At 41.0% G+C, this 65,881-nt stretch overlaps 4 protein-coding genes and 3 non-coding genes across 8 annotated transcripts in view; 4 read left to right on the top strand and 3 right to left on the bottom strand.

Annotated features, from left to right (window-relative positions):
- Positions 1-3,310: 3,310 nt before the first annotated feature.
- LOC132895067 (cytochrome c oxidase subunit 7B, mitochondrial) lies at positions 3,311-5,191 on the bottom strand. The gene is made up of 3 exons (XM_060935247.1): positions 5,090-5,191; positions 3,608-3,729; positions 3,311-3,517 (listed from the first exon to the last, which is right to left on the bottom strand). Exons 1-3 carry the CDS (start codon positions 5,124-5,126, stop codon positions 3,443-3,445), a joined length of 234 nt encoding a protein of 77 aa, XP_060791230.1. The 5' UTR covers positions 5,127-5,191; the 3' UTR covers positions 3,311-3,442.
- Positions 5,192-10,816: 5,625 nt separating this feature from the next.
- On the top strand, positions 10,817-10,927 carry trnal-caa (transfer RNA leucine (anticodon CAA)). The gene is made up of 2 exons: positions 10,817-10,854; positions 10,882-10,927. It is a non-coding gene; the product is annotated as a tRNA-Leu (tRNA).
- A 2,678-nt stretch (positions 10,928-13,605) lies between these two features.
- On the bottom strand, positions 13,606-15,137 carry pgrmc1 (progesterone receptor membrane component 1). Its single transcript, XM_060935246.1, has 3 exons — positions 14,808-15,137; positions 14,061-14,216; positions 13,606-13,972 (listed from the first exon to the last, which is right to left on the bottom strand). Exons 1-3 carry the CDS (start codon positions 15,097-15,099, stop codon positions 13,878-13,880), a joined length of 543 nt encoding a protein of 180 aa, XP_060791229.1. The 5' UTR covers positions 15,100-15,137; the 3' UTR covers positions 13,606-13,877.
- A 10,766-nt stretch (positions 15,138-25,903) lies between these two features.
- Positions 25,904-26,014, top strand: trnal-caa (transfer RNA leucine (anticodon CAA)). Its single transcript has 2 exons — positions 25,904-25,941; positions 25,969-26,014. It is a non-coding gene; the product is annotated as a tRNA-Leu (tRNA).
- A 2,583-nt stretch (positions 26,015-28,597) lies between these two features.
- On the top strand, positions 28,598-62,367 carry fam114a2 (family with sequence similarity 114 member A2). 2 transcript variants are annotated; one of them, XM_060936445.1, is made up of 14 exons: positions 28,598-28,709; positions 39,768-40,012; positions 43,957-44,047; positions 44,202-44,303; positions 47,737-47,864; positions 49,633-49,767; positions 49,901-50,059; positions 56,013-56,136; positions 58,706-58,791; positions 60,240-60,353; positions 60,467-60,606; positions 60,701-60,773; positions 61,434-61,487; positions 61,667-62,367. In XM_060936445.1, the coding sequence occupies exons 2-14, from the start codon at positions 39,782-39,784 to the stop codon at positions 61,766-61,768; spliced, it is 1,539 nt and encodes a 512-aa protein (XP_060792428.1). In that variant the 5' UTR covers positions 28,598-28,709; positions 39,768-39,781; the 3' UTR covers positions 61,769-62,367. The 2 variants fall into 2 exon arrangements, with proteins under 2 accessions (XP_060792428.1, XP_060792429.1); XM_060936446.1 differs by lacking the exon at positions 28,598-28,709 and adding an exon at positions 35,920-35,999.
- On the top strand, positions 37,017-37,229 carry LOC132895821 (small nucleolar RNA U3). Its single transcript, XR_009655854.1, has one exon. It is a non-coding gene; the product is annotated as a small nucleolar RNA U3 (small nucleolar RNA).
- Positions 62,368-64,701: 2,334 nt separating the features above from the next.
- mrps17 (mitochondrial ribosomal protein S17) overlaps positions 64,702-65,881 on the bottom strand; it is a 9,153-nt gene continuing 7,973 nt past the window's right edge. The window contains exon 3 of the mRNA XM_060935244.1: positions 64,702-65,881. This exon is cut by the window's right edge and continues 1,411 nt beyond it. The gene's annotated coding sequence lies outside the window, so the exon portion shown is untranslated.

Here is a 65,881-nt window from a genome sequence, read left to right as displayed (position 1 = left end):
ACATCACTTCAAATTAAAAATGATATCGTCTATATAACAAAAAAGCCGTTATTTTGTGGGTTTGTCGTTAGTGTCATATGGCACGTACGCAATGGTTTCCACAGAGATTTCGTTGTGTGGAAAAGACACAATAGCGCCATCTTGTGGCGATTAATAATTCAGTGATAAGTCAAGAAACAAATAAATAAATGAGCAAGCCGATGAAATAAATAAATAAATAAGGCTATTAAATAAATCCTGAAATTGACAAGAAATATAATATAATATAAATTAGGGCATGGCGGCACGGTGGTGTAGTGGTTAGCGCTGTCGCCTCACAGCAAGAAGGTCCGGGTTCGAGCCCCGTGGCCGGCGAGGGCCTTTCTGTGTAGAGTTTGCATGTTCTCCTCGTGTCCGTGTGGGTTTCCTCCGGGTGCTCCGGTTTCCCCCACAGTCCAAAGACATGCAGGTTAGGTTAACTGGTGACTCTAAATTGACTGTAGGTGAGAATGTGAGTGTGAATGGTTGTCTGTGTCTATGTGTCAGCCCTGTGATGACCTGGCGACTTGTCCAGGGTGTACCCCGCCTTTCGCCCGTAGTCAGCTGGGATAGGCTCCAGCTTGCCTGCGACCCTGTAGAACAGGATAAAGCGGCTAAAGATAATGAGATGAGATGAGAAGTCAAGAAACAAATAAATAAATGCGCAAGCAGATTAAATAAATAAATAAATAAATAAGGCTATTAAATAAATCCTGAAATCGACAAGAAATATAATATAATATAAATTAGGGCATGGCGGCACGGTGGTGTAGTGGTTAGCGCTGTCGCCTCACGGCAAGAAAGTCCGGGTTCGAGCCCCGTGGCCGGCGAGGGCCTTTCTGTGCGGAGTTTGCATGTTCTCCCCATGTCCGCGTGGGTTTCCTCCGGGTGCTCCGGTTTCCCCCACAGTCCAAAGACATGCAGGTTAGGTTAACTGGTGACTCTAAATTGACCGTAGGTGTGAATGGTTGTGTGTCTATATGTCAGCCCTGTGATGACCTGGCGACTTGTCCAGGGTGTACCCCGCCTTTCGCCCGTAGTCAGCTGGGATAGGTTCCAGCTTGTCTGCGACCCTGTAGAACAGGATAAAGCGGCTAGAGATAATGAGATGAGATAAATAAACAAATGAGTCTTCCTTAGAGGTGGAAGAGTCACATCTGAGGCAGAGGATGCTGGTGGGTTCCGTTGCAGTAGGGCGGGCAGGCATCGGCTACATCCCGACTACCAGAGTTGATAGAGCCCAAGGCAAGGAGTGGCAGCACCTCATCCAAGAGGAAGTCCGAGCAGGCGTGGAGGAAGTCCGGGCCAGCAGGATGGTGGGGCTGGGACAGCAAGGGGCATGGACAAGATGGGAAAATGTCCTGCAGAGGAAGATCACATGGTCTAACATCTTGCAAGCAGACTACTATCATGTAAGATTCTTGGTCCAAGCTGTATATGACACCTTACCAAGTCCAGCAAACCTCCATATCTGGGGCAAGAGCGAAACACCTACCTGCCCTCAATGCTCCAGAAGAGGTTCCTTGGAACATCTCATCAGTTGCCCAAAAGCCCTGGGAGATGGTCGCTACCATTGGCACCATGACCAGGTCCTCAAGGCAATTGCAGACAGTGTAGCCACAGCCATTAACAACAACAAGGGCCACCACCAGTCCAAGAGGACTGTCTTCGTAAGAGCCGGTGAGAAGCCACACCCACAAAGGCTGGCCTCCTTACCACCGCCAGCAACTGGCATTTGGAAGTGGACCTCGGCAAGCAGCTTAAATTCCCAGCCCAGATGTCACGTCTGTGGCCAGACATGATCATTGTTTCAAGATCCACCAAGCAACTGATCTTGTTGGAATTAACTGTACCCTGGGAAGAGCACATGGACGAGGCCAACGAGAGAAAGCACGCCAAGTACCAGGAGCTTGTGGACACATGCCAAAGGCAAGGCTGGCGGGTCCGATGTGAGCCAGTGGAAGTAGGTTGCTGAGGCTTTGCAGGGCGGTTGCTCTGCAGGGCATTTACAATACTGGGTATCACAGGGCAGGCTAAGAAGAGAGTAATGCAGCAGAAGCCACAGAGAAAGTCACAAGGTGGCTTTGGATTAAGAGGGCAGATCTGTGGATGAATGGTGCTGGGATGCAAGCTGGGGTCTGATCAACCCTGACTGGGTCGCCTGGGAGAGGGTATATGATGTTGAAAGACCTGAAACACCCGATGAGTCCAGGTTACATCACTGATGATGCGTCCCAGCGCATCCAAGAGATGTATCTTTCATCTAATATAAATAAACATGAGTCGATATAGTTTAATAAATAAGTTTTTCAAAATACCACTTTTACTAATTTCAGGGGACTATTTATTTATGGGGACTTTTATACCACATTTATTTCCCAGCTAAATAATAATACAAATCTAATGCATCACATAGAACTAAATAATAATGCAATACAAGCATACATACACTATGACCAAAAGTTTGTGGACAGCTGAGTATCACACGTTTATGTGGTTCTTTCCTGATCTGTTGCCATAAAGTTCGAAGCATGGACGTATATAGAATGTCTTTGTACACTTACAATTTTGCTTCACTGGAACTAAAAGGTTCAAACCTGTCCCAACATGACAATGCCACTGTGCTCAAAACAAGCATCATAAAGACATGGTTCACGATGCCAAGGTTGGAGTGGAAGAACTCAAGGGTCCTGCACAGAACCCAACCCCACTGAACACTGCTGGAAGGAACTGGACCATCACCTGCACCCCAGACCTCACCCACTTTTGTAACTGAATGACCAAATTCCCACAGCCATTTTCCAAAATCTAGTGGAAAGCCTTCCTAGAGGAGTGGAGATTATTTTCTGGCAAAGAGGGACTCAGTCTATAATAGGGTTTAAAAAAAAAATAAAAGGTGTCTACAAACTTTTGGCCATATAGCATACATCATGTTAGCATCTTAACGGGTATCTTTACCTTGTACCTACACTCATCTGACAGTTTTATCCTAATCATGTTACATACAATTAAGCTGAACAGACAAAGGTGAAGGGATTTGAACTCAAACACCCAGCTGCATTCCAATTTATTTCTGTAAATACCTCAAGGTTATTGCTAGGTTTAGATGAGGCCACCATCCTGTGGCATTGAACAGACACTGATGATAAGCTACAGGTGAAGAGATTAAAACTTGCATATTGAAGTGGCCTGATTTGGTTTATACAGTATGTAGGTTCACTTACTAACAAATCAACCTTACAGGCTTATGGGCCTACAGCATTCTAAGAAAAATCACAATACCACAAAGCACTGTATTTATATTTAAATTTATTACATTTTTACAGATACATCAGACTAACAGGGATTAGGAGTAAAGCACATCCATTAACAAAATGGAAAAGTTCACAAGGTTTCAGGATGTTCTTAAAATGTCATGTTCCCATTACTCCCTCCATTCCTTTGGTTGGACCTTGCCAACAGGAGACAGATTCCATGCGATACCAGTTGATGTGACCACCTGCGACCATTACACATAGCAAAAGACGTACGGTTATGAAAAGGAACGACACTAAGAAAATGTATAATTTGGTGCAACATGGATACCTACGTAGGACCAGACTGCAGTACAAAATGTTGCTCCAGCAATCAACAGTGGCATGCCGTACTTTGCGTGGAACTCTCGAGACACGCCTGAAGCATGTCGCACAGCAACCTGGCGGCTGGCTTGTCCTGTGAGGAGGGAATAAAAAACAAAACAAAAAAAACCCACCACATTGACCATTATATATTTTTTTGTTCATTTTGTCACTAGTTAAGAGCACAATATTCCATACACACGCACACAAAACCCTTTTTCTGCTAATAAAAGTAAAATACAGTAAAAGACCCTCACCGGTCACATATTAAGTGTTAACTCGTATTATCAGTAATTATCCCACTTTCCATCAAAATTTATATAACCACTGACACTGCGATCTCTCAAAACCTCTGCCGATAATGACCGTACGAGGGAAGTCAAAAAATTCTAAGACGGATGTTATAATTTCAAAAAGATATGAAAGGCATCACCCAGAATTTTACAAAGAAGGAATTCTCTGATGGAAACACCGCTTGCAGAAGGTGTTTAGACTTAAATGGAGGATGTAGAGAAATAGCTTTGTTATTTTCATAAATAAAGATTTCTCAATTTGCCTTAGAACTTTTTGACTTGCCCTCGTACACCTGTGTGATGTACAAACAGTGTCTGAAACGCTAATGTCATAAAAAGAGTATCATGCTCTCATCATAGGCAGCATCCAAGTTCACATCTCAAAGAACTTCAAATGGAGGAGGGAAATTATATAAGAACATTTTATTTAATTAAGAGCATAGCATAGTATTATCAGAGATACACTGCAGCAAATACTGATTACAAAAGGTTTCCTGGGAAAGAATTTAGTCTAACTTAAATCCCATTAAGAAAAATTTCATTTTGTTTCTTCATTACAGCCAGAATGAAACCAAGCAATTGTTTTTAACATCCATTAAAATGATGTTAGTGTATGGAATACAGTACTGTTCCATCTTGACCTTTTTGTACTAAAATCCATAGGTATTTACCAAACCCTTTTTGCCGAAATTGAAGTTTATAAACATAATAAACCCAACAATAAAGTCTACACCAAGTAAAGCACTGAACACCACAGTTAAGACGTCCATCTTGTGCAATTTATATTATTCAACTACCGCAAAACGTTGTAAACTGTCGTAAAGAGTAACATTGTGACATTAAGACTGCTTGCTTGCTAGCTAGCTAGTTAACTTCCCGGAAGATATTAAATGATAGACATAAAACTACAACAATTAAGAAAATAACTAGAAATAACTGCCAATTTATATAACCAATTTAATGTTTAGTTAGTTAGTTAGTTAGTCAGTGACCTTTGTCTAGTATTGGTTAGTTAGGAAGTATTGTGTACATTTGCTAAGCTAGCTTGTTAGTACCACTGAGTTTGTATCCATTTTAATTTTCAGCTCCACACAATTTCATTTAAATGAAACAAGATAAAGGAGGGAAAAAACCCACATGTAAACACATCTTCAGCCTTACCACTGAGGTTTAGAGCAGCTTTGGCGAAGCGGTACATGCTTCCAACTGAGGTTGACTCTGTACACGATACCCTTGAACGGTATAAAACAAAATGGCGGCCGGCGCCCACCGGAAATACGTAAAACCGCAATGGGGCGCTGTGCTAAATTCTTGATTTGATTTGATTTAGGTTTTCCACATGTACATTTACAATAAAATACACATTTAATTATTGTAAAGACGTAAAAAAACCCGAGGATGACACAAAAAAGTCTAATAAAATGACTTATTTCCATTGTGGTCCTCATAAAAATTACAAAATAGTGACAATATGATAGAGGACAAAAATTACAAAAAATGTATAAGTAAACAAAGTGTATAAAAATAACATTAATAATATTATTAGTAAATAAATTAAGAAATATAACTATCAAGTTTTATATATCACAAAATATCACAATTGTTATCACAGAAATTGAATAACAATTTACAAACATATTAAAAGTACATGGGAGAGTCCATTTTTAATGATTCTAATAAAAACCTTTTGACTTGTTTCTTAAACGTTTGTTTACTGGTGAGCGTTTGAACACCTGTGGGTAGGCTATTCCAGTCTGCAGCTCCTGTGTACCTGAATGTACTCTTACCCAGTGTGAGAGTTTCTTCTTCTTCCAAAAAGTTGGTGGTCTAGAATTTCTTCTTCATTGTAACTTTCATGTCAATAAGCTCCCCGTCAAATTGTCTAATTTTCATAAACAAGTCCTCCTCTGTTGGCTTTTGACTTACGCACACAACTTTTCACCTCACAAACAGATAATATGGAATAACAACCTCGTCACTTTTAAAAAGAAATCTATATTCTTTGAAAACTGGGTTTGTAATAACATTTTGTTTATTTCTCAATTAATTAATAACCAAGGTTTTTTTCCTTACATATACAGAGTTTCTAAATAAATTTGCTATCCCAATACAACCCAGAGAATACAGTATTGTATTTGATGCACTTCCTAATGGTTTTATGAGAATATTATCTCAAGCTCCTTGTGAACAGTCTACTCCACACTTTTACAATAATATATTTCTTAATGGTGTAAACATTAGAAATAGGAAATGTAATAATAAGTGGCTAAGACAGATAATACTGACACCTGTTACTCCAAGGTGTAAAAGTTACTGGAATGGCCTTTTTGTGGACATTGACTGGGATAAGATGCTTAAGTGATTACATACTTAATAACAAAGTCAAGGAAGTTTCTTTTAAAAATATTACATTTAATTTACCCCACAAACACACTATTGCAAAGATTTAAAACAGACCTTTCAGATTTATGTGTTTTCTGTGGTGCTATGTCTGAATCTATTTGTCATTTATTTTTATGAATGTTTTTTCTCAAGGTTTTTTTGGGTCGAGGTTGAGCGTCTGTGTTGTGAGGTATGGTCTTGTAGTGAATCCTTTAGTAAAAAAGATGTTTTGTTTTTCTTTGAAAGAAAAACATTTTGTGAACCATATAATTTTATATTGAATCTTTTTATTATTTTGGGTAAATATCATATTCATAGATGTAAAGGGGGGGGGGGGGAAGGAAACCCTCATTTGCTGCGTTTAAAAATGAGGTCAAATCATATATGAACTCTCTTGAAGGACTGAACAACCGCAAAGCCGAAAGGACAATTATTTTGATGGCAACTTATAATTTTCTTTCTTTTCTTAATTAATGACTGTATTTTTCTTTCTCTACCCCACCCTTCCAGTGTTTTGTATAATGTTTGGTTTTCCAATTTAAAAAAAAAAAAAAATTCTTCTTCTTCTTTGGGGTTTTAAGGCAGCCGGCATCCTAAAAAGTTGCATTGCTGCCACCTACTGAACTAAAAACGAAGCGCACTAAATTCTACCATATAGGCCAGTGTCCATTAAAAACTGGAAAAAAGGTCTTCTTCCCTTCCCACTTGACCCCATGTCCAACACACTTTTCAGAGAAACCTCTTCCAGACCAATCTCCATCAGCTGTCTGATCAGTTCTTGCCTTTGGCAATCGTATTTCCCACAAGAGAGTAACACATGTCGTACAGTCTCCATTTCCTGGCCGGAACATCTCATCTCATCTCATTATCTCATCTCATCTCATCTCATTATCTCTAGCCGCTTTATCCTTCTACAGGGTCGCAGGCAAGCTGGAGCCTATCCCAGCTGACTACGGGCGAAAGGCGGGGTACACCCTGGACAAGTCGCCAGGTCATCACAGGGCTGACACATAGACACAGACAACCATTCACACCTACGGTCAATTTAGAGTCACCAGTTAACCTAACCTGCATGTCTTTGGACTGTGGGGGAAACCGGAGCACCCGGAGGAAACCCACGCGGACACGGGGAGAACATGCAAACTCCACACAGAAAGGCCCTCGCCGGCCCTGGGGCTCGAACCCAGGACCTTCTTGCTGTGAGGCAACAGCGCTAACCACTACACCACCGTGCCGCCCCTGGCCAGAACAATTGGTGCATAATCCAGTCTGATATTTTCCCAAAATAAATAAGGTACTGTTCAGAAATGTATGTCCAATTCTCAATCTAGAAATAATAACATTCTCCTTCCGTTTGCCTCCTCCTCTTTTGTAAACCTGACCTGAGTCTGTTACTCTACTAGTAAGTGAAAAAAGGTGTCTGCCCTTCTGTTCTTGCTCCCAACGTGACTGCCAACTCAAAATTATCTCTTGCCATACAATGCTTTTACCCTCTGACTTAGATAGGTGTATGTGGACATCAATTGTGTCTTTTTTGGCTGCCTTCTTGGCCAACTTATCAGCCTTTTCATTTAATGAAATGCCCACATGTGCTGGGACCCATAAAAATGACACCTCCGCGCCCCTCCTCTTAGCATCCCTAATTTCCATCAGGACTTCATAGATCAAATCTTGTCGGCTCTTTGACAACCCCTTACCAAGACTACTGATAGCTGACATACTATCACTACAAATCAGCACTTTCTTATTCTTGAGTTGTTCGGCCCACTGCACAGCCATCAGGATGGCATATAATTCTATTGTATAAACACTTAAAAAGTCTGAGGTTCGCTTACAAGCATGAATATTAAACCTTTGAACAATGAAAGCTGCACCTGTAACACCTGTGTCTTGGTCTTTTGATCCATCAGTGAATACTAAAATATGATCCCTATATCTTTCACCCACATGACAATGAAACTCATGTACTAAATCTACAACCCCGATTCCAAAAAAGTTGGGACAAAGTACAAATTGTAAATAAAAACAGAATGCAATGATGTGGAAGTTTCAAAATTCCATATTTTATTCAGAATAGAACATAGATGACATATCAAATGTTTAAACTGAGAAAATGTATCATTTAAAGAGAAAAATTAGGTGATTTTAAATTTCATGACAACAACACATCTCAAAAAAGTTGGGACAAGGCCATGTTTACCACTGTGAGACATCCCCTTTTCTCTTTACAACAGTCTGTAAACGTCTGGGGACTGAGGAGACAAGTTGCTCAAGTTTAGGGATAGGAATGTTAACCCATTCTTGTCTAATGTAGGATTCTAGTTGGTCAACTGTCTTAGGTCTTTTTTGTCGTATCTTCCGTTTTATGATGCGCCAGATGTTTTCTATGGGTGAAAGATCTGGACTGCAGGCTGGCCAGTTCAGTACCCGGACCCTTCTTCTACGCAGCCATGATGCTGTAATTGATGCAGTATGTGGTTTGGCATTGTCATGTTGTAAAATGCAAGGTCTTCCCTGAAAGATACGTCGTCTGGATGGGAGCATATGTTACTCTAGAACCTGGATATAACTTTCAGCATTGATGGTGTCTTTCCAGATGTGTAAGCTGCCCATGCCACACGCACTAACGCAACCCCATACCATCAGAGATGCAGGCTTCTGAACTGAGCGCCGATAACAACTTGGGTCGTCCTTCTCCTCTTTAGTCCGAATGACACGGCGTCCCTGATTTCCATAAAGAACTTCAAATTTTGATTCGTCTGACCACAGAACAGTTTTCCACTTTGCCACAGTCCATTTTAAATGAGCCTTGGCCCAGAGAAGACGTCTGCGCTTCTGGATCATGTTTAGATACGGCTTCTTCTTTGAACTATAGAGCTTTAGCTGGCAACGGCGGATGGCACGGTGAATTGTGTTCACAGATAATGTTCTCTGGAAATATTCCTGAGCCCATTTTGTGATTTCCAATACAGAAGCATGCCTGTATGTGATGCAGTGCCGTCTAAGGGCCCGAAGATCACGGGCACCCAGTATGGTTTTCCGGCCTTGACCCTTACGCACAGAGATTCTTCCAGAGTCTCTGAATCTTTTGATGATATTATGCACTGTAGATGATATGTTCAAACTCTTTGAAATTTTACACTGTCGAACTCCTTTCTGATATTGCTCCACTATTTGTCGGCGCAGAATTAGGGGGATTGGTGATCCTTTTCCCAGTGATGGGAATAACGGCGTTAGAAATAAACGGCGTTACTAACGGCGTTACTTTTTTTGGTAACGAGTGATCTTAAATAAAAGGCAAGAGTGTTTACGTGCAATGTACATTACAGTATGTCGAGGAACAAAGCGTTTGTCCTCGTCAGTGGCCAGTAATTAGTAACATAATTTTAATAACTACAAAAATATATTAGTACATTTGATAGATGTCTTATCTCACATTGTCCCACAAAAATATTAATATAGTGTAGATAACATTACTAATTGGTTCTGTTAAGTGTCCATTTCAGTCATTAAACACATTTAACATTCACTTTTATTATGATTACACTAATTGAATTTGATTTTTTTTTTTTGAGGAGGAGGAACAAAATGTAACGGAATAATTACTTTCCCTGGTAATCAGTTACTTTTATGACAAAGTAACTCCGTTACTAACTCAGTTACTTTTTGGGAAAAGTAACTAGTAACTGTAACTAATTACTTTTTTAAAGTAACGTGCCCAACACTGCCTTTTCCCATCTTTACTTCTGAGAGCCTCTGCCACTCCAAGATGCTCTTTTTATACCCAGTCATGTTAATGACCTATTGCCAATTGACCTAATGAGTTGCAATTTGGTCCTCCAGCTGTTCCTTTTTTGTACCTTTAACTTTTCCAGCCTCTTATTGCCCCTGTCCCAACTTTTTTGAGATGTGTTGGTGTCATGAAATTTCAAATGAGCCAATATTTGGCATGAAATTTCAAAATGTCTCACTTTCGACATTTGATATGTTGTCTATGTTCTATTGTGAATACAATATCAGTTTTTGAGATTTGTAAATTATTGCATTCCGTTTTTATTTACAATTTGTACGTTGTCCCAACTTTTTTGGAATCGGGGTTGTACTTCAGGATTATCACAATCCTAGATCAGTCTCTGGAGCCTCCAATTGCCACAATGGTATAGAAGGCCACACTACTCCTAAACTAAAAGGCTTATCAAGGACCTTCAATTTCTGTGCTACAGCCTGTGCTAAATTCATCCAGGGTTGTTGTTTATATTAGCAAGCAAATCTGTATTTTGCTTTCGTTTATCATCAAAAATTCGCGAGTATGTGAACTATTGTATAATGGGTAAAACCAAAACAGTGAACACTAAATAGATTTGCTTTTTTTTTTAAAGCTAGATACAGATAAAGCTGCTTTAAAATCCAGATAGCTAAAGCACAATACATATTTTTAGTTTAGAGAAAGCACTGATTATTAGTAAAGTCTTCAAAAATTATTCCGTGTATGCTTTTTGCACCCGTGTCAGGATGGCCGAGTGGTCTAAGGCGCCAGACTCAAGGGTTCCTCCCTTCCGTACTACCGGGTATTCTGGTCTCCGAATGGAGGCGTGGGTTCGAATCCCACTTCTGACACATGCATATTTTTTAAATTCATTTACATGTAAATACTCCTAATTATCAATTTTGTGTATTCTATTGACACCTCATGTTACAGAAAGACTTCATGTTTATAATGCAAATTACAATCTTTTTTTACTCTATTTTTAAAATGACTGGTGGTTATGAGGGCAGCACACTGGTACAGTCATCATGATCATCAGCGGTCACTCGAAACGAGTATGACTGTCCTCTCAGTAGGGTTTTCTACTTGTGGATCTTCAGGTGGCTGTAGAGACCAATCCTTGATCCACATATTTTGGTGCAGTGTGGGCATGGGAAAGTAGAGGTGGTGGGTATTGCTGGAGCCTTTTCCATGTGATCCTTTCGGCACTGCCGCATTGCTTGTGTGGCACGGTGGAGTTCGTTTTCATGGTATGCTGCACCCTCATGCACTGCTTTCCTCCAGCTATGTCTGTCCATGGCCAGATCCTCTCAGTTACTAGATGTTATGTTGTACTGGTACAGTACACAGTCAGAAATAGGGTACAGTAGGAGTCCATTTCTGTACCCCAAGGTACAATCTACATTAATGTACCCCCTAGGGCTCATTATTGGATCTTATGGGCTTTTTTTTTTAGGGCCCAAAAGGTACTTATATGTTCTTATATGTAACTGATAATGTATTGTTTACTTTGCCTTGTAGTCATTTTTTTCTGCTTGGTTTTGTATCCTTTCTTCTATCTGTCCTTTCCACCAAGACATAACTATGATTGAGATTTGACGTAGTACACCAAAACTGCTAGAGGAAATAAGAATACGAATACTTTTATTGCCATTGTACAATGAGATTCGGTATGCAGTTTCCCCATCATAGAGGTGGTGTATGGGCTTTTCTAACAAAGTGTTGGATGAGTGTACTAGTGCATCTCAAAAAATTAGAATATTGTGAAAAAGCTCAATATTTTCCATCAGTTATTTAAGAAAGTGAAAATGTTATATATTATAGACTCATTACACATAAACTAAAAAGTTTCAAGCATTTTTCTATTTTAATTTTAATCAGTATGGCATACAGTACAAAAACATTTAAAAAATCTCAAAATATTAGAATATTTCATTTCGAGTTTGAGTAAAACAGTATGAACACAGTGTATCTCTCGGTCTAGTTCAGTACACACAACCACAATCATGGGGAAGACTGCTGACTTGACTGTTGTCCAGAAGATGATCACTGATGCCCTCCACAAGGAGGGCAAGCCACAAAAGGTCATTGCTGAAAAGGGTGGCTGGAAAAGGTGCGCAAGCAACAGGGATGGCCGCAGTCTTGAGAGGATTGTCAAGAAAAGTTGTTTCAAGAACTTGGGAGAGCTTCACAAGGAGTGGACTGAGGATGGTGTCAGTGTATCAAGACCTATCATGAACAGACATCTTCAAGAAAGGGGATACAACTTTCACATTCCTAATATCAAGCTACTCCTGAGCCAGAGACAAAGTCAGAAGTGTCTTATCTGGGCTAAGGAGAGAAAGAAATGGACTGTTGCTCAGTGGTCCAAAGTCCTCTTTTCAGATGAAAGTACATTTTGCATTTAATTTGGAAATCACGGTTCTAGAGTCTGGAGGAAGAGTGGAGAGGCACAGAATCCAAGGTGTTTGAAGCCCAGTGTGAAGTTTCCACAGTCTGTGATGATTTGGGGTGCCATGTCATCTGCTGGTCTTGGTCCACTGTATTTTATCAAGTCCAAAGTCAACACAGCCATCTACCAGGAGATTTTAGAGCACTTCATGCTTCCATCTGCTGACGAGCTTTTTGGAAATGCTGATTTCCTTTTCCAGCAGGACTTAGCACCTACCCACAGTGCCAAAACTACTACCAAATGATTTGCTGACCATGATATTACTGTTTGATTGGCCAGCCAACTTGCCTGACCTGAACCACATACAGAATCTATGGGGTATTGTCAAGAGGAAGATGAGAAACACCCGACCCAAAAATACAGATCGCTGAAGGCCACTATCAAAGCAACCTGGGCTTCAATAACACCTCAGCAGTGCCACAGACTGATCACCTCCATGCCACACCGCATTGATACAGTAATTCATGGTAAAGGAGCCCCAACCAAGTATTGAGTGTATAAATGAATATACTTTTCAGAAGTTGGACATTTCTGTATTGTAAATCCTTTTTTTGATTGATCTTAGGGAATATTCTAATAATTTGAGATACTGGATTTCTGATTTTCATGAGCTATAAGCCATAATCATCAAAATTAAAACAAAAAAGGCTTAAATATTTCACTTTACATGTAATGAATATACGAAAGTTTACCTTTTTGAATTAAATTATGAAAAAAAGTTACTTTTTCATGGTATTCTAATTTTTTGAGATGCACTAGTATAGTACATACAGTGTCTTGCAAAAGTATTCATCCCCCTTGGTGTTTGTCCTGTTGTATGGCGTCTATGCAGTTTTATAAAGTACACTCAGATTCTGTATCAGTTAGAAACCAATAGCATGTTGTATTCAAAGTGTTATGCAAAGCACAACGGGGCTTCTCTGTCTCTCACACACACTGAACTGTCCAGTGATTAAAACAGCAACACAACATTGCAGTTATTATAGCTTGTGTGTGTCACAGCATGAGACTGAAGACTTGGAATAGTTGTGGTTATTAGGATCTGGCATTAAACTCATTAAACTGGAATCAGTAGCATTTAATATGAAAATTACTTTAATAAGCATGTTCAGATACAAGCGTTTCATAAACTCTTATTATTAAGGTCCCACCTACAAAATGTTAGATTTCGTCTACATTTGTAGAAACAAAAAAATCACATTCCTGCCTCCCTCACGTATCGTTTTGAAATCTCATACAAAATGGATATGTAGTGTATCATATAATTACTTGCATTTCAAATATCACTGTTAGATGAAATTCTTTAACAAAGCATCATGATCATAACAACAACATGGTCCGCTCATGTCCTAGTCCTTCTTTTTGTCCTTCACGTCCTCGTCATCCGTGTACTCTGTCGGCTCTTCACCAGGCTTCAAGAGTTTGCCGATATAATCGTATTTGTCTGTCAGGAGAAAAGCAGAATACTTGCTAGATGAAACCCAACAATGTAAAAACAAACAAAAACAGTCCACGAAAGTGCTTTGACTCACAGGTGAACTGCGACTCCCACTCAGCCAGACCCTCCTGCTCTCTCGCACTGAGGTCTGAAAGATCGTCATGCGTTTCTTTCACAGCCGTCTCATCGAGACAGAACGTAGCCAGTCCTCTGGAAGCATCTCTACCCGCAAAGACTCCATAAGGGCCACCTGGAAATAAAATTAACATGGAGTGTTTATTATTTTTATAGTCTCAGAACATCATTAGTGCGCACACACACACACACGGTTGGATCACACTCATTGACGTTTCACCTAGTCCTAACAGAGGAAAAACTGAAATGTTGATCAGACCCTGATCTTTGGCCTCACTTTCATGTCATTACTCATTCGCAAGCTTCAGACAACCATAGTGTCTCTTATTTACCAAGTGTATGAATATGAAAAACATGAAGGAAAAAAAACCCAAAAGTTTATTAAAAAAAAACAAACAAACAGTCAAACCTGCACCTTGGTATTTGGAAGGTTTGAGGATTTTTCAATGTGCCAATGGGTAAGGAAGGAAATAAGGGGTGTGAATCAAGAGAAACAAAGTGCACTGAGTAGAAAAGTGCAAAATAAAATAATTTGCAAAACTGAAAGCATGGAAGATATTTAATTAAAAGTACATGAACGTGCTACTCAATTATTCACTGCATTCATAAACACAATAATTAAAACCACATGCACTAAGAAAGACTGGGATTTATTTATTTATCTATTTATTTTAAAGCTTTCTCTTTAACTACTCAGTGTTGTTACCAGGACCGTAGAACTTCTTTCCTCTCGTCACATCAAACACTTTGCCACTGACAGCCATGAGGATTCTGGGGTTCTTCACTCCGTCATACTCCCTCAGCTCCTCCACACTGAAGTCCCGCTTCTTCAGCTTGGGTAACGGCTCCTCAGCTTCGGCCATTTCCACAGGCTTGTCTCCGCGAAATATTTTGTACAACAGAAACAAACAAAGACACAACAAACTCAGGTTTAGAGGTGACGTGAAAAGTTCTTCCACAACACCAGGAGAAGTTAACTCGCTTTCCTCTTCCGCCATCTTTGTTTCAGACTGAGCAAAACGAAGCGTCGCGAGCACGAACATCAGGCGACCAATCATAGAAGCGGCTCCACATGTGACTGATCCGGTTTAGCCAATCAGCTGCCTGGAAAATTCTCCTTCGTCTTGTAGATATTAACATATTTAAAGTTTGTGAACTTGTTTGCTTTAGAGATAGAGAGAGAGCTTTTAGAAATACAACCCCGATTCCAAAAAAGTCGGGACAAGGCCATGTTTACCACTGTGAGACATCCCCTTTTCTCTTTACAACAGTCTGTAAACGTCTGGGGACTGAGGAGACAAGTTGCTCAAGTTTAGGGATAGGAATGTTAACCCATTCTTGTCTAATGTAGGATTCTAGTTGCTCAACTGTCTTAGGTCTTTTTTGTCCTATCTTCCGTTTTATGATGCGCCAGATGTTTTCTATGGGTGAAAGATCTGGACTGCAGGCTGGCCAGTTCAGTACCCGGACCCTTCTTCTACTCAGCCACATACATGTCAACCTTTGGTCAATCAAACCTGTATAACCAACCTCCAAAATCCGTATTTCCCTTATAAAATCCGTATAAGATGCAAATTAAAATAATTTACCTAAAATTTGAATGATAATTAACAATGATATATCCCAGTTACTTTTTATTCAATATTAATAACAATAAACCTTCAGAATGAATACAAAGCTCCAATGTTTGACAAAAACACAAAGTGTTATCAGCGTAGTTACGAAGGAAATACTTCGTTGTTTGGAGACAGGTTTCACCGAGCGGCTATTATGCACGAGACTTCATATTAGCCACAAAGTCAGGAAAATCTGTTCGTAAAATTACATTATAATGACCAAATACAATGAAAAGTATTTTTGCAGTCTCACCTGTGAAAGGTAATCCCATGTGATCTCGTTTGGACGGTAAACCTGTTGGTACAGTTAAACGCAGTCTCGGCTACTGTCTAGCAGTGGCGGCTGCTGGTTTTTAAAACAGGGGAAGCCCATTTTACGCATTCATCGTAAAACCTGTAGGCCGGATATCAAAGCATAGAAAGGTGTGCCCCATTAGCATAGTGAACTAGACAACCCTACCTAGTGGCAGAAAGTATTTTTGCTTGTACATTTCATATTATAGTCTGGCTTGCCAGGCTAGTGCCTCATATCCTTAATCAAACATATCAAACATCCAAAAATCACTGGCTATTCAACGAAGTGCCTTGAACATCATACCCTGATATGCAACACAGAGTCTTTAACACAACACCCAGCTGTGCAACACATCCTTGAACATCTTCTGCAACACAGTCTGGAAATTCATAACCAGGTAGGCTATGCAACACACAGAACCTTGAATATTATACCCAGGTATAACCTATAACACAGAGCCCACCATTCTCTTAACATTACTGAACAATATACACACTTCAGATTCATGAACATGAACACTATTTATACACAAATTCTGCCCTCCGCTCCTTTTCCAGAAAATGGTCTGTGACCCTGTCATACCAGCTGGTTGTGCTTTCCAGAGACTTCACCAATTTCTGTTAGCAGCTAGCACTGCAGATCCCAATAAGGCTCAGGCTAGCCTACAACCAGATTGAACTACAAATGAAATAAACGAGTGAATTCACGAATGATCAAACTGATAGAATGGATGAAAGTTAACGGAGCACAACGAGTAATATTTACATTTATTTACAGAGTAATGTACAGAGACATCAATGAGAAGAAACGTTTATATGAAAAGAAATTCGGACAGCACTTTGGCACACGACTACACTTTCTCGACATCCGCTAGGGACTGATCATGCTTCCGTGTTCCTCGCCAAAGTACCGCCCTCCTCATGTCTTTCAAACACTACCTCCAATAATCCTTTATCAGCCCGGCTTCTTGTCCCTCCCACTGTCTTGTTTAGTCCCAGAGAAGCCCGGCTTCCCTGGAAGTGACGATTTTGTTGATTTTAACCAATAACAACTAGCCGAAATTGGCTGTTCAGAGCCGTCTTGTAGACTGCAACGGATACCCGGCTGCCAGTCAGTGTTGCCAGATACTGCTGACGTTTTCCATCCCAAAATATGTTCAAAACCCGCCAAAATGCACTTAAAACCACCCAATCTGGCAACACTGCTGCCAGTCCATAGAGCCCATTGAAATAAGAAAGGTTACAGCCTGGCAGCAAAGGTGATTCTCATAGCGAACTGCAAGTTCGTCAGACATCACTCAAATAAGTTACAGGATAGTTATGAACATAAATACAATCTTGGGCATATATTATGTTATGCAAGTTATTGTTTTAATGAGAATTCAACGTCGTAGACGCCGCAGTTTGGGGAGAGAATTTTAGGGGAAGCTTGGCTTCCCTTGTTGTCTCTGAGAAATCGCCCCTGCTGTCTAGACGCTATACCAGAGACGGTTGAAGAATCTCCACTTTGCCACATCCAATATGGCGGCAAGGATGAAGTATGATTCTACGCAGAAGGCGGCATCTATGTTTATATGTCTATGACTTCCCGGTTGGCGGGATTCTCGCAATGCGGTGTGCGCATGATCAAAAGTGGAATGAAGTCTCGCTACCACAAGATAATGCACGATTTCATAAGACTCTTTACTGGCTGTCTGTGGTGTACAGTACATTTGTAAATGTTATGCGCTCTTTTATCATCGTGGGAATTGATTATAGCTCTAAATAAATATTGAAGTTTTTTTAAAGAATCAGTATAACTTTATTTATACGCCTGTATACTACGTTTATGGGGCGGCACGGTGGTGTAGTGGTTAGCGCTGTCGCCTCACAGCAAGAAGGTCCTGGGTTCGAGCCCCGGGGCCGGCGAGGGCCTTTCTGTGTGGAGTTTGCATGTTCTCCCCGTGTCCGTGTGGGTTTCCTCCGGGTGCTCCGGTTTCCCCCACAGTCCAAAGACATGCAGGTTAGGTTAACTGGCGACTCTAAATTGACCGTAGGTGTGAGTGTGAATAGTTGTCTGTGTCTATGTGTCAGCCCTGTGATGACCTGGCGACTTGTCCAGGGTGTACCCCACCTTTTGCCCGTAGTCAGCTGGGATAGACTCCAGCTTGCCTGCAACCCTGTAGAAGGATAAAGCAGCTAGAGATAATGAGATGAGATGAGATACTACGTTTATTGAATCAAATTCTTATAAAATACGGACATTCCGTATAGGTTGACGTATGCAGCCATGATGCTGTAATTGATGCAGTATGTGGTTTGGCATTGTCATGTTGTAAAATACAAGGTCTTCCCTGAAAGAGACATCGTCTGGATGGGAGCATATGTTGCTCTAGAACCTGAATATACCTTTCAGCATTGATGGTGTCTTTCCAGATGTGTAAGCTGCCCATACCACATGCACTAATGCAACCCCATACCATCAGAGATGCAGGCTTCTGAACTGAGCGCTGATAACAACTTGGGTCGTCCTTCTCCTCTTTAGTCCGAATGACACGGCGTCCCTGATTTCCATAAAGAACTTCAAATTTTGATTCGTCTGACCACAGAACAGTTTTCCACTTTGCCACAGTCCATTTTAAATGAGCCTTGGCCCAAAGAAGACATCTGCGCTTCTGGATCATGTTTAGATACGGCTTCTTCTTTGAACTATAGAGTTTTAGCTGGCAACGGCGGATGGCACGGTGAATTGTGTTCACAGATAATGTTCTCTGGAAATATTCCTGAGCCCATTTTGTGATTTCCAATACAGAAGCATGCCTGTATGCGATGCAGTGCCGTCTAAGGGCCCGAAGATCACGGGCACCCAGTATGGTTTTCCGGCCTTGACCCTTACGCACAGAGATTCTTCCAGATTCTCTGAATCTTTTGATGATATTATGCACTGTAGATGATGATATGTTCAAACTCTTTTTGCAATTTTACACTGTTGAACTCCTTTCTGATATTGCTCCACTATTTGTCGGCGCAGAATTAGGGGGATTGGTGATCCTCTTCCCATCTTTACTTCTGAGAGCCGCTGCCACTCCAAGATGCTCTTTTAATACCCAGTCATGTTAATGACCTATTGCCAATTGACCTAATGAGTTGCAATTTGGTCCTCCAGCTGTTCCTTTTTTGTACCTTTAACTTTTCCAGCCTCTTATTGCCCCTGTCCCAACTTTTTTGAGATGTGTTGCTGTCATGAAATTTCAAATGAGCCAATATTTGGCATGAAATTTCAAAATGTCTCACTTTCGACATTTGATATGTTGTCTATGTTCTATTGTGAATACAATATCAGTTTTTGAGATTTGTAAATTATTGCATTCCGTTTTTATTTACAATTTGTACTTTGTCCCAACTTTTTTGGAATCGGGGTTGTACATAAGTGTTAAAAGTACATTTTCTGTCAACACATTGTTGTATTATTACCATTATAATACATAGGGCCAAAATTACTCAATTCTGATTGGTCAATCAAGGAGGGCTTTTTTCCTTAACACGGGGCCGTATTTCTGAAATGCTATTGGCTAGTTCGTTGCTTGGTTACGGTTACAAAAATTAGCAAATTTTGTCAACAAAATGGCTGACTCAGCAATGCCGTGTTTCGCTATATTTTATGAAGAAATGATAAACCAATTGAAAGCTGCAAGCAAAAATCTCATCTCATTATCTCTAGCCACTTTATCCTGTTCTACAGGGTCACAGGCAAGCTGGAGCCTATCCCAGCTCACTACAGTCAAAAGGCAGGGTACACCCTGGACAAGTCACCAGGTCATCAAAGGGCTGACACATAGACAACCATTCACACTCAATTTAGAATCACCAGTTAACCTAACCTGCATGTCTTTGGGGGAAATCAGAGCACCCAGAGGAAACCCACACGGACAATGTACAAACTCCGCACAGAAAGGCCCTCACCAGCCACGGGGCTCAAACCCGGACCTTCTTGCTGTGAGGCGACAGTGCTAACCACTACACCACCGTGCCACCCATACAAGCAAAAATGAAAATACCAAAAAAAGTATGAATTTTTGGCTTTCCATGTTTAAGAAATGGGCCGCAGAAAGACAAATAAATGTCTCTCTAGTGGCATATGAATTCTATGAGTTAGACAAGGTGCTATCGCAGTTTTATGCAGACGTGAGGAAAGAAAATGGGGAAAACTATTAACCAGACTCTCTTAAAGTAATGCAGGCAGCATTGGATCGGCATCTGAGACAGGAGAAATATCCGGGATCAATCCTGCTACTTTTCAAGAATCACGAAAAGTCCTCGAGGGAAAAGCGAGAGATTTGCGAAAACAAGGAATGCTTTAGAAACTGATTCAAATGTGCAAGATAGTCTCGCGCCCTGATTGGTTCAGAAAACGTGAATGACAAATGTTGTGAACTTGAATGGCTTCCGAAGTATGAATTTGGCCCTATATATTATAAACAAGTAATCATATGGTTCCTCATAAAATTAAGGATCAATTTCACTCGTGATTTCAAAGTTTTGAATTTTCAAAACTTCGAAATCTCTCATCTCATTATCTCTAGCCGCTTTATCCTTCTACAGGGTCGCAGGCAAGCTGGAGCCTATCCCAGCTGACTACGGGCGAAAGGCGGGGTACACCCTGGACAAGTCGCCAGGTCATCACAGGGCTGACACATAGACACAGACAACCATTCACACTCACATTCACACCTATGGTCAATTTAGAGTCACCAGTTAACCTAACCTGCATGTCTTTGGACTGTGGGGGAAACCGGAGCACCCGGAGGAAACCCACGCGGACACGGGGACAACATGCAAACTCCACACAGAAAGGCCCTCGCCGGCCCCGGGGCTCGAACCCAGGACCTTCTTGCTGTGAGGCGACAGCGCCACCGTGCCGCCCTAACTTCGAAATCACTCATGAAATTAATCCTTAATTTTACTCGGCCCCATACGATTACCTATACCAATGCTTACAAAACCTAATGCTGTTACCAAAGACAGAAATGTGAATTCACAAAATGAACACATGCTGTGCATCATGGTGGTCTAACGTTAAGCTAGCTAGTCAGTGAAGCTCCACCTGACATGCTAGCAAACTCTTTTCAAACTTGAAATCATATTGGGTAGCTAACGCTACTAGAAAAGAAAGATTTCTACATTCTGTTTATTTGGCAAGATTATGCTAAAACATATTTCTGAAAGGACTTCAGATAAGTTATTTATTTTAGCGTAACTCTGTTTTTACATGCTAACTAACAGTGTCCAAGTTAACTAGCTATGTGTTATCATTAGCTGTGGACAAGGCTACGGCAACTTGGTGGGCAAATCCATAGAAAGTCATTTGACTAACCAGACTACATCGATATGTTTGCAACATTATCGCTAGCTCTAAAAGCACAGACAACTTCATTGCAAGAGTCCTCTTGGAATAAACCATTTTCATACCTCAATATGCTTCCGCAGGTTGGTATTTGTAGGCTGTGATGTGGTTCATTTTCAGCAAACAAAGCAAACATTTAAAATGAAATGTATCTTTAATCCTTTCTGAAAACCGAAACATGGGTTCTCGGTGTGACCATGGGTGTGTGCGTTCCCTAGAAGAACCGCATCCTTCCATTCGGCCATCAACTGATCGTGTTAAATAATGCTGCTGAGAAATTATTGAACTTGATTTTATCGTCTATGGACGTGACGTGACCCTAGTGATTACTGATTGTCTGTCTCAGTGTCACCTGCGAAAAAACAATCACATTTTAGAAAAGAAAAGAAAAAACCATCCGCTTTCCAAGCCGTTTTATAGTAATGAGTAACGAGGACCTTGATAGAAATGTAGTGGAGTGAAAAGTACAATATTTGTCTTTCAAATGTAGTGAAGTTAAAGTCATAAGTTTCCAAAAAAATAATACTCAAGTAAAGTACAGATACTCAAAAAGTGTACTTAAGTACAGTACTCAAGTAAATGTACTTTGTTACTGTCCACCTCTGACTATGGAAGCCAGTTTCTGTTATTCAACATAATTATTAGGTTTCTCATATGTACGACTTTAGTTCTCAATTATCTCATAATAATTTCTATCATAATTATGTATTATGGAAAGTACTTTCCATAAATTCAAAAATGCATCCTGTGCATCCTGCAAAATGCAAAAAATGTCCTATAGAAGTTCTCTAGGACTCAATGAAACTCGAAAGGACTTTCTATAGAACTCTGGTGTTCTATAGGATTTCAGCATGGTTCTATAAGAGACTGAATTGTGTCCTATAGAACAGGAAGTTTCTATAGGCTTCTCATCTCATCTCATTATCTCTAGCCGCTTTATCCTTCTACAGGGTCGCAGGCAAGCTGGAGCCCATCCCAGCTGACTACGGGCGAAAGGCGGGGTACACCCTGGACAAGTCGCCAGGTCATCACAGGGCTGACACATAGACACAGACAACCATTCACACTCACATTCACACCTACGCTCAATTTAGAGTCACCGGTTAACCTAACCTGCATGTCTTTGGACTGTGGGGGAAACCGGAGCACCCGGAGGAAACCCACGCGGACATGGGGAGAACATGCAAACTCCGCACAGAAAGGCCCTCGCCGGCCCCGGGGCTCGAACCCAGGACCTTCTTGCTGTGAGGCGACAGCGCTAACCACTACACCACTGTGCCACCCGTTTCTATAGGCTTTTCTCAGTATTCTATGGAAGTTGCCAAGTGTGTTCTTTCGGACAGAAAATTTCTATTAAAACTCAAGTTCTGTAGGAAATCTATATTTGAACATTATTTATTGGTTTGGTGTTTTTGTGTCTACTCAAGAATATTTATATTTTATATAAATATATATATGGGCGGCACGGTGGTGTAGTGGTTAGCGCTGTCGCCTCACAGCAAGAAGGTCCGGGTTCGAGCCCCGTGGCCGGCGAGGGCCTTTCTGTGCGGAGTTTGCATGTTCTCCCCGTGTCCGCGTGGGTTTCCTCTGGGTGCTCCGGTTTCCCCCACAGTCCAAAGACATGCAGGTTAGGTTAACTGGTGACTCTAAATTGACCGTAGGTGTGAATGTGAGTGTGAATGGTTGTCTGTGTCTATGTGTCAGCCCTGTGATGACCTGGCGACTTGTCCAGGGTGTACCCCGCCTTTCGCCCGTAGTCAGCTGGGATAGGCTCCAGCTTGCCTGTGACCTTGTAGAACAGGATAAAGCGGCTAGAGATAATGAGATGAGATGAGATAAATATATATGACGGTGGTGGCACCACTGTTGAGTAAACCATACTAAGGGAACTGGAGAGAGCCCAGAGGGGCCCAGACCATATACAGCTTGCTGGCATGCAATATGATTTGTCTTTTTGAACTTTAGGTTGTAAGTATGGCTAAAATGTCATGACCATATCATGAAATTTCAGTGCCTCAGCCAAGTGGTTTCAACTTAACTCACCTGATCACCAGAATTATTTGGAGGAGGAAGTCGGAATTATTTTTAAATATAATATGGATTTATTAACAAATAGGAGCTTAATTACATGTAAGAGATGCACAAATCATGAAATGATATTAAATCAAAAAAAGCAAAACAACAAAAACACAACTTAAAAATTAGTTACAGTTGTAGGTTTATTTTTCTTTGGGAAACTATGGTCGTTTATTAAATTTATACATTTCGTACTAGTTGAAACTTCACACCACCTGCAGTAACTGTATTTTAGTGGAAATAAACCACTGCATCTATCTTAATGAGTATAAATCCATTAGCAGGACGCACAATGGTATATCTTAAAATATTTAATAATTTTCACTCCAAAATATACTGCAAGTATTTACAAATATGGCGGCACGGTGGTGTAGTGGTTAGTGCTGTTGCCTCACAGCAAGAAGGTCCGGGTTTGAGCCCTGTGGCCGCCGAGGGCCTTTCTGTGTGGAGTTTGCATGTTCTCCCCGTGTCCGCGTGGGTTTCCTCCGGGTGCTCCGGTTTCCCCCACAGTCCAAAGACATGCAGGTTAGGTTAACTGGTGACTCTAAATTGAGCGTAGGTGTGAATGTGAGTGTGAATGGTTGTTTGTCTCTGTGTCAGCCCTGTGATGACCTGGCGACTTGTCCAGGGTGTACCCCGCCTTTCGCCCGTAGTCAGCTGGGATGGGCTCCAGCTTGCCTGCGACCCTGTAGAACAGGATAAAGTGGCTAGAGATAATGAGATGAGATGAGATTTACAAATATGTGTAAATACTGATCAACAGTGCAGTTTGCATGGAAGAATGCCAAAAGAACCTGAAGCAATAGTAGCTGCTGAATTGCTGGGTCTATAGAACTGGTCTATAGGAATTTTTTCAATAGAATGTGCCTATAGAACTGTTTTTCTATAGAACTTGGGTTCTACATGAACTAAAATTCTACAGGATTGCCATTAAGTTTTCTATAGGATTCCTATAGAAGATTTTTAGCAGGGGTTTCTCATCATTATGAGTTAGTATCTCATAATAATGACTTAATATCTCATAATACTGAGATACTTTTGCATAATTATGATTGCTATCTCATAATAATGGAATTTAACAAAGTTTCTTATAATTATGACTTAGTATTTCATAGTTACGACATAAGTTCTCATAATAATGAGATAACTTTTTTATATAATTATGACTTTCTATCTCCTAATTATGAAGTCCTATCTCATAATAATGACTTGCTATCCAATAATTATCCATCCTTATCCTGTGCAGGGTCACAGGCAAGCTGGAACCTATCCCAGCTGACTATGGGTGAGAGGCAGGGTACTCCTCACCAGATCATCACAGGGCTGACACATAGAAACAAACAACCATTCACAGTCAATTTAGAGCCACCAATCAGCCTAACCTGCAAGTCTTTGGAAGGAAACCAGAGCATCCAGGGGAAACCCACACAGAGAGAGCATACAAACTCCACACAGAAAGGCCCTCATCAGCCACTGGGCTTGAACCCAGGACCTTCTTGCTGTGAGGCAACAGTGCTAACCACTACACCACCAATAATTATATGGCATTGAAAGGTTCTCATTATTCTGACTATCTCATAATAATGAGATATTTTCTTCATAATTATGATTTCTAGCTCATAATAATGGAATATAACAAAGTTTCTTATAATTATGATTTAGTATTTCATAGTTACAACATAAGTTCTTATAATAATGAGATACTTTTTTAAATATAATTATGACTTTCTATCTCCTAATTATGAAGTCCTATCTCATAATAATGGTTTGCTATCTCATAATTATGCAATATGGAAAGTTTCTCATAATTATGACTTAGTCTCTCATAATAATAACTTTCTATCTCATAATTATGAAATCCTATCTCAGAGTAATGACTTGCTATCTCATAATTATACAATATGGAAAGTTTTTATTATAGATTATATAATCGATAAGTGGATAATTATTAAAAAAAAAGGAAAGACTGGTGTGTAAACCTATGTGTAAATAATTAAATAGGCTAGCAGGCCAAATTTGCTGTAAGTCTGATACTTTGAAAGTACTCCTTCTCTTTGTTATCATCATTTGTGATTTAGTACTAGGCCTAGCCCAGATTCTGAATAACGTCGGTTGATCAAAGGCTATTCAATTGAATATTACAGTATTTTGTGTATCTCCTCATTTTGGTGACAACTTGTACTTTTTTTTCCCTGCTTCATATATGGTTTTGATGTTCCATGTACCAGTGGTGGTCCTGGTAGAGATGATAGTCTTCACTCTGGCAGCTTCCATCTGAATATGACTTTCACTACCAGATATGATATGTGCTCCTGCTGGAGATCCATCCTCTTCTAGGACTGAAAGGTTTCTGGATTGTCTCATTTGCTTTTTTGTGTAGTGAATTTTGTTTTTTAAATGGAGGGGTGCTTGTCTGATGCTATGCTGTTTAATGTCAGGATGGCCGAGTGGTCTAAGGCGCCAGACTCAAGGGTTCCTCCCTTCTGTGCAACTGGGTAATCTGGTCTCTGATTGGAGGCGTGGGTTCGAATCCCACTTCTGACATGTATTTTTGGCAGCATAGTGGTTAGCACTGTTGCCTCACAGCAAGAAGGTTCTGGGCTGATGGGAGCCTTATTGTGTGGAGTGTGAATGTTCTCCCTGTGTCTGCGTGGGGTTCCCTAACAGTTCAAAGACATGCGGTTAGGTTAACGTGGGGTGGCCTTGGACCGAAGTGCTCTTGAGCAAGACACCTAACCCCAAACTGCTCCCCAGGTGCTGTAGCATAGCTGCCCGCTCCTTTGGGTATGTGTGCGTGCTCATTGCTCATGTGTGTGTTCGCTGCTTCAGATGGGATAAATACAGAGGAGGAATTTCACTGTGCTTAAGTGTATGTGTGATAAAAGTGTGTTCTGCCCAACCCTCCTCCTTTCTCATTCATGTTTGGGACCGACAGTGTAGGAGTTCATTGGATTGAGATGCCTGGAGAGACCTTGTCAGTAGTCTATGTCCCGATCAGGGCCACAGGCAATGATGATGATTATATAGTATCATATCATATCGGAGTAGATTCTATGGTATCGTCAAATATCGAAATGCTGGTTTATGAATTGAAATTGTGTTATTGTATCGTGTGAAAGCCTGAAGTTTACACCATTATCTTGGATGCAGCCTTGGTGGAATGATTTTTGATTTAATTTGATTTATTAGCTTTGCCATAGCATATATATATATATATATATGGCTGGGAAACCACTACAGCTTGCACCAACTGTGTACCAACCGTACACCAATGGGCAACACGGTGGTGTAAGTGGTTAGCACTGTAGTCTCACAGCAAGAAGGTTCTGGGTTTGAGCCCAGCGGCCAGCGGGGGCCTTTCTGTGTAGAGTTTGCATGTTCTTCACGTGTCTTGCTCCTGTTTCTCCCACAGTCCAAAGACATGCGGTTAGGTTAATATGGGATGGGTTTGGGCTGAGGTGCCCTTGAGTGAGGTATGTAACTCGCAACCACTCCCTGGGTGCTGTTAGCGTGCTGCCCACTGCTCTGGGGGTGTGTGTGTGTGTGTGTGCTCATTGCTCACATGTGTGTGTTCACTGCTTCAGATGGGTTAAATGCAGAGAGGAATTTCACAAGTGTGTGATGAATAAAGTTGTGCTTTCTTTCTTTAAAAAAAAAATTACAGTACCAAATCTGCATGTCTTTGAACTATGGGGGAAACTGGAGCACCTGGAGGAAACCCACGCAGACAACATGCAAACTCCACACAGAAAGGCCCCTGTCGACCACGAGGTTCAAACCTGGAACCTTCTTTGAACTGTGGGGGAAACCGGAGCACCTGGAGGAAACCCACGCAGACATGGGGAGAACATACAAACTCCATACAGAAAGGCACCTGTTGGCCACGAGGTTCGAACCTGGAACCTTCTTTGAACTGTGGGGGAAACCGGAGCACCCGGAGGAAACCCACGCAGACAACATGCAAACTCCACACAGAAAGGCACCTGTTGGTCGCAAGGTTTGAACCTGGAACCTTCTTTGAACTGTGGGGGAAACCAGACCACCCGGAGGAAACCCACGCAGACACGGGGAGAACAGCAAACTCCACACAGAAAGGCCCCTGTCGGCCACGAGGTTCAAACCTGGAACCTTCTTTGAACTGTGGGGGAAACCGGAGCACCCGGGGGAAACCCACGCAGAGAACATGCAAACTCCACACAGAAAGGCCCCTGTTGGCCACGCAGTTCGAACCTGGAACCTTCTTTGAACTGTGGGGGAAACCGGAGCACCCGGAGGAAACCCACGCAGACACGGGGAGAACATGCAAACTCCACAGAGAAAGGCCCCTGTCGGCCGTGAGGTTAGAACCTGGAACCTTCTTTGAACTGTGGGGGAAACCGGAGCACCTGGAGGAAACCCACGCAGACATGGGGAGAACATGCAAACTCCATACAGAAAGGCACCTGTTGGCTGCGAGGTTCGAACCTGGAACCTTCTTTGAACTGTGGGGGAAACCGGAGCACCTGGAGGAAACCCACGCAGACAACATGCAAACTCCACACAGAAAGGCACCTGTTGGTCGCAAGGTTTGAACCTGGAACCTTCTTTGAACTGTGGAGGAAACCCACGCAGACACGGGGAGAACATGCAAACTCCACACAGAAAGGCCCCTGTCGGCCGTGAGGTTAGAACCTGGAACCTTCTTTGAACTGTGGGGGAAACCGGAGCACCCAGAGGAAACCACCCAGACAACATGCAAACTCCACACAGAAAGGCCCCTGTTGGCCACGCGGTTCGAACCTGGAACCTTCTTTGAACTGTGGGGGAAACCCATGCAGACAACATGCAAACTCCACACAGAAAGGCCCCTGTCGGCCGTGAGGTTAGAACCTGGAACCTTCTTTGAACTGTGAGGGAAACCTGGAGGACCTGGAGCACCTGGAGGAAACCCACGCAGACATGGGGAGAACATGCAAACTCCACACAGAAAGGCCCTTGTTGGTCACGAGGTTCGAACCTGCAACCTTCTTGCTGCGAGGCGACAGTGCTAACCACTACACCACCGTGCCGCCAAGCACGGCGTAATAGCGCTCCGAACCACCAGATGGCGCTGTGTGGCTCCTAAAAGACTTTCTTGGTTGACAGCTGAAGAAAAGATCAACTAGGAAAAACAAATCGAATCCCAGGCGTCGGGACAGAAAGTCCAGTGACGTGGCCTGCAGAGGAGCTTCTGAACACTGATACATACAACAATTAACAGGTTTGTTTTCCATTTTATTTAAACCAGTGTTATGTTTGTAACATGATCTTAACAGTAAACAGATAATTATGTCTCTCTTTAGGTTAGCTTTGAATTCCAAAAGCTTTCCTGTTCCCTAAATAATGGATGATCTAATCTCTTTCATGCACTATAGGTGTAAAAGACAGATTTTTGACATTCAGACATTTTCAACTAATTTTGCAGGATGTCTTTAGTAAGTAATCAGTAATCAGAACATTACATACCTGAGTGATTACAGTATCATGTCACGTGGATCCCTGGAGTCGAAGATCTCCAAGCCATCAACACTCACTGAACACTGCTTGGGGCTTGACGACCAGCAAGGAGAAAACAGAAGTCCTCCACCAGAACTGTGATGACACCCCCCCCCATCATGTTGGATGATTACTACAAGTTCACATACAGTGGTGCTTGAAAGTTTGTGAACCCTTTGGAGTTTTCTGAATTTCTGCATAAATATGACCTAAAACACCATCAGATTTTCACACAAGTCCTAAAAGTAGAGAAAGAGAACCCAGTTAAACAAATGAGACAAAAATATTATACTTGGTCATTTATTTATTGAGGAAAATGATCCAATATTACATATCTGTGAGTGGCAAAAGTATGTGAAGATGGCGGACACAGCAGGTAAAGGTGGTGCTGCTTTGAGAAAAGCTCGACTAAAACCAGAGATTTACACTACAGCAAACGGTAAAACTCTGGTGGAGGATGAACTGCTGAACTTTCTTGTTGTGAAAATGAAGACACTGAGTCAGGACGATATAATATTGGTGGCTGTGAACCACTTTGGATCCGAGTGGATTGAGAATTCAAAGAAGGCACTGTTTGAACTCTGCCCCCACACAACTCAGCGTTTTGTTACGCACAAGGGGCCACAGAAAGACGTAAACAACATTAAAAGCTGTCTTAAAGTGCTTAACGAGGCTGGGGAAAACATCCCTCACTTTGTGTCGCATCATTTAGATGAACTGCCTCCTGTAACTTTTAACAGTATTGATGTGTCATGTATGTTGCGGACCTTGGAGCGTGTCAGTGCGGATATAACATCCCTGAAGCAAGCGGTGTCTGTGCAAACAGGGCAATGCGATGACCTTCGGATGATAGCAAGTGGACTAAACCAGCGTTTGTGTGCTGTTGAGAACTGCGAACCCGTCTCGAATAATGTGCCAACGCCATCGGACAGCGGTGAGGCCGCCGCAGGGCGAGATGTGGATAGCGCGGTGATGGTGATTGAAACCTTGAATCCTATTACGGATAGGCCTACTGCCAGTACAGCGGATGGAGTCGCTGACCAATCTCCCAGGCTATCTGCTTCTTTAACATATAGCAGTGTAGTCAGGAGGGGCCGACGACAACAGCAACAGGCTGGCAGACTGACCCAGCTTCAACCCAAACCGCGCCTGAATTCGGCTCGGAGGGTGAAGAACAGTGGTATTGTTGGAACCAGTGTATGCGGATCTTTACGAGCCATAAAAACTAAGTTGGTGAGTGTCTTCGCCTCGAGATTTTCCCCGGATGTAGAATCGGAAGCATTGACTTGTTATCTTAAAGATAAATTGCACCGAGATGTGACTTGCCAAAAGATAGACAGTGTTCAAAAGCGATATAGCTCATTTAAAATCATGGCAGAATGCGAAAAGGTCGAGGAAATGTATGATCCGGAAATTTGGCCAGATGGCATCTTTGTGCGCCGCTTCTATGAAGCACGGAAAACAGTGGACATAAAAACTCCTGGAGTGGTGAGGAGTAGTGTTGTGTCTGGGGCCGGGACATCTGCCGCGGCTGAGGATGGATTGTAAACATGAAAGTTGTGTCATACAATGCGCGTGGCCTGCGCTTAGGGCAGAGTGATAGCGATAAAGTGCGTCGCATTGTGATTGACCAACTTTTAAACAGCGTGGATATTCTGTGCATACAAGAGACTTTATTGCCCAAACAAGACCTCGACAAACTTAACTCTGTGCATAATGATTTTTATGGGGCAGGGGAGTCTACAACTGATTTGAGTTTGGGCATTATACGGGGTAGAATACCTGGTGGTGTGGCCATATTCTGGCAAAAGAAGTATGACTCACTGATAACTGTCTTGCGGTTGCAGGTTGACTGGGCTATAGCCATCAAGGTGGTCTATGAGAAAAATGAGTTTGTTATTTTAAATGTTTACACCCCCTATGAATGTAACCAGAATGAGAACGAATTCCTTAACAGACTAGCATTCATTAGTTCTTTTATTAAAGAAAGAGTGTACAAGTATATTTGTTATGGGTGATCTGAATGCTGACATTTCGGGTAATCAGTCTATGTTTGGACAATATTTACAGGACTTTTGCCAAAATAGTAAACTGGTGTTATCCAGTAAAATGCTGTTGCCTGATAATAGCTATACATACATTAGCGAGGCATGGCATACAACATCTTGGCTGGACCATTGTATATGCACAGCTGATGCCCATGACTGTATATCTGACGTTAACATTCGATATGATCTGGCTATGTCAGACCATATTCCTGTCTCAATGACATTAAATTTGAGCTGCCTACCAGTATTGTCTGACAATAATAGATGTCAACATACATATAATAAAATAAAGTGGGATAAGCTCTCTGAGAGTGATCTTTGGAATTATAATGCACTAACTGATACTAGTCTCAGTAGTGTATATATACCATATTTAGTATTTTCCTGTGACTCTAATTGTAAAAATCAGGACCACTGTAATTATTTATTTGATATGTATGAAAATATTGTTAATTGCTTGGTTAATGATGGGAAGTATTTTATTCAAGATAAGAAAAAACAAAAGATTAGGCCTGGATGGAGTGAATATGTGGCTGATCTCCATTCTGAGGCTAAACAAGCATTAAGAAGCTGGGTAGCTGCTGGAAAAGCCAGACATGGCCCAGAGTTTCAGAATAAAAAGGCCGCTAATGCTAGCTATAAATATGCCATACGCTATGTGAAAAAAAATGAGCAAATGATGAGGGCTAACTCAATGGCTAGAAAACTTCAACAGAATAGTGTTCAGGAATTTTGGAATGAAGTGAGGGCTATTAACAACAGCAAGATTCCCCTTCCCTCCACTATAGATGGTATAGTTGGGGACGGGAATATTGCTGAGTTTTGGGCTATGCATTTTGGGGAAATTTTTAACTGTGTTGATAGTGCTGTTTTTAAAGTTGATGATTATGTTGTTCCTGATGACATTATGGTTATTAGACCAGATGAGGTGTGTGATGCCATTGGTAAGCTGGCAGTAAATAAAGCCAGTGGCCCTGATCAAATCTCTGCAGAGCATCTGAAGTATGCGAGCTACAGACTTTCTGTGTTGCTGGCTTTGTGTTTTTCTGGCCTGTTGGCACATGGTGTATTACCAGACTCCCTTTTATCTGTATTATTGGTTCCAGTCATTAAAGATAAAACTTGTAAAGCATCTAACTCGGGCAACTATAGGCCTATTGCACTTGCAAGCATTATCTCCAAAGTTTTGGAGCGGATTATTTTGGATAGGCTCCAAGGATATGTGATAACAACTGACAATCAGTTTGGTTTTAAGCATAAACATGGAACAGACTTGTGTATATATGCATTGAAAGAGCTTATATCAAAGTATACGAAAAAGAACTCTACCATATTTATGTGTTTTTTAGACGCATCTAAGGCGTTTGACCGTGTTAATCACGGGAAATTATTTTTAAAATTATATGAACGAGGGGTTCCTTTATATTTGATCCGCATCTTGCAGTACTGGTATTCTCATCAAACCATGCAGGTCAAATGGGGTGAGGCCTCCTCTAGTTATTTTTTTGTTTCCAACGGGGTCAGACAAGGTGGTATTCTCTCTCCTTTTCTTTTTAATTTTTATATGGACGAGCTGTCTATGAAGTTAAAAGAGACTGGATGTATGATTGGGGATAAGGTTGTCAATCATTTATTATATGCTGATGACTTAGTTGTGTTGTCTCCTTATAGTGCTGGTCTGCAGCAACTGCTTAGAGTCTGTTCAGATTATGGCATAGAGTATGACATCAAATACAACCCAAAAAAGAGTGTTATAATGATTGCTAGGGCTAAGGAGGATAAAAAGTTACATTTTCCTTCTTTTTTTCTAAATGATAGTGAGCTGACAGTTGTTACGAAAACAAAATATTTGGGACATCTACTAAGGAATGATTTAAGTGATGATGATGATATCCAGCGCCAGTGCTACAAATTGTATGCTCAAGCGAATATGCTGGCACGAAAGTTCTATATGTGTACATATGAAGTCAAAACATGTCTTTTTAGAACTTATTGTACATCACTGTATACAGCTCAGCTTTGGTATAATTATAGCAAAGCAAAGATAAATAAGATTAAGGTGGCTTATAATGATGCACTGAGAATATTGCTTAAAGCCCCGAGGTGGGAAAGTGCAAGTGCTTTGTTTGTAAATGCTAATGTTCCTACATTTCAGGCTCTGATGAGGAAACTTATGCACAAATTTATGTGTAGGTTATATGAATCTAGAAATGTTATCATCATGAGTTTGTGTAATATAAAGGAGAGTGATATTTTATATATTTCTGACATGTGGAAACATTGGAAAAGCCAACTTTATGTTGGCCTATCTTAAATGTTTTTTTTTTTTTTTTTTTTTTTTGTAAGTGTGTATTTTTATATGTATTATTTGGACCTTTGAGTCTGTAACAATAAAGTGTATATATATGTGAACCTTTGCTTTCAGTATCTGGTGTGACCCCCTTGTGCAGCAATAACTGCAACTAAACGTTTGCGGTAACTGTTGATCAGTCCTGCACACCGGCTTGGAGGAATTTTAGCCCATTCTTCTGTACAGAACAGCTTCAACTCTGGGATGTTGGTGGGTTTGCTCACATGAACTGCTCACTTCAGGTCCTTCCACAACATTTCGATTGGATTAAGGTCAGGACTTTGACTTGGCCATTCCAAAACATTAACTTTATTCTTCTTTAACCATTCTTTGGTAGAACGACTTGTGTGCTTAGGGTCGTTGTCTTGCTGCATGACCCACCTTCTCTTGGGATTCAGTTCATGGACAGATGTCCTGACATTTTCCTTTAGAATTCACTGGTATAATTCAGAATTCATTGTTCCATCAATGATGGCAAGCCGTCCTGGCCCAGATTCAGCAAAACAGGCCCAAATCATGATCCTACCACCACCATGTTTCACAGATGGGATAAGGTTCATATGCTTGAATGCAGTGTTCCCTTTCAGCAAACATAATGCTTCTCATTTAAACCAAAAAGTTCTATTTAGGTCTCATCTGTCCACAAACCATTTTTCCAATAACCTTCTGGCTTGTCCACGTGATCTTTAGCAAACTGCAGATGAGCAGCAATGTTCTTTTTGGAGAGCAGTGGCTTTCTCCTTGCAACCCTGCCATGCACACCATTGTTGTTCAGTGTTCTCCTGATGGTGGACTCATGAACATTAACATTAGCCAATGTGAGAGAGGCCTTCAGTTGCTTAGAAGTTACCCTGGGGTCCTTTGTGACCTTGCCGACTATTACACGCCTTGCTCTTGGATTGATCTTTGTTGGTTGACCACTCCTGGGGAGGGTAACAATGGTCTTAAATTTCCTCCATTTGTACACAGTTTGTCTGACTGTGGATTGGCGGAGTCCAAACTCTCTAGAGATGGTTTTGTAACCTTTTCCAGCCTGATGAGCATCAACAACGCTTTTTCTGAGGTCCTCAGAAATCTCCTTTGTTCATGCCATGATACACTTCCACAAACATGTGTTGTGAAGATCAGACTTTGATAAATCCATGTTCTTTAAATAAAGCAGGGTGCCCACTCACACCTGATTGTCATCCCACTGATTGAAAACACCTGACTCTAATTTCACCTTCAAATTAACTGCTAATCCTAGAGGTTCACATACTTTTGCCACTCACAGATATGTAATATTGGATCATTTTCCTCAATAAATAAATGACCAAGTATAATATTTTTGTCTCATTTGCTTAACCGGGTTCTCTTTATATACTTTTAGAACTTGTGTGAAAATCTGATGATGTTTAAGGCCATATTTATGCAGAAGTATAGAAAATCCTAAAGGGTTCATAAATTTTCAAGCACCACTGTACCTTGGTGGTGTGATGTCTGATGATGCCTCACTGGTCCATGAAATCAGTAGGAGGATCTCTTGTGCTGCAGCAGCCTACAAGTCCTTTGATTCAAGGTGCTGGAAACGATCGGGACGCTCTGTAACTACAAAGCTATTGTCCTCCTTACTCTCTTATATGGCAGCGAAGACTGGGCCACTCTAGCTAATCACACCCACAGACTAGAAGTGTTTCACCAACAGTCCCTGCGTCGCATCGTGAACATCAACTGGTGGCAACATATCACCAACCAAGAGGTACTGTCAAGAGCCAATTCAACAACTGTAGAGACAGTGCTGAGAATAAATCGTCTAAGGTGGTTAGGCCATGTATCAAAGATGGAAGAGGACCGCATCCCAAAACAACTTTTGTTTGGAGAACTAAAGAATGGCACCAGGGAGCGTGGACGGCTAAAAAAAGATGGAAAGATTGCGCAAAAGACGATCTGAAGCTATTTGCCATCAACAGTACAACCTGGTATGAAGTAGGCCTGACGGCAAACAATCAATTAATCGTTGGTCGACCAAAAAATTATTAGCCGACCAAAATTCCATTGGTCGATTGGTCGCAGGGAAAAAAGCCGCGTCTTGTCAAAGGGCTGAAGGGCTTTTAATTTGACGGGCATGATAAAGGAAGTCGTGACACTAATTTACTGTTGGTGATTTTTTTTAACACGGGCAGACAGCATGTCTGGAAGGAGCTCTAAAATATGGGATCATTTCGAAAAGAACAAAGATGACCCAAAGAGGGTTACGTGCAGAATTTGCAAAAAAACATTCGCCTTTCATTCTTCCACGATGAACATGCTTTACCACCTCAACCATGTAAGTAGCCTACTAGCCTAGCTAGCCTACCCCTTGCAACCTGAAGTTTGATTGCAATACGTAGGCCTACTGGTTACTGGCTACTGGTAAAGCTAAATTATCCAGCTCACTGTTTTACAATCTCTCTACAGGCGCATCCACTTTATTGCGATGAGCCAGCCTCCTCCACGGCATCCTCATCATCATCCTCATCACTGACTCAGCAAAAGCTCGTAATGAAACCTTCTCTATCTGAAAAAAGGAAGAGAGACATAACTGACAAAATAGCTGATTTCATCGCGCTGGACATGTGACCTGTGAATATCATCAGTGGTGAGGGATTTAAAAATCTAATTGAATACCTCGAGCCAGGATACAGCCTGCCAAGACGTGACACAGTGATGCACACGGTTACGAGCAAATACGACTCTACAAAACAAACACTTCAGGGCAAGATCGAAAACTGCAAAGCACTCAGTTTCACAACGGATATATGGACATCTAACCAGATGGAAAGTTACATGACGGTCACTGCCGTTAGTGGTAAATGCGCATAGATACGGCAGCCCGGCATTACAGGTAAAGCCTCACAGATGTGTATCCCGGTAAAAATGGGCAGGTGTTTTTTTTTTGGGGGGGGGCGCGATTAGTCGATTAGTCGGAGTGAATGCACGACCACTGGTCGACCAAGAAAATCCTTGGTCGGGGACAGCCCTAGTATGAAGAGACACAAAACCGAGACAAGTGGCGTCAGAACCTGTGACGGGGTCGAGCCAGCTGTGAGGCTGAACTAGCAACCTGTGCCGCACGCTGCCGCTGCCAGAAGCGTCATGACCAGGTTCCCCGTAATCACAAGTGACAGGGATTGGAGTGAGTGAGTGGATCCCTGCACTGTTCAGCTTTCAGTCCGAAGGCCACAGCTGTTTACTGATCTTATACAGCTGTTCCCAAATGTGGCCATCAAGGCAGATAGATGGATATTGGACCATGTCCTCAGAGACTACAGACTACACTTTCAGGGAAAGTTTCTATAGTGTCTAACTAGGAAGTGTGATTTGGAAGTCTTCTTCTTCATCCTTGTCCCACTTGTGTGTGGGGTCACTGCCATGTCCTTGACATGCCATAGTAATTGGAGCATAGTTTCCTCCCATTTCTGGGTTTGGGACCAACCATTCTCTCTCTCTCACACACACACACACACACAATCGCACCTATGGGCAATTTAAAGTAGCCAGTTAACCTAACTGCATGTCTTTGGACTGTTGGACCCAGAGGAAACTCACACAGACACAGGGAGAACATGCAAACGCCACACAGAAAGGCTTGAACCCAGAACCTTCTTACTGTGAGGTGACCGTGCTAACCACCGCACCACCATGCCACCCTGTGATTTGGAGGTGTTATGTTTCTCTAATCACAGTGATGAGTTATGACATGATGTACTCTTCTGAGCATGAATCAGGATTTAGCTTATGATTTTCTTTCATTGGCTTTAATCATTCATGATTGTTTGTTTTTTGCTTCTTATGAAGCATGAAAGCAAGAGTACATGATCTGAGTGATTCGTGAGTCGGTTTTGGGGAAGCCATGATTAGAGAAACCGGGATCTTTGGGACCAAAAGGTCACTGGTTTGATTCCCTGGACCTGCAGGAATGGCTGACGTGCCCTTCTGTAAGGCACTTAAACCCCAAACTCACCTAACCTAACTCCGTGGACGCATTGCTCACATACCCAGATGGGTTAAATGCAGAGAGAGAATTTCACTCTGCTGTAATGTGTGTGTGTATATGATGAAAAAAGGCTTAAAAATGTACTTGAAGAAAAATTACCTTGAAAGTAAACAGAACGCAGGCAAGCTGGAGCCTATCCCAGCTGACTACGGGCGAAAAGCTTGCCTGCGACCCTGTAGAACAGGATAAAGCGGCTAGAGATAATGAGATGAGATGAGTAAACAGAACATCCAGTGAGCTATTTGCATCAACAATGGAGTTGTATTAATCCTGAAGACAGAATAGTATGTGTATAAATGCATAATTACATGACATTAAATAACAGTTAAGTGCTTGTATACATCCAGATTCAGTGTGTGTATGAACAGGGTTAGGGTCAATACAAATCCAGTGTAGTGATGTACACTGGCAAAAATTATGAAAATCGCAACACTGTCCAAATACTTATGGACCTGACTGGAAAGCCCTCATTATTAAATACTTCATATTAATAATAGCTAAACAAACCTGAAGGACAAGCTGCTGCTTCACTGTGCTCACGAATGTACAACCCCGATTCCAAAAAAGTTGGGACAAAGTACAAATTGTAAATAAAAACGGAATGCAATAATTTACAAATCTTAAAAACTGATATTGTATTCACAATAGAACATAGACAACATATCAAATGTCGAAAGTGAGACATTTTGAAATTTCATGCCAAATATTGGCTCATTTGAAATTTCATGACAGCAACACATCTCAAAAAAGTTGGGACAGGGGCAATAAGAGGCTGGAAAAGTTAAAGGTACAAAAAAGGAACAGCTGGAGGACCAAATTGCAACTCATTAGGTCAATTGGCAATAGGTCATTAACATGACTGGGTATAAAAAGAGCATCTTGGAGTGGCAGTGGCTCTCAGAAGTAAAGATGGGAAGAGGATCACCAATCCCCCTAATTCTGCGCCGACAAATAGTGGAGCAATATCAGAAAGGAGTTCGACAGTGTAAAATTGCAAAGAGTTTGAACATATCATCATCTACAGTGCATAATATCATCAAAAGATTCAGAGAATCTGGAAGAATCTCTGTGCGTAAGGGTCAAGGCCGGAAAACCATACCGGGTGCCCGTGATCTTCAGGCCCTTAGACGGCACTGCATCACATACAGGCATGCTTCTGTATTGGAAATCACAAAATGGGCTCAGGAATATTTCCAGAGAACATTATCTGTGAACACAATTCACTGTGCCATCCGCCGTTGCCAGCTAAAACTCTATAGTTCAAAGAAGAAGCCGTATCTAAACATGATCCAGAAGCGCAGACGTCTTCTCTGGGTCAAGGCTCATTTAAAATGGACTGTGGCAAAGTGGAAAACTGTTCTGTGGTCAGACGAATCAAAATTTGAAGTTCTTTATGGAAATCAGGGACGCCGTGTCATTCGGACTAAAGAGGAGAAGGACGATCCAAATTGTTATCAGCGCTCAGTTCAGAAGCCTGCATCTCTGATGGTATGGGGTTGCATTAGCGCGTGTGGCATGGGCAGCTTACACATCTGGAAAGACACCATCAATGCTGAAAGGTATATCCAGGTTCTAGAGCAACATATGCTCCCATCCAGACGACGTCTCTTTCAGGGAAGACCTTGCATTTTCCAAGATGACAATGCCAAACCACATACTGCATCAATTACAGCATCATGGCTGCGTAGAAGAAGGGTCCGGGTACTGAACTGGCCAGCCTGCAGTCCAGATCTTTCACCCATAGAAAACATTTGGCGCATCATAAAACGGAAGATACGACAAAAAAGACCTAAGACAGTTGAGCAACTAGAATCCTACATTAGACAAGAATGGGTTAACATTCCTATCCCTAAACTTGACCAACTTGTCTCCTCAGTCCCCAGACGTTTACAGACTGTTGTAAAGAGAAAAGGGGATGTCTCACAGTGGTAAACATGGCCTTGTCCCAACTTTTTTGAGATGTGTTGTTGTCATGAAATTTAAAATCACCTAATTTTTCTCTTTAAATGATACATTTTCTCAGTTTAAACATTTGATATGTCATCTATGTTCTATTCTGAATAAAATATGGAATTTTGAAACTTCCACATCATTGCATTCCGTTTTTGACAATTTGCGCTTTGTCCCAACTTTTTTGGAATCGGGGTTGTAAACACAAGAGCCAGACTAGTTTAAATCATAAGTGCCTCGTGGTACTGAATGCGAGTCGTCTGGTCACGAGATAATGAGTGTGTTTTTGAGATTTTTAGAACCATGCTGTACAAGTGTACTGGGCTGAGTGAATTTAGAACTGTCTTCCAGGTCAGGGAGCAGATTTTATGATGAGCACTCGACAAAGACATTGATGCATCATTTATCTGTCCATTATAGGATTATGAGATAAGATGTCAGACAGCGAGCACCCAGCCACTGACCAACAAGAGACTGTGGAAGGGCATGTCCCCAAAGAGCCCCCATCACGCTCGTCGCATGGTGACTCTTCGCATGACATGCAAAGTGACCGCTCCGCTGACGTAGCGCCGACTCAAAAGACGAGGAAGAGACCAGAGAACAAACCACCTCCTGAAGTCCAGGAGAGTCCAGAGACAGAGCGCGTGGCGGAAAATGAATCCAAGGTAAATCAAGATTTATTCTGTGTGGAACGTTTCTGAGCACACATTGCTAGTAGTCCCGGTAATGCTGGTTTAAAAAATGTTCCCTGATCCTTTATTTACTGTCTGAATAACAAAATGTTATCTTTTTTTTATGTGAAAAATAAATATAAAAAATAAAATATTTATTTTATGATAGACAGATAAATAAAGTGAAATGTGATATCAATATTGCAACCCCGATTCCAAAAAAGTTGGGACAAAGTACAAATTGTAAATAAAAACGTAATGCAACGATGTGGAAGTTTCAAAATTCCATATTTTATTCAGAATAGAACATAGATGACATATCAAATGTTTAAACTGAGAAAATGTATCATTTAAAGAGAAAAATTAGGTGATTTTAAATTTCATGACAACAACACATCTCAAAAAAGTTGGGACAAGGCCATGTTTCCCACTGTGAGACATCCCCTTTTCTCTTTACAACAGTCTGTAAACGTCTGGGGACTGAGGAGACAAGTTGCTCAAGTTTAGGGATAGGAATGTTAACCCATTCTTGTCTAATGTAGGATTCTAGTTGCTCAACTGTCTTAGGTCTTTTTTGTCGTATCTTCCGTTTTATGATGCGCCAAATGTTTTCTATGGGTGAAAGATCTGGACTGCAGGCTGGCCAGTTCAGTACCCGGACCCTTCTTCTACGCAGCCATGATGCTGTAATTGATGCAGTATGTGGTTTGGCATTGTCATCTTGGAAAATGCAAGGTCTTCCCTGAAAGAGACGTCGTCTGGATGGGAGCATATGTTGCTCTAGAACCTGGATACACCTTTCAGCATTGATGGTGTCTTTCCAGATGTGTACGCTGCCCATGCCACACGCACTAATGCAACCCCATACCATCAGAGATGCAGGCTTCTGAACTGAGCGCTGATAATAACTTGGGTCGTCCTTCTCCTCTTTAGTCCGAATGACACGGCGTCCCTGATTTCCATAAAGAACTTCAAATTTTGATTCGTCTGACCACAGAATTTCCAATACTGATTTCCAATACTGATTTCCAATACAGAAGCATGCCTGTATGTGATGCAGTGCCATCTAAGGGCCCGAAGATCACGGGCACCCAGTATGGTTTTCCGGCCTTGACCCTTACGCACAGAGATTCTTCCAGATTCTCTGAATCTTTTGATGATATTATGCACTGTAGATGATATGTTCAAACTCTTTGCAATTTTACACTGTCGAACTCCTTTCTGATATTGCTCCACTATTTGTCGGTGCAGAATTAGGGGGATTGGTGATCCTCTTCCCATCTTTACTTCTGAGAGCCGCTGCCACTCCAAGATGCTCTTTTTATACCCAGTCATGTTAATGACCTATTGCCGATTGACCTAATGAGTTGCAATTTGGTCCTCCAGCTGTTCCTTTTTTGTACCTTTAACTTTTCCAGCCTCTTATTGCCCCTGTCCCAACTTTTTTGAGATGTGTTGCTGTCATGAAATTTCAAATGAGCCAATATTTGGCATGAAATTTCAAAAAATGTCTCACTTTTGACATTTGATATGTTGTCTATGTTCTATTGTGAATACAATATCAGTTTTTGAGATTTGTAAATTATTGCATTCCGTTTTTATTTCCAATTTGTACTTTGTCCCAACTTTTTTGGAATCGGGGTTGTATATCAACTTATATGGCACGAGCTACTTCTGGTAAAATCATGCACTCTGATTGGTTCCTTGGCGAGCAGTATTTTCCCGTAATGCCCGTGGGCGATTATGGACTTTCTTTCCAAGGTGCCGGCTTTCAGTGTTGCAAAAAACAAACAAAATGATAAAAAAGATGAATTGGAAATCAAAATGGAATCAAAAACGGCCGAAAGACAAACAAGAGTCACAGGGTTATTTAAGAAATAAGCAATGAAGAGCATTCAGAAAGCACTAGCCGCTCACAAAAATTCAGTTTTGAAACTGCAAGCTGTTTATTCTGCATGCGTGACTCAACTACATTACATATATGACGTGACTGAAAGCAGCATCACGCCTTGTTATAATGAGCATCTGTTTTATTCTTAGAAATAAAAAAAGCCAGATAATGAACTCCTTATTAATCTCGGTCTTTACGGTAAAATATCAGACCGAGGTCTTGACAGTACGGACTGAGCTGTACTGTCAAGACCTCGGTCTGATATTTTCTTGTAAAAACCTCGCGCTCAGTTAATAAGTAGTTATTATTGTCCAGCCCTATTCATAAAACTCTGTTTGCTCATGTATACAGTGCGGCAAAAAAGTATTTAGTCAGTCACCAATTGTGCAAGTTCTCCCACTTAAAAAGATGAGAGGCCTGTAATCATAGGTATACCTCAACTATGAGAGACAAAATGAGAAAAAAAAAATCCAGAAAATCATATTGTCTGTCTGATTTTTAAAGAATTTATTTGCAAATTATGGTGGAAAATACAGTAAGTATTTGGTCAATAACAAAAGTTCATCTCAATACTGTTATATACCCTTTGTTGGCAATGACAGAGGTCAAACATTTTCTGTAAGTCTTCACAAGGTTTTCACACACTGTTGCTGGTATTTTGGCCCATTCCTCCATGCAGAGCTCCTCTAGAGCAGTGATGTTTTGGGGCTGTCGCTGGGCAACACGGACTTTCAACTCCCTCCAAAGATTTTCTATGGGGTTGAGATCTGGAGACTGGCTAGGCCACTCCAGGACCTTGAAATGCTTCTTATGAAGCCACTCCTTCGTTGCCTGGGTGGTGTGTTTGGGATCATTGTCATGCTGAAAGACCCAGCCACGTTTCATCTTCAATGCCCTTGCTGATGGAAGGAGGTTTTCACTCAAAATCTCACGATACATGGCCCCATTCATTCTTTCCTTTACACGGATCAGTCGTCCTGGTCCCTTTGCAGAAAAACAGCCCCAAAGCATGATGTTTCCACCCCCATGCTTCACAGTAGGTATGGTGTTCTTTGGATGCAACTCAGCATTCTTTCTCCTCCAAACACGACAAGTTGAGTTTTTACCAAAAAGTTCTATTTTGGTTTCATCTGACCATATGACATTCTCCCAATCCTCTTCTGGATCATCCAAATGCTCTCTAGCAAACTTCAGACGGGCCTGGACATGTACTGGCTTAAACAGGGGGACACGTCTGGCACTGCAGGATTTGAGTCCCTGGCGGCGTAGTGTGTTACTGATGGTAGCCTTTGTTACTTTGGTCCCAGCTCTCTGCAGGTCATTCACTAGGTCCCCCCGTGTGGTTCTGGGATTTTTGCTCACCATTCTTGTGATCGTTTTGACCCCACGGGGTGAGACCTTCGTGGAGCCCCAGATCGAGGGAGATTATCAGTGGTCTTGTATGTCTTCCATTTTCTAATAATTGCTCCCACAGTTGATTTCTTCACACCAAGCTGCTTACCTATTGCAGATTCAGTCTTCCCAGCCTGGTGCAGGTCTACAATTTTGTTTCTGGTGTCCTTTGACAGCTCTTTGGTCTTGGCCATAGTGGAGTTTGGAGTGTGACTGTTTGAGGTTGTGGACAGGTGTCTTTTATACTGATAACGAGTTCAAACAGGTGCCATTAATACAGGTAACGAGTGGAGGACAGAGGAGCCTCTTAAAGAAGAAGTTACAGGTCTGTGAGAGCCAGAAATCTTGCTTGTTTGTAGGTGACCAAATACTTATTTTACTGAGGAATTTACCAATTAATTCATTAAAAATCCTACAATGTGATTTCCTGGATTCTTTCCCCCCATTCTGTCTCTCATAGTTGAAGTGTACCTATGATGAAAATTACAGGCCTCTCTCATCTTTTTAAGTGGGAGAACTTGCACAATTGGTGGCTGACTGAATACTTTTTTGCCCTACTGTATGTTTATTAAAAACAAAAAAATTTAAACACACCTGCTTGTTGTAATCGTTTTTTTTTAATTCATTAATTTATTTTTTTTAAACCTCTTTTCAGACAACAACTGTAACCCACGGTGGTTGGGGGAGCTGGGGAAACTGGGGGAAGTCTCTTCTTTCTACGGCCACAGCCACTGTTGCCACCGTAGGCAAGTTCCGTCATAATTGCTGGCATTTGTTCTGTTTATCATGCAAAATAATAAAAAAAAAAATACATCAAATGTATATATTTTTCAGAAAACATGGAATTAGCTTCTTAATGAACTGGAATGACATGATAGCTTGTTCATTCTCTGATTTAAGGCCAAGGACTGTCTCAGGTCATCGAGAAGGCAGAGACGTCTTTGGGAATTCCCAGTCCTGTGGAGCTGTCTGCCCAAACGGAGAAGGAAGAGGAAGGAGATGGTAATTGTTCTCTGGATTTATTGACGTTTTCAGAAATTTGACACCTTTCCCTAAGTGAAGAAATAATGGAAGTCTAAAGGAAGCCAGTGTCTTATTAGCTCATCTGTCCATTAGGCCGTGAGCTGTTCCCATGGCGTCGCGTCCGTCGTCTGCAATTCAGTTAAATCGTATCTCCTCCATCAGTTCTCCACGGATTTCCGTTCCGATTGTTTTGTTTGAAAGAACTCATCACGCCGCACAAAACTTGGTCGTTGTTATGACAAATTTTTTTGCTAACAAGTCACTAATTACGCCAAATTAACGAATTTTCCAAACCTGTCACTAGAATTGTATCTCCTCTCTGATTTCTCATCCAATTCCAGTTCTGATCGATGTTTTGGATCGATCTTCCCTCTAGGAACAAAACTCGGTCGTTTGTTTGTTGATTTTCCTGTTGTAAACAATTTGTTTATTTTCAGTTAAATCGTATCAGTTCTCCTCTCTCAGTTCTCAGTGGATTTCAGTTCTGATTGTTTTATTCGAAAGAACTCGGCCTTCTGAACAACACTTGATCATTGTATTGTCAAATTTTTTGCGAACAAATTAGTCATTAGGTCAACTTGACACATTTTCTTCTGACTAGAATTGTATCTCCTCTCTCATTTCTCATGCGAATTCAGTTCCTGTCGACGTTTTGGGTCGATCTTCACTCGGGGAACAAAATTTAGTCCTTTGTTGATGTTCCTGTTGTAAATAGTTTGTTGTGGAGGGTGGTTCTCTCTCACATCGTCACTTTTCAGTTCTGTTTGAAGGTTTGGTCGTCATGGTGGTTTTGATGGCAGGCCAGATGAGCTCCTACGTCCTTGACGTTCTGGTTCTTTATATAGAGCCTGTTGCATTTTATATATAAAAGGACTCGGAAATTAAATAGTAACAGTATTGACGGTATTGTTTTTTTTTATACTTTACTTAGTAACTGTGTAAACAGTGACATGACAACAAATCTGAATGAATATCAGGTACCAGCGAGTAGCCAGAACGTGGATATCAGTATCATACTGAGAATAGAAATAGAGGGATTGAGACATCCATGATGATTATCATCATATCATGATCCTGAAAGGAATTTCTACATACATGATGCGTATGTGGGGCGGCACGGTGGTGTAGTGGTTAGCGCTGTCGCCTCACAGCAAGAAGGTCTGGGTTCAAGCCCCGTGGCCGGCGAGGGCCTTTCTGTGCGGAGTTTGCATGTTCTCCCCGTGTCCGCGTGGGTTTCCTCCAGGTGCTCCGGTTTCCCCCACAGTCCAAAGACATGCAGGTTAGGTTAACTGCTGACTCTAAATTGACCGTAGGTGTGAATGTGAGTGTGAATGGTTGTCTGTGTCTATTGGCCCTTTTCCACTACCCTTTTTCAGCTCACTTCAGCTCGCTTCAGCTCACTTCAGCCCGACACGGCTCGCGTTTCGACTACCAAAAAACAGCACAACTCAGCTCGCTTCAGCCCTGCTTAGCCCCTAAAACTCGCACGGTTTTGGAGTGGGGCTGAAGCGAGCCAAAGCGAGCTGAGTGAGGCTGGGGGCGTGAGCAGACACTCCCCTGTGCACTGATTGGTGAGGAGGAGTGTCCTCACATGCCCACACACGCCCCGCGAACACGCTGGGATCTGTCAACACCGCAAACCCGGAAGGAGAAGAATTACGAGAATTTCTGAAGCCTTATGAGCCTCGCCTCATCTATACGCTCTTGCCAGTATCTGTTCGCGTTGTCGGTGACAACAAGCCACAGAACCAAGACCAGCAACACTAACGACTCCATGTCCTCCATGTTTATTGTTTACTATTCGGGTCGTGAGACTACCGCTTAAAAGCTCACTGATGTCACTGTTTGCGCTGCTTAACGACATCACCTGACGTCCACCCACTTTCGCTAACTCCACCCAATGTGTCCACCCACTTCCAGCCAGCACGGTTCAGCGCGGTTGTAGTCGAAATGCAACTCCAACAGCCCCGCTCAGCTCGACTCAGCCCAACTCAGCACGGCACGGCTCAGCCCAACTCAGCCGCGTTGGTAGTGGAAAAGCGGCATATGTGTCAGCCCTGTGATGACCTGGCGACTTGTCCAGGGTGTACCCCGCCTTTCGCCCGTAGTCAGCTGGGATAGGCTCCAGCTCACCTGCGACCCTGTAGAACAGGATAAAGCGGCTACAGATGATGAGATGAGATGATGCGTATGTGTCACCATATTATAGGAATGCTCACAAACTGCCAGCAAAACAGTAGTGTTGCATTTAAAAAAAAAAACCTGCTCAATGTCCACATACATTCACCGGCCACTTTATTAGGAGCACCCCTACATCCACATCCTGTTTGGTGCTGTTCTCTAATCAGCCGATCGCTCGACAGCAGCATGATAAATCAAATCACACAGATATAAGTCAAGAGCTTCGGTTAATGTTCACAATGTTCAAACATCAGAATGGGAAAAATTGTGATCTCACAGTGAAGCATGACGTTTTCTTTCACTGTGGTATGGGTGCTGGTTTGAGCCAGATGGACTGCTGGTTTGAATATTTCAGAAACTGCTGATCTCCTTCTTGGGGTTTTCACACACAACAGTCTGTAGAGTTTACACAGAATGGTGCGAAAAACAAAAAACACTGAGTGAGCGAGCGACAGTTCTGTGGGTGGAAACCAACGACTTGTTGATAAGAGAGGTCAGAGATCACAAAATGGCCAGATTGGTTAAAGCATTTTTTGCCAGGAAGGATATAGTAACTCGTATAATCACTCTTTACAACTGTGGTGAGCGGAAAAGCATCTCAGCATGCAACAGAAAACAGAAGAACACACTGGGTTCCACTCCTGCAGCCAAGAACAGGAATCTTAGAATCAACAAGAAGTTCCTATTAAAGTGGCCGGTGAGGGTACAAGCCACGCTCTACAACATGGATCTAATAAAGTTGAGCACGATGTCAAGTTTGATGTGTAGAGACGGTACAATGAGAACACGTACTGTATCATAGGCTACGGCACAAATCAATATACAACAAAACAAACCTCGCCCAGTAGCACTTGCAATGAATATGAAGGAAGATATCGTAGAAAAACGATTTTGACCTTTTTGGTGACCTTGACCTTGATTTTGACCTTGTGTGTGAACGTACTTGACCAATCAATATGGTTCTGGTTCTCATTCGCACACCATACTGTTCTCAGCCAATCAGAACACACCGTACTGCTCTCGGCCAATCAGAACATACCGTTGAGTTGTTTTTATATTCTTTGACATTGGGATATATATGAAAAAGCATACTCGGAGATAATGGATCAAGATTTCGATATCCTCATACCTCCCAACCTTTGTAGTAATCGCACACATTATGCAGATGAAGAAGCGAGGTATTATGCTAACCTTCTGAAATATATCATTTGTTGAACTTGTCTCTCCTCAGCTCCTTCAAGCTCCAGTGAAGGAAACACGGCAGAAGGAGACAGTACCATGTTGGGAAGTGCGATGGGAATGCTGTCCTCCAGCAGCAAAGGAATGCTGTCTTCTCTGTCCAGTGTAGTGCAGAGTACAGTAAGGTTTTTTTAAATTTCTAAGTATTCATATACAACCCCGATTCCAAAAAAGTTGGGACAAAGTACAAATTGTAAATAAAACCGGAATGCAATAATTTACAAATCTCAAAAACCGATATTGTATTCACAATAGAACATAGACAACATATCAAATGTCGAAAGTGAGACATTTTGAAATTTCATGCCAAATATTGGCTCATTTGAAATTTCATGACAGCAACACATCTCAAAAAAGTTGGGACAGGGGCAATAAGAGGCTGGAAAAGTTAAAGGTACAAAAAAGGAACAGCTGGAGGACCAAATTGCAACTCATTAGGTCAATTGGCAATAGGTCATTAACATGACTGGGTATAAAAAGAGCATCTTGGAGTGGCAGCGGCTCTCAGAAGTAAAGATGGGAAGAGGATCACCAATCCCCCTAATTCTGCGCCGACAAATAGTGGAGCAATATCAGAAAGGAGTTCGACAGTGTAAAATTGCAAAGAGTTTGAACATATCATCATCTACAGTGCATAATATCATCAAAAGATTCAGAGAATCTGGAAGAATCTCTGTGCGTAAGGGTCAAGGTCGGAAAACCATACCGGGTGCCCGTGATCTTCGGGCCCTTAGACGGCACTGCATCACATACAGGCATGCTTCTGTATTGGAAATCACAAAATGGGCTCAGGAATATTTCCAGAGAACATTATCTGTGAACACAATTCACCGTACCATCTGCCGTTGCCAGCTAAAACTCTATAGTTCAAAGAAGAAGCCGTATCTAAACATGATCCAGAAGCGCAGACGTCTTCTCTGGGCCAAGGCTCATTTAAAATGGATTGTGGCAAAGTGGAAAACTGTTCTGTGGTCAGACGAATCAAAATTTGAAGTTCTTTATGGAAATCAGGGACGCCGTGTCATTCGGACTAAAGAGGAGAAGGATGACCCAAGTTGTTATCAGCGCTCAGTTCAGAAGCCTGCATCTCTGATGGTATGGGGTTGCATTAGCGCGTGTGGCATGGGCAGCTTACACATCTGGAAAGACACCATCGATGCTGAAAGGTATATCCAGGTTCTAGAGCAACATATGCTCCCATCCAGACGACGTCTCTTTCAGGGAAGACCTTGCATTTTCCAACATGACAATGCCAAACCACATACTGCATCAATTACAGCATCATGGCTGCGTAGAAGAAGGGTCCGGGTACTGAACTGGCCAGCCTGCAGTCCAGATCTTTCACCCATAGAAAACATTTGGCGCATCATAAAACGGAAGATACGACAAAAAAGACCTAAGACAGTTGAGCAACTAGAATCCTACATTAGACAAGAATGGGTTAACATTCCTATCCCTAAACTTGAACAACTTGTCTCCTCAGTCCCCAGACGTTTACAGACTGTTGTAAAGAGAAAAGGGGATGTCTCACAGTGGGAAACATGGCCTTGTCCCAACTTTTTTGAGATGTGTTGTTGTCATGAAATTTAAAATCACCTAATTTTTCTCTTTAAATGATACATTTTCTCAGTTTAAACATTTGATATGTCATCTATGTTCTATTCTGAATAAAATATGGAATTTTGAAACTTCCACATCATTGCATTCCATTTTTACTTACAATTTGTACTTTGTCCCAACTTTTTTGGAATCGGGGTTGTATGTTTTAAAAAAAAAAAAAAGAAGACGTTTTATATATTTACTAATCATTACAGTATTGCTATTTTTATTTCCATGCTTAGAAAAGTAAGTCTTGGTCTTTTTGTCCGTCCTGTTCTTTATCGGCCAGAGTAAAACAGTAATAAGTGGTGGACTGGATGCTTTGGAGTTTATTGGTAAGAAGACAATGGATGTAATCGCAGAAGGAGATCCCGGCTTCAAAAAAACGAAAGGTCTGATGAACAGAACGTCCACCTTGTCTCAGGTGTGTCACGGCGCTGATAGAGATGGATAGACAGAAGTAATCCTGTCGACCGGCACTGTTGCGAATCTGTGCATGAAGGTTTCGTTATATTGTGTAAAGATTACTTAATCGTGATTCCTGCTTCACTGTCAAGGTTTTAAGGGAGGCAAAGGAACGAGAGGAACAGCAGACTGCTGAGAACGTCACCTCGGAAACGGAGAAGAAGGCTCATTATGGGATGCTGTTTGATGAGTACCAGGGCCTTTCACATCTAGAAGCTTTGGAGATCCTGTCCAGAGAGAGTGAAGCGAAGGTAGGGACGAATCATTACAAAGGTGTTTAGCGTTAAAATGGAACCTGGACATAATGGCAAAGCATCTGCTCTGAATAACGCAGATAACCAGCATCATCCATTTTCCATAAAGGTGTTACAGTTTGCTTCCTTAGTGCGGCGATTTCAGATGCATCGATCTTGAAAGAAAATGTAAAATTGCATTTAAATACTAAAAATGAACAAACTGTATTGCACTTAACAAAAATAAATCTAATATTCTAATAATTTAATCCTTTGATGCAGAAGGTGTGATTGATTCAGTGAATTGATTCAAATTGATTTTACTGTATTAAAATTTGTTTGGGGTTTTAAAAAAAAATAAGGCATAAACGAAAATGATTGTCAGTATGGCCCCATCGATATGGGATGTTTGGCATCGATAATGATAAAAACAGTCTGTGATTTAAGATAACTGATGTTATCGGCCGATACCCAGCCCTCAAAAAAAAAAAAAAAAGACAAACGTCTTCACTCAAGTAGAAATGTATTAAAATATAGTGAATATTACAAAAATAGTCAAAGGCCTAAATGTACATGAAAAAAAGTTTGAACTATACACTCACCGGCCACTTTAATAGGAACTTCTTGTTGATTCTAAGATCCCTGTTCTTGGCTGCAGGAGTGGAACCCAGTGTGTTCTTCTGTTTTCTGTTGCATGCTGAGATGCTTTTCTGCTCACCACGGTTGTAAAGAGTGATTATATGAGTTACTATATCCTTCCTGGCAAGAAAGCTCGAACCAATCTGGCCATTTTGTGCATCTCCTATAACCCGGTATAGAACAGAACGGGACGGAACAGTACCGTCACGTATTTTAATGTGGTGTCACGTATTTTCTTATATTTGCCTTTCGGGTTTTTATATGCTGTTCCGTCCGATGTACAACAAGTGTTCCGTCCTGCAATACCATTTTTGTGACATTTACTTACATAATCTTACCTTTTTTTGTTCCAGTTTCACAGAGACATCCGTCACGTTCACCAATCGGTAGTTACATTAGTCGTCCCGCCTTTATAGATGAACCCGATCCGTCACGTATGATAAATAAAGTCAGAAGAAAAACAAAATGTATTGTTTAGTTTTATTGTCAGAACATATAATTTTAACTTTCTTTATTCATCTATTTTACAATTTCTTGCCTCTTCCTCTACCTTTTCGTTTCTTCAGCTGACATTGTATATATTTCAAGTTCTTTTTTTTTTTTTAATCCGTGCTTCTGTTTTATGACCTACGTTTTCATAATCAGTGTGAAACTACATTTTACATTCATCTCATCTCATCATCTCTAGCCGCTTTATCCTTCTACAGGGTCGCAGGCAAGCTGGAGTCTATCCCAGCTGACTACGGGCGAAAGGCGGGGTACACCCTGGACAAGTCGCCAGGTCATCACAGGGCTGACACACAGACACAGACAACCATTCACACTCACATTCACACCTACGGTCAATTTAGAGTCACCAGTTAACCTAACCTGCATGTCTTTGGACTGTGGGGGAAACCGGAGGACACGGGGAGAACATGCAAACTCCACACAGAAAGGCCCTCGCCGGCCACGGGGCTCAAACCCGGACCTTCTTGCTGTGAGGCGACAGCGCTAACCACTACACCACCGTGCTGCCCATTTTATATTCATTGCACATAAAATATAAATCTGAATCTTCTGGTAACTTACAACTACAGTAAAGCCTTTCTACAGGAATGGTTCTTTGTGACGTCACGCCGAGGTATATTCCGTAATTGGAGCTCTGGGCTTTTAGATCAATTTTGATTGAAAATATTGTGAATATAATGTTAATACAATGTGATGGGATATCCAGTAATAATACTGGATAATCAAAGAATACATGACAGTGAGTACAAGATGTTAAGTATGAAACCCCTGAATATTTATAAACTAGTGCTGTCAAGTGATTAAAATATTTAATCGCGATTAATGTTGCGACAGTCATAGTTAACTCGCGATTAATCGCAATTTAATCGCACTTTTTTGTCACATAAAAGACCATTGTAATTATCTTATCAGTATAAAAAAGTGAATGGGCTTGCTTTGTACCAATGTTTTTTTTTTTTTTTTTTTTTTTTTTATTGCAAAGCATAACACGTCTTGACACAGCCACTGCAAAGTGAAACCTAAGCCGAGCACCGGCGCGGGGCTAGCAAGAGAACCATGAGTGAAATGATCTACTGTTTGAGTTAGTCTACAACTTTAATCAGAGAGATGGGTTACACAGTGACGGTAGGCTTGACATGCTTGATTATAATATAAAGTACACTATTATATTAAGTTTAAGTTGTTCGTTGATAAATATTGCATTGAATCTGATCTTTACTGTTTCAGCTCACTTAACACATTTTGTACTTTTACACTTTCTGCCTGTTGATGCGTCGCACTGTCCAATCAGAGGCGGCCAAATTTGCATATTACAGGAAGGATTTCTGGGATAGCATTGAGTTTACAGTTCAGAGGGATCTGGCTTCTTTAGACGCTGTCTTCTTAAAACTGAATAAATATTTAAAAAGAGCCAAATGAGCCAGTCTTTTGAACGGCTCTTTTCAAAGAACGGATCACAAAGATGCGGATCCCATCAAAGAGCCATAAATCCCAGCTCTACTAGCGCGCCCTGCCCGCGCTGGTTCTTTGGGGGGGGGCAGAGGACTCTGGCTGTGCTGGGCGTGGCATTACAGTTTAGCTGCTATCGGTTTTCTAAGCAAAGTCTCTGTTCCAAGTTCCTGGCAGTTTCAAAAGCTTATGAAAAACCTACATCACGTCACAGAGCGTTAATCTTGCGATAAAATTATCGCCGTTAAAATTGAGTCAAGTTAACGCGTTAATAACGCGACATTTTTGACAGCACTATTATAAACGTAACGTTTTTGTAATGTACCGTCCCGTTTCGATTCATACTTTCCGTACTGGGTTCTGGGAGACACCCTATTTTATGATCTCTGACCCTCTCTTATCAACAAGACATTTGTTTCCACCCACAGAACTGTCACTCACTCACTCACTCACTCACTCGATGCTTGTTTGTTTTTTGCACCATTCTGTGTAAACTCTACAGACTGTTGTGTGTGAAAACCCCAGGAAGGAGATCAGCAGTCCATCTGGCTCAAACCGACACCCATACCACAGTGAAAGAAAGAAAGTCACACTTCACTGTGAGATCACAATTTTTCCCATTCTGATGTTTGAACATCGTGAACATTAACTGAAGCTCTTATTTGTATCTGCGTGATTTGATGCATCGTGCTGCTGTCGACGGATTGGCTGATTTAGAGAACGGCATAAAACAGAGCAGCAGGTGGATGTTAGGGTGTTCCTAATAAAGTGGCCAGTGAGTGTAGTTCATGAAGAGCTCAATATAAATATCTAAGCCAATAAAAATCCTATCCAGGGTCAACCAGTGTTCCATTTCAAACCTTTGCATTTCTTGTAAGGGGTCCTCACATAGATTTCTGTAAATCTGCTTTGAGATCACATCTGTGATTGGGGGAAAATATATATATACAGGTAGTCGTCGACTTACAACCGATCGACTTTACGACCGTCTGGTTATGACTGGCAAGCGTTTCCCAGCTGACCTAGCTGAGCGTACAACAATTTCCGCCCCAGCTCCAGGCACATGCGCAGTCTCTCTCGCGCTCCCTCACGCACTCCGTCATACAGTTTCCGCCCCAGCTCCTGGTTTATGAAACGAGCAAATCCTTCCGCCAGCCCGAGCGCTGCAACAGCTGATGATGACGTAGACGACCCACAGCCAAGCACCAGTGATGCCAGCGGTCACTAAATTTTGTATTTTGCTATGTTTTACATTGTATTTTGGTATGTTTCAAACTAAAATGTTTTCTATTTTTCACACCTGTATTTCGTATTTTTTTTTTTGCACATATTAAACGAATTGTACTGTACGCAGTGTAGTACGCAGTGTTTGACTTAAACCAAATAATGAGCCAAGGTAATGAAATAAGAAAATGTTGATAAAATAAGACTTTAAGATGATTACAATATCATTACACATCACAATATACTTACGTTCATTTAACATAGGCCGACTTACGACCAGATCGGTTTACGACCGGTCAGTCGTAACCAAACGCAGTTGTAAGTCGATGACTTCCTGTGTATGTATGTATGTGTGTGTGTGTGTGTGTGTGTGTGTGTGTGTATATATATATATATATATATATATATATATATATATATATATATATATACACATACACTTGTGTTCAAAATAATAGCAGTCCAACACGACTAACCAGATCAATCACTGTTTTTGGTAGAAATTATATTACTACATGGCAAATAATTTACCAGTAGGTTTAGTAGAGTCATAGAAAACCAACAGACCCAACATTCATGATATGCATGCTCCTGAGTCTGTGTAATCGAATAATTAAGTGAAAGGGACGTGTTCAAAATAATAGCAGTGTGGAGTTTAATTAGTGAGGTCATTCATTCTGTGAAAAAACAGATGTCAGTCAGGTGGCCCTAATTTAAGGATGAAGCCAGCACATGTTGTACATCCATTTCTCTCTGAAAACCTGAGAAACATGGGTCGTTCCAGACATTGTTCAGAAGAACAGCGTGCTTTGATTAAAACGTTGATTGGAGAGGTAAAACGCATACTGTAAAGAAGTGCAGAAAATGATGGGCTGCTCAGCTAAAATGATCTCCAGTGCTTTAAAATGGACAGCAAAGCCAGAGAGACGTGGAAGAAAACAAAAGACTACCATTCGAATGGATCGAAGAATAGCCTGAATGGCAAAGACTCAGCCAATGATCAGCTCCAGGGTGATCAAAGACGGTCTGAAGTTACCTGTGAGTACTGTGACAATTAGAAGATGCCTGTGTGAAGCTAATCTATCGGCAAGAAGCCCCCGCAAAGTTCCACTGTTAAAAAAAAAAGACGTGCTGAAGAGGATACAATTTGCCAAAGAACACATCGACTGGCCTAAAGAGAAATGGAGAAACATTTTGTGGACTGATGAAAGTAAAATTGTTCTTTTTGGGTCCAAGAGCTGCAGACAGTTTTTCAGACGACCCCCAAACGCTGAATTCAAGCCACAGTACACTCTGAAGACAGTGAAGCATGGTGGTGCAAGCATCATGATATGGGAATGTTTCTCTTACTTTGGTGTTGGGCCCATTTATCGCATACCAGGGATCATGGATCAGTTTGCATATATCAAAATACTTGAAGAGGTCATGTTGCCTTATGCTGAAGAGGAAATGCCCTTGAAATGGGTGTTTCAACAAGACAACGACCCCAAACACACCAGTAAGCGAGCAGCATCAGGGTTCAAGACCAACAAAATGAAAGTTATGGAGTGGCCAGCCCAATCCCCGGACCTTAATCCGATAGAAAACTCGTGGGGTGACATCAAAAATGCTGTTTCTGAGGCAAAACCAAGAAATGCAGAGGAATTGTGGAATGTTGTCAAATCATCCTGGGCTGGAATACCTGTTCACAGGTGCCAGAAGTTCTCAGAAACCGTGGTTATACAACTAAATATTAGTTTAGTGATTCACAGGAATACTAAATCCTTAAGATTTTTTCAGTTTATACAGTAAATATTTGGAGTTTGTAATGAAAAATGCAGACACTGCTATTTTTTTGAACAGCCCAATGTTCATTTTTCTTCATTTTCTGTAAAGTAATTAAAATATTGATACATTTTTCTTCATGTTTTGATGTAGAATATAATGTGCAGTGTTCCCAATGCATGGAAATAAAAACTATTATAAGGATTTTGAGCTTTACTCACGTTTTTAAACACACTGCTATTATTTTGAACACAACTGTATATATGAGACATACAAATTAATTGTTTTGTTTTTTTTTAAATAAAGAAAGCACTTCCTGGTGTCAGTCTGTCCTTTTTTTATCAGATTGTGTTTACCGAAGGAGGTGTGTTATTGATGCGTGCAGGTGAAATCGGTCCTGACCACGTTATCGGGTGAAGAGCTGAGTGCTCTGAGAGAAGATCTGGAGCAGATCAAGGAGTCCTTCTCCCTGATGGAATTCGATGATGAGGAAGTAGATGACCCAAAAGGTAAACAAATAGATTCACAAACTACACTACAGACAGCAAAACTGTTCAGTGGTTATACTCAGGATGTAACCAGAATGTGTTATAAATATAGTTAGGAATAGGAAGTGCAATTTTTTTTGAAAGCTTGCAAGATATCTGGTTAAGACAAGAGGTATGCATTGGGAATGGGATCTCGTAGAACACAACAAAAAAGTCATGTGAGCACGATGAAATGGGAAACTCGCAGGACAAAGAAAAAGCACATTTAACGTTATCATTAACATGAATGTTAATCACCGATTCATTCATCCTCAGTAACTGCCTTGTCTGGGTCACATGGTGGTTAAGGTTATTACACTAATGGCCCTTTTCCACTACCCTTTTTCAGCTCACTTCAGCCCGACATGGCTCGTGTTTCGACTACCAAAAACCAGCACGACTCAGCTCGCTTCAGCCCTGCTTAGCCCCTAAAACTCGCACCGTTTTGGAATGGGGCTGAAGCGAGCCAAACCGTGCCGACTGAGGCTAGGGGCGTGAGCAGACACTCCCCTGTGCACTGATTGGTGAGGAGGAGTGTCCTCACATGCCCACACACGCCCCGCGAGCGCGCTGGGATCTGTAAACACCGCAAACCCGGAAGGAGAAGAATTACGAATTACGAGAATTTCTGAAGCCTTATGCGCCTCGCCTCATCTATACGCTCTTGCCAGTATCTGTTGGCGTTGTCGGTGACAACAAGCCACAGCACCAAGACCAGCAACACTAATGACTCCATGTCCTCCATGTTTATTGTTTACTATTCGGGTCGTGAGATTACCGCTTAAAAGATCACTGATGTCACTGTTTGCGCTGCTTAACGACATCACCTGACGTCCACCCACTTTCGCTAACTCCACCCAATGTGTCCACCCACTTCCAGCCAGCACGGTTCAGCGCGGTTGTAGTCGAAATGCAACTCCAACAGCATCGCTCAGCTCGACTCAGCACGGCACGGCTCAGCCCGACTCAGCCGCGTTTGTAGTGGAAAAGCGGCATATGTAACTTTAAAAACGCACATTGATAAAACTTGCTGAATTCGTGCTGAGTTTATCTCAAGAAGAAAAGAAATATATCACAATGGAAAAATAACTTCGTTCCGCCCGAATAAGTTCCAAATCTGTGCTCAAATCAGAATTTAAGGGAGTTGTACTCAATAAAGTACAATATGACTCGGGTAGTCAATGACATGGACAGGCTTTAATTTTCAAACAAATTTTGCATACACTGTACACACACACAATCTTGCCTATAAATACCCGGGGGAAATGATGGGAAAATTGTCATTATTGAAGATGCCACGCCTAAGCCAAAATCAACGTGAACAGGCCATCGGGATGTTGCGTGCCGGAAGTACACAGACAGAGGTCGCCCGGCACTTCGGTGTTCATCATTCGACCATTTCCCGTTTGAGTCAGCGTTACAGACAGACAGGGAGCACCAGGGATCGTCCACGCCCTGGTCAGCCTCGAGTCACGACGCCAGTTCAGGATCAGCACATCAGGCTAGCTCACCTCCGTGACAGATTCCTGACACCCTCAGTCACTGCTGCCGAGACCCCTGGACGACACAGACCCAGAATCTCCAGCATGACGGTCCGAACATGGACCAACTGTCACTTTGAATTTTTTTATTGTGAATTAATTCTTGAGTTTGACAATAAATGTCCTTTAGCGATGGTTCAAGATGTGTGTGCATTACATACAATATCATAAATTTCAAATATATGCATGGATCTAAAGTGATATCGTGTTGAATTCCATTGTGCGTTTTTAAAGTTACTTAGTATAGTTTGTTTATTCATGGATTCGGTCATATTTTGGAAAATAGGACGAGTTAAAATTATTAGTAAATAAATGAATAAAAATGTCTCTGATTAAGACTGATTATGAATTGGAGTGATGTAGCTGAGAATGAGGAACTGTCAAAGCCAGAATTCATATACCATGCTAACACATCTGGGTTTTTTCCTTTTTTGACAATTCTGTAGACTTTAATTCCAGTTTTGTCGACACCCAGTTCAGGTTTAACTCCATTTAGTATAAATACACAAGTGCTTTATAGGAAATCTCTCGTGCTGATTGGTCGATAAATTCAGATTATTTCTCGATAAACACCTCAGCAAAATTGCAATTGTCAATCGCTTTGTCACCATAAGTTGAGGAAGAATTACAGATTATGAAAGAAAATGCTGTTCCTAAAAGCACTAAAGATGCTACGAAGTTTGGTCTAAAACTATTCAAAGGGAAGGTGGGATTGTGATTTGAATTATTATTTTTTTTAAATAATCACCTGCGTATTTATACTAAAACAATTATCCACCTCAGGCTCAGTGAATAATAACCTCGACTTTGTCTCAGCTATTATTCACTTCAACTTAGGCAAATAATTCTTGAATACAGATCCGAATATTTGTAGCACTAAAAGAATTTGGGTACAGATAGAGATAATGGCTTTGTTTTACATTCCTAATTTTTATAAACTATTCAGTCAGGGCTATATTTTTAATTTTGTAAATGAAGTTAAAATAAATTGTGATATTTTTCTCTCTTAGTTGATGATGGTGAACATTTTGTTAAGGAACTGACAGATGCTCTTAAAAAGCTTCACATATCCACAACAGCAGAGAGGCTTGGCAAGGTAAGAGGTTTTTTTTTTTTTTTTGGATAAGGTGTGTACGGAAGCCGAGAGAGGCCCTTCATATAATCCTTTTTTTTTATTCACCTTGTTATCCCGAGATAACGACATAATTAATTCAGGATCTCGAGAAAACAACACAACTAATTCGAGATCTCGAGAAAACAAAATCGTTATTCTGAGATAACGACATAATTAATTCAGGATCTCGAGAAAACAACACAACTACAGGGATGTGATTTGTCCGCGAATTCGCGGAATTCCGCTTTTTTCACCTCAAAACTTGAAGAAAAAATTTTTTTCCGATTTTTCCCTCATCCACATTCGTATCCTATTCGTTCCGACTTTGTTTGAAAGATGGCAGCCTCGGATTTACATCTTTACGCCTCGATCACGGAGGCTGCCATCTTTCAACTCTTTGTTTGAAGCGAGCTTACGTACAGCTATCTAACAAGCGCGTTCATTGGTTAGATAGCTGTACGTAAGCTCGCTTCAAACAAAGAGTTGAAAGATGGCAGCCTCCGTGATCGAGCGTAAAGATGCAAATCGAGTTAAAGAAATCGACAGAATAGTGAAAAAAAAGTTCCGCTGGGAATGGTTGGAGAAAAACCGCGGCTCGCCTCGGGGCGAATTACGTCACAAGGCGCGGGGCTAGTGGGCCCTGCTCGCGCTGGTTCTTTGGGGTGTGTGTGAGTGAGTGTGTGTGTGTGTGTGTGATGAGTGAGAGAGAGAGTGTGTGATGAGTGAGAGAGAGAGTGTGTGATGAGTGAGAGAGAGAGTGTGTGATGAGTGAGAGTGTGTGAGAGTGAGTGTGTGTGTCAGAGTTGCATGTTGACCATTAAATTGGCTTGAATTTGTTAATCATGACAAGTTTTTTCTTGTGTGTTTGCTTGCCATTTTAGTACAATTTTTAAGTCAGAAAACCCCAGAACCCAGGAGCTTCGGGGGGCTTCCCCCCTTGTCCCCCCACCAGGCCGCTGCCCTGGACCAACTGGGGGCCTGCGGCCCCCAGACCCCCGGCTAAAATTTTCAGATAATTTCACCGGCCCCAAATCACATCCCTGCAACTAATTCGAGATCTCGAGAAAACAAAACAATTATTTCATGATCTCAAGTAAACAGCTGAGAAATGGTTCATTCAGGTGCGCCAAGAGACTTGTGATATGCTGACTTTGGGGCCATTTCTCATTCTGTATAGACGCAAATTTGGTCATTAGAATGTCTTCTCGAGATCATGAAATAATTGTTTTTGTTTTCTCGAGATCTCGAATTAGTTGTGTTGTTTTCTCAAGATCCTGAATTAATTATGTCGTTATCTCGGGATAACAAGGTGAATAAAAAAAGATTATATGAAGGGCCTCTCTTGGCTTCCGTAGGTGTGAATGATCAAGATTATTATTAGATTGAATGAATAATCTGAAGAAAAAAAATAATGTATTTTAATCAATCAGGCTAGGAAGAATGCATTTGACCGTATTATGGACATGAAGATACCAAATGAAGCAAAGCAGCAGCAAGAAGAGGGCAGTGAGCAGGAGCCCATGGTGACCAAGTGCACTGTTGAGGTGTGACTGATTGCTGCCGTTCTCATTTCCTTGGTGTTTTTTTTTTTTTTTTTTTTCCGCCCCTGTTGTGCGGTTCCACCTTATGCTGTTCTCTCCCCACCCACCCCCTATAGGATGCTCACTTCTCTGCTATCACGAGCCTGGCAGAGCTCACAGCCAGATCCATCGAGCAGTTCCACAAGGTGGCAGAAATGCTGCTTCACTCCACCACTGAAGGGGTCACTGCTCTGGAACAAGCCAAAGTCCTGGCACAGTAAGTCTCCGAACACATAGACAGGATGGTGAATGGGAATTTATAAAAATATCCATCATTAAGTTAGCAACATGCCTCATGTTATTGTTTTCAGAATCACAGTTATTCTCTGCAAGGAGATCTCGGTGCTGTCGAAAAAATTTACAGCTTGTTTAGCTACAATTGGGGTAAGAGTGAGCACACAACCTTCCTCTAGTCTATGGATATACACTACCGTTCAAAAGTTTGGGGTCACTTTGAAATGTCCTTATTTTTGAAAGAAAAGCACTGTTCTTTTCAATGAAGCTCACTTTAAACTAATCAGAAATCCACTCTATACATTGCTAATGTGGTAAATGACTATTCTAGCTGCAAATGTCTGGTTTTTGGTGCAATATCTCCATAGGTGTATAGAGGCCCATTTCCAGCAACTCTCACTCCAGTGTTCTAATGGTACAATGTGTTTGCTCATTGCCTCAGAAGGCTAATGGATGATTAGAAAACCCTTGTACAATCATGTTAGCACAGCTGAAAACAGTTGAGCTCTTTAGAGAAGCTATAAAACTGACCTTCCTTTGAGCAGATTGAGTTTCTGGAGCATCACATTTGTGGGGTCGATTAAATGCTCAAAATGGCCAGAAAAATGTCTTGACTATATTTTCTATTCATTTTACAACTTATGGTGGTAAATAAAAGTGTGACTTTTCATGGAAAACACTAAATTGTCTGGGTGACCCCAAACTTTTGAACGGTAGTGTACGTTCTTAAATTCAGTACTGTAAAGTTAACAGAGAGAAATCTTTATTTTGACATTTCGAACTGTAAAGCAGGAAATCTTTCTTTCACAGTCAAATGAAAAAGGAGAGCTACTGAACCCATTAATCACTGGAGTTTTCCTGGAGGTTTGTTTCATCAGATTACGTTTCATGAACCGGAATTAAACTCCTTATCGATAACGAGCACATTATACACATAGTGGGCGAGACAAAACAAAAAACCTGCATTAGTGCACTTGAAATCTCTAAAAGGCTGTCTATCTTTAATTAAACTGTAATGATTTTCTTCTACTTTTTATTCCTAGGCCTCCAACAGTGCTTCATATATCCAGGATGCGTTCCAGCTGTTAATGCCAGTGCTAGAGGTGTGTCACATTGAAAGGACGGCTGACTCGAGTCGCAGATAACCACTCAACATTCACCTGTGCCAATTTAGATAGTAATAAGGAACAATATCATGATGTCATGGATGACGGGTTGTAAACTCCGTACATGCTGTTGATGTACTGTATGGAATAACATGAAACGCAAAATGTCAGTTTTACAAATAAAATATGATCATGGGGTTTTCTAATTTTTAAAAATGTTCATGCTGTTCCATGTAATTATTCTTTCCAAGATATATATTATATATATTGTCCTTCATAAATCTGACCACTTGGAAGCTTTATGCAGCATCAGGTGTTAACCATACAAATATTTTTGGACATTTTACAAACAATTATCATTACTTTGATTGACTGATTGATTTAAAAAAAAAACGTATCAGTATTATTTTGAGGTTAATGTGTACGGAGTTGTAATAAATACAAATATTTCAGATTTTAAAGAAATGTCATGTGAGCTCTTATTTAAACACTCAAAGTAATTGACATTTGTGATCTGAGGATAAGATGTGGAACTTTCCTCATGTTGAGGTTCTGTACTGCTATGGTGTTGGTTCATGGACGCTATCTCGGGTATCGTAGTGTTTGGATACAATACAAAGAATAAAAAATGAAGCTATTTTTGCTTTTTATCCGATTTCATTCTAATAGTGTTTTGAGTTTGATGCTACACTTTGAAGGGAAGAAATAAGGTTCTAGCACTTTAGAGCAAACATCTTAAAAAAGCTCAATGTTTTTTTCTTCTAAAAAGTATCAGCATTGGTTATAGCACACTAGATTTTCCCTGTCCATGATTTACTATTTAAAAAAAAATCGTAATTAATTTTATTCTACAACCTTCTATTCTTCTAGAATGGTCTAGAACCTAAATAATGGACACGAAAATGAGCGTTTCCACCATTTCAGGTTCAAGGAGAGTAATGGATGGTGTAATATTACTGTGGAGTCAGGAACTGCTTGCTGGCAGTGGCAGTTGTGAAAACTCAGCTGGAAGGTGGATTTTTAGGTGATTCTGCAGTAATGCACAGTGTTAAAAAAAAATAAAATTAAATATAATCCTTATGCAAATCGGTAGTCTAACATCCACATGGCCGACATTTTCACTGCTCAAAGTGTTTAAATACACTTTTTATGCATTCAATCACTTTCTAATTATCACCACCATTAATATATTTGTAAAATGTTAGCTTTGACACATCATTGCAGGCTTAAGGTGTCTTTTTAGGCCAAAATTTTCTCTTAAAAAAAAAAAAATCATAAGCACTGTTTTTGACCATTTTTTTCTGGTGGAATCGGGAATAAATATAACTGATATGAACTATATACAAGTCTAATACTAGCCAAGTCATGTGTGATGGAGGTTGGTTTATCTCCTGTTTTATTGTGGTTTTATTTTATTTGGCTTATGAATCATACTCGTGTACTCTGATGTTATGGAGCTCTTGTGCAAAACGTGTAAAGACTGGCAGGTCTGATAATATAATACATTATATAGACATGAGTGTTTTACCGGAAGATACGCCATGCATATTTTTCATACAAGCTCCATCCGGGACACGGAGAACCAAAACTGTGACATAAATCTCTATACGTCACTCATGATGAAATCGATGAATTATTTTGATAAATTTGGGGACTTTTTGTTTGTGAATGTGTCAGTATAATAAAAAGAAAATCATATGTTAGCTTGAAGATATTAAGTTTATCTTCTCGTGTTGAAAAACTTGCATTTTTCATACAAAATACATCGTGGATCTGAGTGACATATTTAAAAAATATTGGCTGGCGTTGAGTGGTATATCAGATATATTCCATTCAGCGAGCATGATACTGAACGAGTCGAAGATGAGTAGCTGAATGGAATATATCTGATAGACCATGAAAAAAGACAGCCAATATTATTATTATTATTATACCTTCACATTCCTTTTGGGTGTTCAACGCGTCTTTCTCTTTCAAAATTCTCTCAAAATCTTCTGTATTTAACGAAGCAAACCTGGCAGCCATGTTTGTTTACAAATAGTCCCAGTCGCTCGCTAGTGTGGAAGTTTTAGTCTCCGACGTGTGATATCATATTGTCTTGACAACCATGCAATATCGTAAACCATATTCAACGCTCATTCTCCATTGGGTAGAGTGACATAATACACACAGGATAAGCAATATGCTAACAATATTGCATGCTATCAAACCAAATGAATGAAACCTGCTGGAAGGGAATAGAACACATTTTTATTCCATCAAAAAAGTGTCCTGTATGTATAATAATTCCTGACATTTCACGCGGATGACGTCACTCCCAGTGTTTTCCAGCTGACTGGACGTGCGTTGTCAAAATGGTGAATCTGGTCAAAATTAAAGTTCTTTTCATTAACTTGCGTATTTTTTGTCGATGTGTCCATATAATATAAAGAACATTACGCAGTAGCGCGAAGCTAAGTTTTTTTCCTTGTTTTGAAAAAATATCACTTGTTCACTTCGCTCACTTGTGATACACGAGAGTAAGTCAAAAATTTCTAAGACAAATGAAAAAAAAAATATTTATGAAAAAGCTATTTCTCTACATAACCTCCATTTAAGTCTAAACACTTCTGCAAGTGATGTTTCCATTGGAGAATTCCTTCTTTGTATTCCTTTTTTGAATTCTTTTGAAATTATAACATCTTAGAACTTTTTGACTTACCCTCGAAGATAAACTTCATATCTTCATGCAACTGTATAATATCCTCTATATTATGAGTCTATAGATACCTTGGCTGTGTAATATCATGTAGTTACAGTAGATGTCACACAAGCCTACAGAATATAGAACAGCCCCCCCAAGAAATATGTAAGTAATTACACTACTGTTCAAAAGTTTGGGGTCACCCAGACAATTTTGTGTTTTCCATGAAAAGTCACACTTTTATTTACCACCATAAGTTGTAAAATGAATAGAAAATATAGTCAAGACATTTTTCTGGCCATTTTGAGCATTTAATCGACCCCACAAATGTGACGCTCCAGAAACTCAATCTGCTCAAAAGGAGGTCAGTTTTATAGCTTCTCTAAAGAGCTCAACTGTTTTCAGCTGTGCTAACATGATTGTACAAGGGTTTTCTAATCATCCATTAGCCTTCTGAGGCAATGAGCAAACACATTGTACCATTAGAACACTGGAGTGATAGTTGCTGGAAATGGGCCTCTATACACCTATGGAGATATTGCACCAAAAACCAGACATTTGCAGCTAGAATAGTCATTTACCACATTAGCAATGTATAGAGTGGATTTCTGATTAGTTTAAAGTGATCTTCATTGAAAAGAACAGTGCTTTTCTTTCAAAAATAAGGACATTTCAAAGTGACCCCAAACTTTTGAACGGTAGTGTATCTTTAAAATAAAATAGCTGAGAAAGTGAAGATTTTCATGATCGTGTGTGCAGTGTTTTTGTGTCAGTCCAGGGCTCTCTTACTTGGTAATACCAAAAAAAAAAAGTCACTTTGAAAGTTTCCTTCTATTATCTGATATACCATCAAGTCCAGTGGAATGAAGCAGCGTGAAGTTTAAACGTTCGTTCCTCTGCCCAGTTTATCATCAATTGTAAAAGTTTCAACTGAAATGAACATTTGGGGAAAACAAAAAACACAGTTGTGTTCAATTTTTTCAAGAGTTTCTGCTCTTGTTTTAAAGACTTTCTTGTATTATCAAGCATCAACTGACTATAAATTCACCAAACAGCAGTAGATAAGTTTGTTAATTGGTGTGATTCACATTTCTTACATATTAACACAAAGACAGTAGAGATGGTGCTAGATCCCAAATCCCTCTGTGGCCAGGGCACAGTGGCTATACATGGCCAGGCCATTGATCAGGTGAGCACTTTTAAGTACCTGGGGGTGCATATAGACAGCGACCTCAGGTGACGCACCCAGGTGACTAATGTTTGTACCAGAATCCACCAGCGTCTTCATTTTCTGTGCAGACTCAGAGTCTTTGGAGTATGTAAAAACAATGTTAATTTTCTACAGAGCCACAATCGAGTCTGTTCTCCATTATGGCATTACCTGCTGGTTTGGCAATCTAACAGTAAAGCACAGGGCGGAAATCTCAAGCCTCATCAAAACTGCAGGCAGGATTATGGGGGTGACGCCC

This window comes from Neoarius graeffei, chromosome 12 (assembly GCF_027579695.1).
Source record: "Neoarius graeffei isolate fNeoGra1 chromosome 12, fNeoGra1.pri, whole genome shotgun sequence".
NCBI lineage: Eukaryota > Metazoa > Chordata > Actinopteri > Siluriformes > Ariidae > Neoarius > Neoarius graeffei.
This window is presented reverse-complemented; position numbering and strand designations above follow the sequence as displayed.

Coding starts and splice junctions, on each gene's coding strand:
- LOC132895067 (XM_060935247.1), bottom strand. CDS start 5,126: ATGTACCGCTTCGCCAAAGCTGCTCTAAACCTCAGTG. Junction 3,730..5,089: donor AGCTGCTCTAAACCTCAGTG/GTAAGGCTGAAG, acceptor CCCTCCTCACAG/GACAAGCCAGCCGCCAGGTT. Junction 3,518..3,607: donor GTACTGCAGTCTGGTCCTAC/GTAGGTATCCAT, acceptor TAATGGTCGCAG/GTGGTCACATCAACTGGTAT.
- pgrmc1 (XM_060935246.1), bottom strand. CDS start 15,099: ATGGCGGAAGAGGAAAGCGAGTTAACTTCTCCTGGTGTTGTGGAAGAA. Junction 14,217..14,807: donor AAAGAAGTTCTACGGTCCTG/GTAACAACACTG, acceptor TTTTATTTCCAG/GTGGCCCTTATGGAGTCTTT. Junction 13,973..14,060: donor GTGGGAGTCGCAGTTCACCT/GTGAGTCAAAGC, acceptor TTCTCCTGACAG/ACAAATACGATTATATCGGC.
- fam114a2 (XM_060936445.1), top strand. CDS start 39,782: ATGTCAGACAGCGAGCACCCAGCCACTGACCAACAAGAGACTGTGGAA. Junction 50,060..56,012: donor CCAGAGAGAGTGAAGCGAAG/GTAGGGACGAAT, acceptor TGATGCGTGCAG/GTGAAATCGGTCCTGACCAC. Junction 58,792..60,239: donor CAGCAGAGAGGCTTGGCAAG/GTAAGAGGTTTT, acceptor TTAATCAATCAG/GCTAGGAAGAATGCATTTGA.